This window comes from Nicotiana tabacum, chromosome 16 (genome assembly GCF_000715075.1).
Source record: "Nicotiana tabacum cultivar K326 chromosome 16, ASM71507v2, whole genome shotgun sequence".
Classification (NCBI taxonomy): Eukaryota; Viridiplantae; Streptophyta; class Magnoliopsida; order Solanales; family Solanaceae; genus Nicotiana; species Nicotiana tabacum.
The window spans coordinates 6,641,085-6,713,173 of record NC_134095.1 but is presented as its reverse complement, the minus strand read 5'-3'; positions in this window follow the sequence as shown (position 1 = coordinate 6,713,173).

Sequence of the window (72,089 nt, the reverse complement as noted above, 5' to 3'; positions counted from 1 at the left end):
AATTGAAACATTATTTATCCTCATATACTACTTATCTCATTTCCCGTCTGAATCCATTAAAGTATATTTTCCAGAAGCCTATGCCCACAGGAAGGTTAGCAAAATGGAAATTATTACTCACGGAATTTGACATCGTCTATGTAACGAGGACAGCCATGAAGGCCCAAGCGTTGGCAGATCACTTGGCTGAGAATCATGTTGATGAAGAATACGAGCCATTGAGGACGTATTTTCCTGACGAGGAAATAATTAATATAGATGAGTTGGACTTACCTGAGGAACCAGGTTGGAAGCTTTTCTTTGATGGAGCCGCAAATGCGAAGGGAGTTGGAATAGGAGCAGTGCTTATTTCTGAAACAGGATATCATTATCCTGTTACAACTCAATTGTGTTTCTATTGTACCAACAACATGGCTGAGTATGAGGCATGCATTTTGGGTTTGCGATTAGCGGCAGACATGGATGTCCAGGACGTCTTGGTCTTGGGGGACTCGGACCTCCTGGTGCATCAGATTTAGGGTGAATGGGAAACACGAGATTTGAAGCTCATACCATATCGACAATGTTTGCACGATCTGAGCAAGCAATTTCGATCAGTGGAGTTCATACACATCCCAAGAGTTCACAATGAGGTTGCCGATGGCCACTTTAGCATCAATGTTGCACCACCCAGACAAAATTCATGTTGACCCGTTACACATCCAGGTTCGTGATCAACATGCCTATTGAAACATGATAGAGGAAGAAGTGGATGGCGAGCCATGGTTTTATGACATCAAAGAGTACCTCAGGATGGGAATATACCCGGAGTAGGCCACTGGAGATCAAAAAAGAGCCATTCGGCGATTATCAAATGGTTTCTTCCTCAGTGGGGGAGTGTTGTACAAAAGAACCCCAAATTTGGGATTGTTGAGATGTATAGATGCCAGTCAAGCCATGACAGTGATGACAGAGGTACATGCTGAAGTTTGTGGGCCACATATGAGCGGATATGTATTGGCGAAGAAGATTCTTCTAGCAGGATATTATTGGCTCACTATGGAGCATGATTGTATCAGTTTCGTACGAAAATGCCATAAGTGTCAAATACACGGAGATTTGATTCAATCTCTACCAACGGAATTGCACACAATGTCAGTACCATGGCCATTTGTGGCATGGGGCATGGATGTCATTGGGCCTATTGAGCCGGCAGCTTCGAACGGTCACAGGTTCATTCTGGTGGCCATCGACTATTTTACTAAGTGGGTTGAAGCCAAAACTTTCAAGTCAGTAACCAAGAAGGCAGTAGTGGATTTTGTCCATTCCCATATCATCTGTAGATTTGGGATCCCGAAAGTGATAGTCACGGACAATGATGCTAATCTTAACAACAATTTGATGAGAGAAGTAAATGAACAGTTTAAGATTACACACCGTAATTCCACACCTTATCGTCCCAAGGCAAATGGAGCTGTTGAAGCGGCCAACAAGAACATCAAGAAGATACTGAGGAAGATGGTAGAAGGATCCAGGCAATGGCATGAAAAATTACCATTTGCATTGTTGGGTTATCGCACTACCGTCCGGACCTCAGTAGGTGCAACCCCTTATTTGTTGGTATATGGAACTGAAGCAGTAATACCGGCGGAAGTGGAAATTCCATCCCTTCGGATTGTCGCCGAGGCTGAGATTGATGATGATGAGTGGGTCAAAACCCGTTTGGAACAGTTGAGCTTGATTGATGAAAAGAGATTGGCAGCTGTGTGTCATGGCCAGTTATATCAAAGGAGAATGGCAAGAGCCTACAACAAGAGGGTGCGCCCCAGAAAATTTGAAGTGGGGCAAAAAGTGTTGAAACGAATCCTGCCACACCAAACAGAAGCAAAGGGCAAGTTCGCCCCGAATTGGCAAGGACCATTCATTGTAACCAGAGTGTTGTCCAATGACGCTTTATGTTTAACAGATATTAAAGGGAAATGCGTCGACATGGCTATCAATTCCGACGCAGTTAAAAGATATTATGTATGATCTCTTTTGATTGTAATTGTCATTTGTTTGTGGTTGGCATTTATCGGAGAATGAAATGACGGAGGCAATTCTTTCTTCTATCCAAACACCTTAACCTTTGCTTACCCTTTTGAGCCTTATTTATTCTTTCATATCCCTCTTTTGGAGTCAGTAATTAAAATAAAAGATAAAAAGATAGAAAAACAATAATAAAGACAAAAGAAAAATCACAAGAAAAACAAAGGAAGTAGGAACTACATTTGACCTGATTCCTCAAAGAAGGATACGTAGGCGCCTCACGGCTCGGTCATAGTGTAACAAAAAATAAGAATTCCCAAGCAAGAAAAACTGGGGCAGAAGTTGTGTTTATAATTTTGGGAAAGAAAGTTTGATTCCAAGAGTTGTAATGTTTTACCCGTCAAAATTATTTTGAGCTTTTTTATAGCCTTTTCTTTTAACTCCACACAAAAATCCCTATTGATATCCAAAAAAGACCTCCCGATCAGTATCCGAGAAGTGCCAAGTTCATGCACGTGGAAGTTGGGAACAACACTTTGATCCCGCAGAGCAGAGAAGAGGATCATAAACTGGAAAAGAATTGATAGCCGAAAGAATCCCCAACAAAGAGCGTCAAATCGACAAACGCTCCAATCCCCAACTGAAAAATAAAATAAAATGAGAGAGTCTTATTGGTGAAAACCTTCACAGGCACCATGAGGCAACGGGAGTTGAGAGAAATGAGAGAGTCTTATTAGTGAAAACCCCTCGAAGGGCACTATGAGGCGACAAGGCGAGATTGACGGAAAGGTCCACATTTGGCAAAAGTTGAGTATTTATTTATCCCCAGCGAGATGAGGCCATCCGAAAATTGATTGATACAAATAGACTGGGTTGATCAATCCGGAATGCACGACATGATCATTGGGATTGGTTATATCATTCAGATAAGTTCTTTTCTTTTCTTTTTCCCCAGCTTTTGTTCAGAAAGACTTTTTTTTTCCTATCTTTAAAATTATCACTCTTTCATTTCTTAGTTTAAAAGATTTTATTTCCCCAGTAGTTTATTTTTGAAAAGGATTTTCAGAGTTTACTGCCAATTGCCAAAATGGTGCAAGACAAAATGCGAAAAGGTCAAGCCAAAGATAAGGCGAAAAACGGAAAAGAAGTTTGTCGCAAGACCAAATGATGAATGAGTCTAGATCTTAAGAGGCCCAAATTTCCAAGGGAAGTTATGTATCAAATTCTAAGATGATCCTCAGCAGATTTGCGAGATACAGGAACAACTCCGACAGATTCTCGACCAAGCTCCACAATGGTCGGACGACACGGAGCGGGGAAGGAAGAGAAACGACAACCATCCCCAGCAGGAATATCAGCCCCAGCAATCAATATTCTCCCCAGCAAGTTTTATAACAATGCAAGGAAAGGAAAAGGGAAAAACCATCCTCAGCAGCAGTGGCACGACCACTCGCCCCGTTTTAAACTAACAAATTTTTCTTTGATTTAAAACAGGGAAAGGAAATATTATTGACCGCAGGAAGAGAGGGTCACAAGGAAGATTATCAAACTGGGGCAGAAAGTTTTCTCTCATTACAAAAATTTTCTTAAAAAACAGATAGTCATTTGGGAAAGAGAGAAGATAACACAAGTGTTGAAGGAAGAAAAATCCCGAGAAGGGAGAAACAAGTTTTAAGAGAAAAGCAATCTTGGAAGAAGCAAGGTAATCAGTACCATCCCCACCATTGTTAAAAGGAGAAAGATAGTTCCCCAACAGTGTTATTCCCGGCAGGTTTCAGGGAAGCGAAAGCATCAGCTTTAAAGGAAATAGTCATTGAAGAAGGAACATGACATATTGGTGAAATAAAATAACGGTGTTATCCCCAGCAATTTTCAGAGGAATAAAACACCAGTTTTGAAGGAAGCAGTTGAAGAAATCAGGAGCCCGCCTGTAGAACGGAGGTTGTTAAATTTTAAGTTGAAAAAGTCAGGAGCCCGCCTGGAGAATATAGGTAATGAAATTTTGAGAAGTTATTGAAGTCAGGAACCCGCCTGGAGAACGGAGGTTGTTATATTTTTAAAGTTGTTGAAGTCAGGAGCCCGCCTGGAGAATGGAGGTGTTATTTTTGAGGATTGAAGAAGTCAGGAGCCCGCCTGTAGAACGGAGGTTGTTAAATTTTAAGTTGAAGAAGTCAGGAGCCCGCCTGGAGAATAGAGGTAATGAAATTTTTGAGAAGTTATTGAAGTCAGGAACCCGCCTGGAGAACGGAGGTTGTTATATTTTTAAAGTTGTTGAAGTCAGGAGCCCGCCTGGAGAATGGAGGTGTTATTTTTAAGGATTGAAGAAGTCAGGAGTCCGCCTGGAGAACGGAGGTTGATATATTTTAAGTTGAAGAAGTCAGGAGCCACCTGGAGAACGGAGGTTGTTATATTTTTAAGGATGTGTTGAAGTTAGGAGCCCGCCTGGAGAATGGAGGTGTTACATTTAAGTTGTTGTTGAAGTCAGGAGCCCTCCTGGAGAATGGAGGTGTTACATTTAAGTTGTTGCTGAAGTCAGAATCCTGCCTGCAGAACGGAGGTTGTTATATTGTTAAAGTCAGGATTCCGCCTGGAGAATTGAGGTTGTGTCATCTTTCAAAAGTTAAGATTGAGGTCAGGAGCCCGCCTGCAGAACAGAGGAATACATTTCAAGATCAAGCAGAAGGTAGTAATGAGGAGAGTTACAACAAAAATCCTCAGCAAACCAGCTTTAATGCAGAATGCAGCGTCCCGGCAGACATAATGGAATAATAAAACTTATACTCAAAAAAGCAAAAGGCCAGTGTCATCCCCAGCAGTTTTCGAAAGAAAGGCACCAGGGAAAACACAAGCCGACAAGAGTGAGGCAACCAGAGCAAGGGGAAGACAGATAAGATTTTTGTAATTCCTAGCCTAGTCTAGCTTCTTATTTTCTTTTGACACGTTGTAATAAGGAGATTGGTCAGCAGTAGCAACAACAAGCAACAACAGTAACATCAAAAAGCAGACCCATGGTAGTACCAGCTACCAAAACTTCCCGAACTACATTAACCTGATTCCCTTTTAGCCAGGGATATGTAGGAAACCTTTGAAGCAAGGTTCGGTCAAATCTTTCAAAAATGCTTCACACGGAATAGTCAAACAGGCAAAAATCGCTCGTATCCGCTCACTTTATCTTTGTATGAAAACTCTTCGTATTTTCGGACAAAGAGGGGCAGCTGTGAGCACATGATTTTTGCCTCACAAGAACTACTCCAAAAAGAAATCACAAATAATTTTTCTTTGTATGCAATTTTTAGAATTTATGTGGCATTTTTGGATAATTATTTGTGTTTTGTCCGTAAATGTTTACCTTGTTATAGTTAATTGAAAAATAAAATGAGAATACATGCTGCATGCATATCTAGGATTTAAATATGCATTTAAGAATTAATTAAACCATTATTTGGCTCTAAAAGGAAAATCATAAAATATGAGTGTTATTCTATTTGTTGTCGTTGTGTGATTTTATTTTAAGATTTTAATTTATGTGTTAATTGTTGTAAGTGTTAATTAACATTAGTGTTAGTTTTATTTTGATTTTACAAATTAATTAGGAATTGTATTTAAATTAGAAAATTAAGGAAGGAAAAGGGAAAAGAGTTCAAGAATGTGAAGAAATTCGGACTGGGCCAGTTTTTTAAAAGAAAGTCCGGCCCAATATCACACCCAACCCAGGCCCAACCGACCAGTCTCAGAATCCAACCAAACGACACTGTTTTTGGGTCAAAGCTTCTGGGCCGTTGATCTCACGCATCCAACGGTCAGGATCACCAATCCATTACCCGTGTAATCTTATCCGACCCGCTTCCATACCCGTCCTCCCCACCAAACGACCCTGTATTCAATTAAAAGGGTTGATCGAGGCCGTTGATCTCACGTATCCAACGGCCCCGATTAATTCAAACATTTTAATATCACAAATTAATCCCATCAGACCCCCATCCCAAACCAAATTCCCCACCCCTCTTCGTCTTTAACGACCCCAATCCCTCCCCAAACCCTAGAGCCGCCACACCACCCCTTCGCCTAAAACCCGGCGGAAACAACGCCATCCGCCACCCAAATAACACCCCTGAACCCCCGAGCCTTCCTCAATCCAAATCTATGACACTTGTTCCTCAACTCGTTACAGAACTCTTCGAATCTAAGATCGAAGAGTTGACCCTAAAACCCTAGGTCGTCCAATCCGGACCAAATCTACACCCAATAATCCCCTGACCTTCCTCATGCTTAAACCACCATTAATCCTGTTCGAATCTCGTGAGAACTGCTCGAATCCCAAATCGAACAAAGAAAAGAACCCTAGATTCCAAGAAGTCGGAGTTCGTCGAGATTGGGGGAAAAACTTGAGGTCTCGACTGACCTTAGTCGAGTGTTTTCAATCAGAACATTCGATTAAGGTCCGTTCGGCCTCAAAAAGGTCAAAACTGGTTCAAGACAGAGAAAATTTTTTGTTAAAAATCAGAGGTATTTTTCCTTTATTTCTTTCCTTTTATTCATGTATTCTATGTGTATGTCGTTGCCTATTTTATTAATTTGGGTGATTTTTTTTGTTAGATCAGTTCTGTTTCATCATTAGACCTCTTCATTTTTGTCTAATTCTGTCATTTGTTTGTGTTTGATATAATTGTGGCAAGTTATAATGCGTATAATCGATTTGAATAAGTTCGTCGATTAGATGTTTCATTATAAATCCTTGCCTCTGTTAATGTTGATTTAGGCAGCCTGTTTACTATTTTAGACTGATCGTTAAACATTTGTTGTAAGTAATCAGTTACTTAATTCCTGTCGATTAATTTGTTTTGTTTGTTCAATAAGCAGATTAGTCAAATGTTGTTAGGTGTGTTTGATCCAGGGCCATTAGATCTCAGGGCATTGTCATTGAACTGACAATGAACCTGCCCTCATATTACCTTCATTCATGTGCATATTGATTCAAGTTTCAACTTTAGTTTCACTGTTTTGACAAGTTCTGTGTGGTGTTAATGTGATGTTTTGGTTTAAATTCAGTTTGGTTTCGTTCAGTGTATTGAAATTGTTCCTTTATTTTTCTTTAGTCAGTCTGTTCCCTGAATCCTTCATCTATATTGTAATGTTGTGTGATCCAATGTAAAGTCAGAATTATCTGATAGGATTAATGGTTTGAGTCATGATGTTTCTTGTTGAATACTAGGGCCGGATGTGGATATGACATTGGTTTGAATTCAGTTTTACAAGTGTTAATTGGATATTATTGGGTTAGAAGGTTGCATTTTAGTTAAAATTCAGTCCAGAACTTAGGAGAATTGGTTATAGCTGCAGTTTAAGGGTTTTTCAGGGGCAATTTGGGATTGAAACAGTTAGGTTTATATTTTAGTATTAATGCTTTGATAATGAGAGTATTAATTAATACACTAAGGGGGAACAAAGGGTAATGGGGGGCTGAAATTAAGGAAAAAGTTTTCCTTAGTGGCTGATTAATTAGAAAAGCAACCTTAGTGGCAGTTTTAGTGGAAGAAATCTGTTTTGAATAACAGAAAGGGGTCGAGCACTGAGTTTTAAAAATGGGGGCAGACTTGTATAAAGAGGGGGAAGCTGGACAGAAAAAAGGGAGACAGATTAGCTGGAAAAAAGGAGAAAACTGAAAAATCAGACAAAGATTTTAGGAAAAAAGAGAGATTATCTGAAAGAAAGAAAAAACAGGATTTGAAGAAAAGAAAGAACAGAAAAAGGAGAGAGGAAGAAAATTTTTCAGAATTTAAATTAAGAAAGAATTAATTTTTCAGAACTAATAATTGATTCTTTGAGAGTTAAAGACTAACAGTAAAGCCTTTCTTTACAACTGAAAATCAGAATTCTGTTACTGCTTCCGTGGTTTGCATTTGGTACTACTGATTTCTGGATTGGCTTTTCTGGTTTTTCTTTTAATTGGAGTGTTGTTTTGTTTGAACTTCTGGGTTTCTATTTGGTTTTCAAGTTTTCTGTTTGGTATCTGAATCGGGCTCTTGAGTTTCTGCCGCTATTTGTTACGTGAGTTGTTCTGTGTATTCCTGCGCTGTTACTGTTGCATTGCTGTTGTTGCACACTTCCTGCTGATCTTCCTCTTTTCTTCCTGCGTCCATATCAGGTACACTTCTACAAACCATTTTGATGTACGCTTCGAAGATGAAACGAGATGGCAGAATTTTAGCATGTTTAGTTATAGAAGTTTTGTATCTTAGATAAGACTTTAATTATGTGTTTTTCTGTTAAATGAATGTTAGACGTTTGTATAAGTAAGATTGTTTTCTTTTATAAGATCATTTTGTTGGCAATAATTGATAAGTAACATTAGATTGTGGAACCGAATTCTTTGAAAATGTATGAGCATCAATTAGTATAATATGTGTGTTATTTATAAGTCTTGCGTGAGTTCATAGTCAAATAATGTCAATTTTGTTAATACGTGTTATCAAATACCTTAGTTCGAAATCATTTTTGTAAATAATCCATGTAGGATATCAATTTGATATTGGTCGGTTAACAAAATCTAGTTTTGAACTCACAGATTTTGGATTAGAAATAATTCGCAATTTCGTAGTTGTTGAAATTTTAAGTAACAAAGACCCGCTAATTTTAGGCAAACATGGGGATCCTTAACTTGTAGAATTAGCGGGTTTAGTATATCTGAAGAATAAACATAGCAAGGCTAAGAACATTAATTCAATAGGCATGAGTCGAGTAAAAAATGAGTTAATATTGAAGTTCAATATTTTTATTTATTTATTTCAAAAAAAAAAGTATTAGTAATTAAGGTTAATTCTAGTTGCCAATATTTGTAAGTAATTAATACCCATTGTTTGTTCATTTAACAAAATGGGTTAGGATAGTTACAAGACGTTTAGTTTCTTTCAAAAAAAAAAAAAATACTACTTGTCAATTTTGTACTTTATTTACAATTTCAATTTTGATGATGTTTATTTCTCGTCAACAATGGCCGTAAATTGGTAAATAAATAACAACGGTCCGTTTAAGCATGTAAATAAATTAAGACATTTTCTCTTTCATTTTTTTGGAGACATTTTTAATAGAAAAGATGTAGGTATTTTAGGATTATCCTTTTAAAATAATGAGACGAGCCTCGTCAAATAAAAAATGCAAATTGCGGGGCCCTCAATAATGGGTCATAATAATTACTTAGAATTTGGGATGGACTGTTTAGTGAATTTCACTTCCTTCCCCAAAGATAATAACGCGCTAGACTCTTTAGGCGCGATTTAATTAATTTTACCTTCTTAAACTCGGATGCGCATTTCATGCGACCCAAATCTAAATCCCAAAACATTGAATAAAAATGTGTTCCGGATTGCGGGTGCATTTCATGTGACGTAATCCAAAGACATGTTTTAAACGATGTTCACATTCTTTTTTTTTTTAAAAAAAATCTAATAATAAAAGCGGTAAAGAGTTAAAATTGCACATGAGCGCATAATGGTATAAAATCAGATAAACAAGCCGAATATGACAGTTGAGCGACCGTGCTAGAACCACGGAACTCGAGAATGCCTAACACCTTCTCCCGGGTTAACAGAATTCCTTATCCGGATTTCTGGTTCGCAGACTGTAATACAGAGTCATTCTTTTCCTCGATTCGGGATTAAATTGGTGACTTGGGACACCCTAAATCTCCCAAGTGGCGACTCTGAAATAAATAAATAAATCCCGTTTCGATTGTCCTTTAATTGGAAAAAACTCCTTGTACCCTCGTGGGTGCCGGAAAAAGGAGGTGTGACACTATAATTGTTTATTTTATTGTTGAAATTTCGTGAAAAATTGTGAAGTTGGTGAATTGAAGTATTCAAGTCTTCACCGATTTTCAATTTTCAAGAAGTTGTTCAGCAATTCGGTAAACGCGTTCTAACTCTTAAGTTTTAATATTATAGTTTTGTTAGTTTTATTTAGTATAATTATAATTAATATGACATTTTCTTTGAAAAATATTTTTGATGGTAAGGGTAAAGCTAAAACTGGTGAAAGTAGTGGCCAACCTACTACCCTTCCCCAGGCTCCCCGACCCAGACCTGGTAGATGTCCTGCTACTCCGTTTATTCTTGATAGTGATAACCCCTGTTTTCAATTTTCTGATAGTCAATTTTTCCATAATGTTGCACCAGGTCAAAATTTAGATGATGAAACTATGAATGCTTTTTATCCTAATCAAACTATCTTTGAAAATGATGAGGAAAATGAGGATGAAGATGAAACCCAACCGGATTTAGATGATACACCTACTAGTCCTCTTAATAACCCAACTGATGCACCGGCCGACCCACCTGTAGAAACCCCTAGTTTTAATAGACAACCTCCTAAACGCCTAGAAACATCATTAGTTTGGAATTATTTTACTCAAGTAAGAGAACAAAATAAGGCTAAGTGTAAAACATGTGGGAAATTACTGGCGCATAAATATACTGGAGACCGTAGCGGCACGGGTAGTTTGACTAGGCACATAAAAACACACCCTAGAGATAAAGTTAGATATTTACGAATGAAAGCGCAGCTAGAAGGAACACATGTAGATTCTGATGTTAACCCTAGTACAGGTTCAAATCTAGTTCAACCAGGAATTAACACTGTGACCGGAGGTATTTTATATTACGATCCAAATAGAGATCGTGAAGAATTAACAAAGATGGTTACCGTCATGTGCTTACCCTATTCTTTTCCTTCTAATCCTAATTGGGTGCATTATATTAGAAGAGTTTTTAATCCTACTTATACAGGTTGGCCTCACGCAACAGTTAAGAGCGATATTTATAAATATAAACATGAATATGAACAATATTTGCGGTATTTATTTACTCATATAACTAATCGGATTTCTATTACTACTGATATTGGTAGAAGTGGTAATGATTGTGATTATCTAACTGTTACAAGTCATTGGATAGATGAGGAGTGGACAATGCAAAAACGCATTATTGCGTATAGAATAATTAATTCATGTCACACAGGTAAGTTTATAGCTAACACTATTGCAGATATTTGTAGATATTTTTGCTTTAGAGATAAAATAATGGCAATTTCTATGGATAATGCTTCTAGTAACACTAGTGTTATAGGCATACTTACAACAACACTAAATCCTGCATTTAGGAATACATTCCATGTTAGATGTATTTGTCATATTTATCATTTAATTGTCGATGATGGTATGCGAATTTTAAATTTAGAAATTGAAAAGGTTAGAATGGCTCTTAATTAGCTTAGAGAATATTTTAAAAAATGTGATGAATATGGCCTTAGAGAAAGAAAGGTTCCTAAAGCTTGTCCGACTAGATGGAATTGTATGCACGAAAGTTTAGTAGTTGCATATGAATATAGAAACCCAATTAATGCAATGTTTAATGCTCGGGTAGGTGGTGAGGATGATGATGAAATGCTTACTACTCAAGATTGGACGAATGTTAAAATTCTTATATATTTTTTAGAACATTTTCAAATTGCTACAAATGCATTTTCTGGGCAATATTATCCTACTATTTCAAACTGTTTAGTTTATACTGCAGCACTATGTGATTTATTTGTTAAATTTTCGGAGGGTGGAGAAATTTATCAACTTGTTATAAATGAAATGAAAAAAAAGTTTAAAAAATATTTTTTCCCTATCCCTCCTATTTATGGTGTTGCTGCAATGTTAAATCCTACAATGAAATTAGGAGGTCCTCATTTTTGGCACTCAAATATTTATAAGGCTTTAGATCTTTCAAATGAGGAATTTGCTACACTTGCAGATGCAAAAGCCTCAATTAAAATCAATGCTCAAACAATTTATAATGATTATCAACTTGCCTTAGACAATGCTAGGCCAAATGTTCCAACCCCTACTTCGTCTAGTTCACAATCGTCTAAAAGAGCTGCGGGCTTAAAAACACTTAAATCCTGGACGAAGTTCAGGGGTTCTCAAGGTGATAATTATGATGAAACTTCACATCTAAATGAGCTTCAAGTTTATTTGTCGCAGGGACTTGAAAAGGAGAATCCAGACGACACTTTTGATCTTTTGAAATGGTGGAAGTCAAGGGAAAAATATTTTCCGGTTCTTGCAAGGATGACTCGGGATATTTTATCTTTTCAAGCTTCAACTGTTGCATCAGAGAGCGCTTTCAGTCAAGCAAGATTTCAATAGGTGATCATAGAGCGTCAATGAGGGAGAGCTTGGAAAAATCTGTACTGTTCAGAGATTGGATCCGCTCGGAAAGAAGAAACTTTGGAATTGCGGAATCACAACCGGCGATAGATGAAGCTTATGAAGAAATGATGGCGGAACTTGCGGAGGATGCTGCTTCGCCCGGAAGTGGTGATGAACAAGCTTCTTTTCCACCACCACTAACGCAACCTCCTCCGAACCTTGAAGGATTTATGAAATTTGTTAGAGATACAATGTAGATTATGGTGTAACTTGTACTTTGGCATATCTTCTTTTAGTTTTTTCCCTTTTAATGGTGGTATTAGTACCTTGTTGTGCTCATTCCATTGGGGGAGGAAGACTAAGAAAGATATGCCATTTTTGGTAATAAAAATTATAAGACATGTCTTTGAATATCTTTTTGCAATATTTTTTTGTCTTTAACTTGCAATTATTTATAAGCTATATAAGGTAATATATATACATAACATACAATATATACTATTAGAAAATATATAAGGGAATATATATACATAACATACAATATATACTACAAGAAAATATATAAGGGAATATATATACATAACATACAATATATACTACAAGAAAATATATAAGGGAATATATATACATAACATACAATATATACTATTAGAAAATATATAAGGTAATATATATACATAACATACAATATATACTACAAGAAAATATATAAGGTAATATATATACATAACATACAATATATACTATTAGAAAATATATAAGGGAATATATATACATAACATACAATATATACTACAAGAAAATATATAAGCTATAATATATATACTATTATTTTGTTATTTTACTTTTTCGTCAAGCACTTTAATAATTAAATTTCTACATATATATTTTTTATATAGCCATGATATGGTTTACAAGAAATTGCCTTAAACAAAAAAAAATTTACAAAAAGTTCGGAAATAAAAAAGCTCGTTAGGCCCGCTAAGCCCACGAGCCCGGCCCGTTTAGCCCAAGACCATATGGGCTTAGGCCCGTCACGGGCTGGTTCCACCCGTTGAGCCCACGAAGCCCGAAACCGTGAGGCTCGGGACCGCTAGAGCCCAGGCCCATTAAGACCGGCCCGTTTGGCTCATTTAAGCCCGGGCCCGACCCAGAATACAGCATTACTGTGAACGTGGGTTGGTTGAAGCAAATAGAAGTGATTTTACACCTTTGAGCTTTCAAATTTAACCCCCAATTTGAAGGGGGGAAAAATAATGTGGAGGCAAGTAAGAACAACTAACACTTTCCCCTAGAATTAGATATTAATTTTTTTTTTTTTGTAAAAGGAAAAAGAAAAGATGAAGACCAGACAATGTCAAACGATGATCCAATATATTCTCATACGTTTGACAATCCTCTCATATACGATATGCATATGATCAATTATTAGTCTCTCTTCTTCTTTATATTTATCGAAAGGTACTAAAAGTAATTCATTAATTGGCTGAAACCGTGGGAATCATCACTTTGACTTCTTTGTAGATCCTTTTATTAGTAAAATAACATAATTAGAAAAAGTATAGACATTTAATTTGGAACTGACAGCTTTGTAAATACCCACATGTGGATCATGAGAATTAACCGAGTCAACAGGATCTTTGATTTCTTCGACGTCCAATTTTTTAAGATGAATATTACTCCCTCCTTTCAATTTGTATGACATAATTTGACGGTACACAAAATTTTTAAAAAAATGAATTTTTTTAAAACTTGTGAGTTTAAAATTATTTTCCTAACGCACTAATACTTAAATTTAGGTTGCAGATCCTTTTCAGGAATGTCAAATCTTGTTTGTGTTAGAAGTGAAAGACATGCCTCAACAAGCATGTTATGACTTAAAGCGTGAGGCATCAAATTAAAAGGCGGGGTAACTTTCATCGGTTGATGAAGGAATGATACATATCAGAAACATATAGTTAGAAAATCACTAATTAATATTAATTTGATTTAATTTTACTAAAGCTAGATCCTAAGACAAGTCAGAAACTCTTGATCACAACTACGTACTTACGTGGATTTTATATAAGCTGATTCAAAAAAATAAATCTTAATTCAAATTTAAATATATGACCTAAAACAATTTTTGAACAACACTACTTACACTAGAATTTTTCCTAATGTCAAAGGGAATCAATAATTTTTTTTTACAGTAATCAAAAGAATTTATTTCTGTGTAATATATTTTTCGATAAAAGGGTTTTAATTCAACCTTTTCTCTCCGCCTAGTTCCGCCCCTGGTCTTTATCAAAGGCTTCTTTTTTGAGAAAGTTGGACTATACTCATATTATTGCAAAATTCTTAAACGCAATATCAGTTTGACTGCTTACATAAAGTTGCATATTCTAAAATTTATGGGTCCTGGTTGGGGTCTTCATTGAATGGCACTAACATGGAAATAGTAGTAGAGATAAGAAACAATTGATGTTTGTGTGCACGAACTCAAATTTTATTTTTTTGATAGAATAATATCCATTTGCCAATATCAACACTGTAATTGATACATATTAATTTTGTTAAAGTACATTATCTGATATCTCTAGACTCGTCCAGCCATTTAATTTCAACTGGTAACACTAAAGCTGTTCTATGGACAAATTTGCTTTAAATTGGGAACCTCTCATGGAAATCTATGTTGCGCGGACTCTCCAAAATGATGTCGCATCCGTATCGGATCCTCCAAAAATACACTATTTTTGGAGGATCTGATACGCACCCGGCAACATTTTCGGAGAGTCTGAGCAGCATAGATGGAAATGATACACTATTTTTGGAGGATCCGACACGTCCCCGGCAACATGAGTCCGAGCAGCATAGATGGAGATGATGGACAAACAAATTAAATAGAGCGATACAATTTTTCACAAAAATATTTGTAAAGAGGGAGCGGCAAACTATCACATTCAGGTTGAGATCAAAGTGATTGAGATAGGGTTTGTTCGTATATTGCGATACAAAAGCAGTTATCATATTTCAAACATTGAATAATCCGCCACAAATTTTGGCCAAATTTAGTTTAATTTAATTCTCCAGAAACAATACAATTATAGCAAAATTAAATAAAAAGTGTAAGTTGGGCATGATTCTAAAACTTTCTTTTGGAAAAATTGGTAGCACGTATGTTACTTTCCTATTTTTCTCGAATAGTTCTAATCACCTTCCTGTGCTTTCAACTATGCTTCCAAAAATCTCGTATACATTTTATAATTTTAGTACATCTGTATAGCTGGAAGGAAAGTAACATGACATGCTATTATTTCTCCTTTCTGGTCATGCTATTATACCCTTCTTCTTTTTCACCTTTCTTTTGCACTTTTTTTTCCCACCTAATCAAATTCCTCCTTTTTTTAACCCAGCATACTATACCTAAAACTAGTGTCCTTGCTAAGGGCAAGTAGGTTTCAGACATAGTATTAAGTAAAATGTTTGTTCAAAAGTATATGAAGGTTGTTATAATTAAAATATCGGAAAAGGTCCAAATATTTCCTTGACTATACGAAATTAAACATATTTGCCATTCGTTAATACTTTAGCCCATATATACCCTTACCGCCACATAATCGGTCCATATATGTCCTTACCACAACATAATCGGCCCATATATGCCCTTACCATCACATAGTTGGTCCATATATGCCCTTTTCGAAAGGAATTTTTATATTCCTATACATTATATGAAACTATATTACTCTCCCTACTCAAGTTTTACTATAATTACATTTTATATACCCAATATTACCATTTATGTACATTTTAAAGGAATTAATGATAATAATTAGTGTCCTAAAATTACTCTAACATATCTTCCACTCCCCCACGTTTCTCTCTCCACATCCCACCCCTTTCCCCCACGTATCTTGCACAAGAGAGCAGCAATTCCACCATTGACAACCATTAAAAAGCTTTGAAGCTTTGAATTCGAATTTGGATTTTCAAAAAAATTGTTCGTTTGAATTGGATGTTGTTGCAAAGAATTGAGAATTCTCTCTACGTCTCTCTCTATCTCTCAATCCCTTCAGTAATGTAAAGCAAAGGAAAAGAGAGCAGCAATTTCACCATTACCAGCCATTAAAAAGCTTTGAAGCTTTGAATTCGAATTGTAAAAAATCATTATTTGTTGGGATTGGGTGTTGTCGCAAATAATTGGGGATATGATTTGGAGTTTATATCTCAATTTTGAGGGGTTTTGGTGAAGATTAGACTTGATTTTGGCTGAATTTCAGATTGCTCGTCGAAGAAGAAGAAGAAGAAGAAGAAGAAGAAGAAGAAGAAGAAGAAGAAGAAAAAGAAGAAGAAGAAGAAGACATGACATACATTATACTGCAAAAATTGTAGTAAAATTGTAGAAAAATTATATTATGTTATTTATATATTTTTCTTTTATTTATTTAACTATTGTATGAAAGTTGAATGAACAACATTGTATAAAAATTATATTTAAGTTGTATGATATTGTGGATATATATAACTGAGTAGAAATAATGTATGAAAATTGTAGATAAGTTGTATAATATATAATTAGTTGTATGAAATTTATTTTTACTATGTATAATGTAATGACCCGACCGGTCGTTTTAAGCTCTAGCGCGCCATTCAACAGTTTGAGGCCATGAGCAGCTTCATTTCAGGTATTATGACTTGCAGCGTGGTCGGAATCGAATTTCGAGGAGTTCGGAGTTGATTTGGAAAGAGAATTCTCATTTCGGAAGTTTTAAGTTGAAAGAATTAGCTAAGATTGGATTTTTGAGTAAACTATAATAACCCGTTATTCTTTTAATAAAGAGAGAGTTATTAAGTACCTACATCTAAAAGATTGAGTATTTATTTACATGCCTTGTGGGTTGAATTTATACCTATACAATTAGTTAGCCATTTAAAAGACTTTAAAAAAGAAATTACATTGGTTAAAAGTGGGCCAGGCCCTACCATTTATTACTGGCCACATGAGATGTCTAGGGTAAAGAGTAAGAGAAATAAGTATATGTTCTTAGTTTATTTAAGAGAAGAAAAGCACACAGATGAGTGCCCTTCGGAAATTTGCGACGACGGCAATGCAGGAAAATATGGAGTATTGCTAATAGATTTATATTAGTCTTGCAATCATTATTTGAAGGGTTAAAGAATTACAAAGTGTATTATTTTGTTTGTCGAGAAATTCAACAAGAAGCACCCTCGGCTATGTTGGAATTTCAGAAACCGTGAAGAAGGTGAATTCATGGAGTCAAACATTTGAATTCTTGGACAGTTGACCCTTAAGGGTCTTATTTGAGAATTTATAAATCTATATATAATTCTAAATCCCTACATGGATATTCCTCATCCTTTGTATTGGAATGCTACAACAACCCCTATGATATATCTTGGATATTTGTGGCCACATGAATAAAACATTGGGACGGACATGGAGATCGAGATCACCTGAGGCACAAATCGGAAATTTATCAGTTTTGTTTCCTTTAAGATTATAAGGTTTTGAATACTCATAGAACTGGAAGAAGTGAATTGGAGCTAACTTTTGAGATTGAGGCAGTTGGAGGTTGTCCAGTTGGTTTTTTGACGTTACAAGACTGGAAAACTTATTGTTTCGAGGTAAACAAAACTTTAAGCTTTGATACTTGCTTTTTCAAAATCCGTTTTAAAAATATGTTTTGTCTGCCTGATCCATGTATTGGGATGAGCGTGCGCTTGGCAGAATCGGTGGTCTTTGACCAGCCGCAAATATATATTATTTTGTACAACAACAACAACGACCCAGTATAATCCCACAAGTGGGGTCTGGGGAGGGTAATATGTACGCAGACCTTACCCCTACCCCGAAGGGTAGAGAGACTGTTTCCAGGAGACCCTCGGCTCAAAAAAAAGCAACAGGAGCCGATATATTAGTACCATAAAAATGCATAATACAATAACAGCAATATAAGAGATATGAAATACAGAATACGAAATACGAAATAAATGGCTTGTATAGTAAAACTAGCAGGTAAAGCCCTGCATCAATAGACGACCAATGATATTCTTAGTCTAACTCCTAACTAGCTAGTCTCACTCTATTGTGCTGTAGAAATATTCACAACTTTCCCCTAACCTACAACCTCAATGCTCGACCTCCATAATTCTCTGTCAAGGGCCATGTCCTCAGTAATCCTAAGTCGCGCCATGTCCTGTCTGATCACCTCTCCCCAATACTTCTTAGGTCGCCCTCTACCTCTCCGCGTGCCCACTACAGCCAGTCGCTCACACTTCCTCACCGGTGCATCAGTGCTCCTCCTCTGAATGTGCCCGAACCATCTGAGTCTCACACCGAACCGCCTCTTATGTAAGAGCTAGTAGATAATGAAGGAGCTTAAATTTTTAATCTTATCCATCCTTGTATGCCCGCACATCCACCTCAACATCCTCATCCCTGCTACTTTCATCTTCTGGATGTGTGAGTTCTTTATAACAATATATATTATTTTATAAAAAGCTTAAATTGTTTAATAAGTGATTTGTGGTGTAGTGTGATGTGGCGTAGCCTCATGCTATGGCGTTGGGGCGTTAGAATTTATTTCTTCGCTGCCGTAATATATATTGGGGCATTGTGTATGCCGCCGTCATAGATTTGGGGCATTGTGTATGCTACCGTGGACTCGTTGGGGTGTTTGGTTAATTTTCTGCACTGCCGTTAATGACAAGTCCTTAGTATAGATTGTGTTGTGATATATATAGTGTTGTTGTTGAATAATTATTTGTACCTTATAGAGTAATTATATGGTAAAAGAATTTATGTGCGTATTATTTCTGTGCTCTTTGTGTGTTTGTATTTTCTAACACTTGTTCCAGAGGTATTCAGAGTGGCGGGTCGAGGATCTTACTAGGTTATATTTACGTATAACTCACTCCTTACCTGCATGTCCATGCAGATACTGTTGCTGAGAATGAAGATAGTGGCTAAGGAGTTCGCTAAAGTTGATTCAGTTATTGAGGTGAGCCGCCACATTGTTTGTGGAGGCTGCGAAAAGAGTCTTAATTATTTATTCATACGATGTCTTTTGTAATTCTCTGAGATGCTCCTTGGTCTAGTGTGAGACTTGGGCTAGAATTTCATTGTAATGTTTTAAGATATTAATTGTTCGTAATGGTTATCAGATTATTTGGATACTTATTTATTTAATCAAATGCTGCAAATTAATGGCTAAGGCATGAAGGTATGGTTCGCCTAGCGGGTGGTGTTATCTGGGTGCCAGTCACGTCTAGGGGGTAGTTTGGGACGTGACATAAACGACCTCAGAATCGGGATTCGAAGGTTCCGGCAGGTTCGTATGATGATTTCGGACTTGGCCGTATGTCCGGATCGGGTTTTGGAAGACCCGGGAACGTTTTGGCGCCTATTGTGGAAGTTAGCAATTTGGAGGAATTTCATAAGTTTGGGTTGAAGTGCATTTTAGGGTTGTCAATGTCCGTTTGGAATTTCAAGTCTAGGAATAGCTCCGTATGGTGATTCTGGAGTTGGGAGCGCGATCGAAAGTGAATTCAGAGGTTCGTAGGTCATTTTGAAGTCATTTGGCTAAAGATAGAAATTTGGAGGTTTTTGAGAAGTTTGACCGAGAGTTTGACTTTTTGATATCGGGGTCGGATTCCAATTCTGTAAGTTGGAGCATGTCCGTAATATTGAATATGACTTATGTGCAAAATTTGAGGTCAATCGAACGTGATTTGACGGGTTTCGGCATCGAATGTAGAAGTTTGAAATTTCAAAGTTCATAAAGTTTGGATTGGAGTACGATTCATGATTTCGACGTTGTTTGATGTGATTTGAGGCCTCGAGCAAGTTTGTATCATGTTTTGGGACATGTTTGTATAATTGGTTGAAGTCCCGAGGGTCTCGAGTGGATTACGGAAGGATAACGGATCAATTTCGGAAATTTGAAGCTGCTGAAAATCTGCTGTTTTTTTTGTTGCAGCTGCTATTTTGGACAGCAATGGTGCAATCGAAAAGGTTATTTTGGAAGCTTATATCTCGAAATCTATAAGGAATTTCAACATTTGCAAAACATAAAATTTGTTGCCCTTGAATTCTAGTTTCCAGAAAGTTAAATCATTCATGACTTGGACATTTTATCAGAAGGTTATGATCGATTGAAGATTGCTGGTGGAGCAGTTTCGACAGAATTTTCTGATGCATGGAGCCGACTTTAGAAGCTCATATCTCGGAATATATAAAGAGTTATATGATGTAAAACCAATCAAATGAAAGATCTTCGAGTCTAGTTTCTAAATATTCAAACCGTTTGTCATTTGGATATTTCCATAAGCAGTTATGGGTGTTTTAACAGATGGTGTAAAACTAGGGAAAATGGTAATAAGATGTACAACCTGCACAGCGCAAGGTACAACTCGATGAATCCTGGGCAGATTGTTTAAAACACCATTTCTTTTATTTCTTTCATTTGACTTGGATGATTTTGGAGAGCTAAAGGAGGGATTTTCACCAAGCAACACTAGGTAAGTGATTTCTTCCTATTTTTGAGTTAAATATGTGGTCTTACATGGATTTAGACATGGAAAATTAGTAAAAAAATTGGGATTTTTGGGGAAGACTTAGAATTTGGAATTTGGGACTTTTACCTTGAATTTAAGCATGAAAATTTGAGTTAGTAAAGCTATGGGTAGAATTTATCTTCGAGAAATTTCGGAATCCGGGCACGTGGGCCCGAGGGCATTTTGGTCAACTTTTCAAGCGGAGTTGGGAACTTATATAATTTGAATTGTTACAAGTATTAGAGTAAATATTTATTGTTTTGCCCATTGTTTGAATAGTTTTGGGGCGTTGTGCATCAATTGGAGTCGTTGGAAGGGCTTGGAAGCCGGTTATGGAAATTTCAGAGCGATGTGAGTCTCCTTTCTAATCTTGTAAGAGGGAATTGTCCCCATAGGTGAAATAATTGGTTATGTGCTCCTATTTGTGGGGGATACATACGCACGAGGTGATGAGAGTCCGTGCATAGCTATTAATATGTGTAAGTCCGGGTAGTCTAGGACCCAAAAACATGCTACACTTGGAATATCTGAAATCTTGTTGGCAGTTGAATTGCTTAAATCCTATCGAATTGGTAAATAAATTTCTAAAAGGATTAAACTTCATTTTCTTATATCGTTACAAAAAGAATTGGATTTTATTTGGATAAATGTTCCCCGATAAATTCTTAATTGGTTGTTTGAGCATGTATTTCTATGTGTACCTGCATCGCATGTATGATTCGTGTGCAGGGTGATTGTTTATTTAAATTTGACTGCGTCGCATGTATGATTCGCGAGCGGGGTAATAAATGCATCTATGGTTCACGCCGTTCGACCCTCGGCAGTGCACATTTTACATTTATGTTGGATCAGGCCGTACGACCTCGACATGATTTGTGCATGCTTGTATTGTTTGCCTTGAGAGTTATTGATATTGATAGTTGCTCTCCCCGACTTGAGATAATTGTTAATTAATAGATTATGAATCCGGAGGCTTTTAATAAAAAGGAACTTTTACCTGTTTCGTGACTTATTTGAATTTACTGTTGTTCTTAATAAATCCGTGATTCATCGCATTAATAATATTACTATTGGAGTACTAGCAAGTGTCGAAATCGATCTCTCGTCACTACTTTTTCGATATTAGACGGGATACTCATTGGGTACACGTTATTTTCGTACTCATACTACACTTACTGTGCATTTTTGTTCCACAGGTTCATATGTGGCTAGTGGCTTAGTGGCATATCGCATGGTTGATATGGAGACTTAGGTGAGATGCAATTATCGAGACGACCCGTAGCCAGCAGAGTCTCCTTCAACGTATTGCATTGTATTTTTATTTCTATCCACTTGTATTCCGGACAGTTACTGTATTTTACGTCATTCCCTAGTAAATGCTCATGCACTTGGGTTCTGGGATGATTATGGGGTATCTTGTCTTAACTGCTTAACATTCATATTAGATTTGAAACGATTATCTTTTACTGGTAATATTGAAGGAAAATCATAGTTTTCAAAATTATTAAAACGAGAATTTAATTAAGTATTTTGGTTGGCTTGCGTGACATCGGTGCCCGGCGCCATCACGACCCTTAGTGGATTTTGGGTCGTGAGAACATGGTATCAGAGAACGAGGTTGCGTTAGGTCTCACGAGTCATGAGCGAGTCTAGTAGAGTCTTGCAGATCGGTATAGAGACATATGTACTTATCTTCGAGAGGCTACAGGGCTGTTAGGAGCACTTCCCTTCTTGATTCCTCATTGTGCGATTTGATTCCTTGGGGCTTATACCTTTGTTTCCTTCCTACTCAATCTTACGCGATGCGAACCGCTTGTTAAAAATCGAGAATTGAAGAATTGTAATAGTACTACCAATGTGGAGCGGGATGTTTCTCTCGGTTGATTTGGCTATTGTCGTTGCCTTGCGGAAGACTATCTTGTCATTTCAGCTCAGTAATAGTATTCCCGAGAGCTTTGAGTCTATGCGCAGATTTCTACGATTGCTTGTGATCGGTTTGTCGCACAGTATGGGCGTGTTGTTAAAGTTTTTGCCTATATGTTAGGGCAGTGAAAGATTTGGAAAGGAGTTCTCTCAATGCATGATTCTGAGGTTCGGTATTTCATTTGCGGTGGGAAAAAGCAATTGGCCTATGAATGTCTTGATTTGGATCGATGGAGTAACGAGACTTGGTGTTTTCAAGTGTGGTAGATCTTTCATCTGGGATGTGGTATCATCATCCTTGATTGAATATGTTAAGTTCGCCGGTGTTATGGTCTTCTGCAATTCACATTTGGGGTAAGATATTGTGAAATAATATTGGAAAAGCGACTGTTAAATATTGCGAGGTGTAGTGGTTCAGGGTTTAATATGTATTTCTAATGTTGACGGCTCGAGAACGATGATCTTCAGAAAAGTTTAAAGTTAGTAGCGATTGGTGGGTTCAAGTGTTACGAAGATAGATTTTATTTAAGGCAATAATCGAGCAATAAAGGATGAGAAAGGACGTGTGGGAAGTGTCATGCGATGGTTAAACTTCTAGAAGACCAGGTGCAAGAAGTGGAGGTCGAGTAGTTACTTAAAGAAGTGAGTCTGTCCAAAGTGGGAGAGTGGCAGAGCAGTATGTGGATTCAGTGGCTGGGTTTACGGACTTGATTTAAAATATCGGCTATTATACGACGGGAGATTTGATATGACGGAAAAGAGTTGCTTGATATGAAGGAGGTTACAACATAACTTTGAATTGGAGGATATTGTCACACATTTAGTTAATGTCCTCGGGAGTAAATGGACTTGTACAGCTAGTAAATGAGCACGGCTCAGGTGGGTCATATCCTGTGAGTAGATCAGCGGTCGCGTGGTTGCCGAAGCCTCTGCGAAGAATCATACTGGCTATCTGGTGAAGGGGTCGGACATGTGAACATGGTTAACGATTCAAAGTATTCATAAATGGTGTTATAGAAAGATTTCAAGAACTCGGTGGGATGGTTGTGCTAGATCTATGTCAATATGAGATAAAGAATACTGATGAATTCCAGAGATTGTGTATCAGTGGCTTCAAGCTAAGTGGGAGAGTCCCACCGCCTATGATTGGGTTGCATGATTAACTACTTGTGAAATTTCTGGTTATTAGCATATTGATGGGTTATTTCAGCTACGGGAAAGGAACATAAGCGGTAATTTGAGCAAAGGAATTGTTAAGTGTGTGCTATGGTTAGCCTTATTGGATCATGTTCAGACTTGGGGAAGGATTCAGGAATTATGCCTTGTATAGATGCGGGTTTCAAGGGAAGTGATTCTGTCGGGTGCTTTGCCGAGATGGTATTCATGTGCTAGAAGATTCATGGTATTGATTATATTCGGGGCCAAGTCAGAGCGGGTGGCTCTTAACAATGGTCCTAGTGGATTCAAAGCGTAAAGCGTGGTGCCTAATGATTTTGAGCCTATAGGTATGGTTAAGAATCAAGCTTGTGTAGCAGCTTATGAGAAGAGGCCCAAAATGTTCTATGATGTTTTACTTGCAGCGTAGCATTTGGGAGGTACGAAATGGTTCGTGGGATTTGAGACATCATGGTCTCGTGATTCAAGGTCACTCGGGATGAGTGTGGATGGAGTGTGTTATGTGTTGAATGGAGTTATTGTTATTTCTAAGGCAATCAAGGATAAATTGGGAGAAGATAGATTGGCTAGCCATAGTTGAATTGGCATATTGGTGGTAGTGATCAATTCTTTCAGTGTTGTCACACCCCTTTTTTTTAATAAACTTCACTGAACCCTCTTAAAATAATAAAAAGATTTAGGATTTAGTAAGACTTGAAAAGGATTTTCAATTAGAACGTGACAAATTGTGTTCAAAAGGAAATAATTCAGAGTCGCCACCTGACATTTGATTTCGGTATGCCAGGTCACCATTTTTAAAAAAAAATAATTTTTCCTTTAAAACACTTTGAACTCTAAAGTTAAGTCTACACCAGAGATTCGGGTGAGGTTCATTTGACTCGGAGAGAAGGTGTTAGGCACTCCTCAAGTCCCGTAAAAATCACGGTTGCGTACTCGATCTAGTTGGCTTTTAAGATATTCAATTAAGGTTATAACACACAAAAAAAAACAATCAAAAGAAGCTCGAGGTTGTCCCCACCTAAACGAAAGAAAATTAAAAGAAGAAAAATTAAAGTTCTAAATTATCCTATGCTACTTCTTCTACGATGTTCGCCACGACCTACAATTATATTCACTTCGGGGCATTTTCCAGAAATAAAATATATACAAATCCTTCGGAGCATTCCTCGGATAAATTTAACTACGGGAACGATCTCTCGCCTCGAAACTAACAAAAATCCTCAAGCTTGCCTACCCAAGTGTGGTCGGCCTAGCATGCTCTTAGCGATTAAACAATAAGGTAAAGCCAGAACGAAATTTTCATGTTCGAGTTTATTTAGCTCCGTTAAACCCAAACCCACTGCTCACAGAAAGATCCGTGCAAATTGAAATCCATATATTTAGTGAAACCACATAGGATAGTTAAACAAGTAGTACTAAGTGATTCAAAGTAAGAAAAATATAATACAGAACTAAAGTGAACAAAAGGTGGACTAAAACATAACAAGAGCCTTTATGTCTCTCTAAACCCTTTCCCCTCTTTATGTTCTCACCTTGCACGCTCAATTCTCCTTTTAAATTCCCCAATAACAAATGATTAAATCATCCTAAATGAGTTATTACATCTACTTAACTCAAAATGAAGATGACAAAGCATGGTGACATGAGAATGATAATTCCAGTACATTAACAAAAATATGATCTCTAGGCAAATATGTGATCAAAGCCCGAACAACTCGTCAAGTAAAACAGTAATGAATCTTAAACGACCAAACCAAGATTAAAACTCATGTAAAATTTGGCTTAGTACCCTATAGCTCTAGAATGAAAACAAGATCCAAAAGAAACCCATCAGTATAATCGGGATACAAACGGAAATGGAATTTCAAATTTAGCCACTCCAACCTCACTTCAATCCAACACATAAAAATAATTTGAGACTGCCGATTGGTTTAATCCACAATAATATGTCACCTAAATCTTCAATCAAAATCAGCTAAGAAAGGAGAAGAATTACTTGAACATTAAAGTCACGATGCAGACAAATAAAAATACCATACAACTCAAATATTGGATTCAAACAACGCATTGAAACACCTCAAACACCATACAAAATAGACGAAAAATCCAAACCAGTGAAGCTCGACAGTTTTTGATAGCTCTTATTATATTTTAATCACACCAAAAATAAAAATAAAAGGGAAGAAAGAGGTAGAGATGAACCTGATGAGGGATCAACTTGTTAATAATAGTGGAATAAGCGACAAAATACAACTTTAACGGCAAACTTCAAATAAAGAAATCACAACAGTAAGCGAACGGAACTGCGAGCCAGCTTCGAATTGACGACTAGAATTGAAACCTCGAACCTCAACTGGATCCCACTTCGAATTCAAATCAACTCCACGAAAGAAGATAAAACAATCAGAAACTAAAACATTTTTTCGGACTGGAGAAGCATGAAAGTCGAAAAAGAAAAATTGTTTCTGCTTTTATATGAACGAGCAAAATCCAAAGGGAAAGATGGAAATCAAAACCAAAACCCTTGTTCTTTTTTATTTTTTATTTTTTCAGATCTCTCTCTATGAATGAACTCAAAATGAAAACCAGAAGAAGAAAAGTCAAAAACCAACCCTAGCCCTCTCTCCCGATCTCTGTCTCTCTTCTTTTCATTCTGTCCAAAAATCCAAATATATATCACCCTCTCTCGAAGCTTCTCCTTCTTCAACAAGAAATCCCCCCAGAAACCCGAATTTGCCCTTCAATAAATTCCGAAAATCCCCTCTCACAAACAAAAATCAGAAAAATGGAGACCTTGGACAAAAATCTTCATCCAACGGTTCCCATTTCTCCAAGATTTATTCAAGAGTCTCGGATTTGCCTCAAATCAAATGAAAAAGAAAGGAAAATGCGTGAATCTCATGCATATGATGAGGCTTGTACGGAGTGTGTGACGTGGAAGAAGGAGAGGAGAGGAGAGGGGGACCATGGGGGGACCAACGAGCGAACTCGGCCGATTCCGGCGAGTCTAGGTCGGCAGAGTGGTCTTGGAGAGGAGATGGGTGCGGTTGCCTTAGTCTTTAGGGTTAGGGATTGTAAAAAATATGATCCTAATAGGGTTTTATGTGTTAGGGGAAATTAATATGATCCTTTGGATTAACAAGGGATGAAGGGCTAGGATTTGACAATGGTGTGATGGGTTCATGGGTCAAGAGGGAATGGGCTGCCCGATTTGGGCCATGTTCTTGCCTGAAATTGGACCAAAAATTTGGGTTTTCTTCAATTCCTAAGGTCCATTGACTAACAAACCCAATTTCTTGAATTATATATAAAAATAAAACTAATTCCCATTAATTAAATAAAATATATCATACTGTGAAACCATTTTTTTAAATATCATTTTTATACATATTATTATACTCAAAATAAAAGTGAAAAATCATGGTAAAAACAAAAGATATGGCTATAAAATATTAATAACCTAAACTAAATAGAAATAAGGTAAAACATGAAACTATATATATATTGTATTTACTATTATTATTATTATTATTTTAGTTTTTTTTTGTGCCTTAAAAATGGTAGTGAAGTAAAATCTTACAGAAATAAACCCAAATAAATATCCTAAAAAATGAGTAAATATTCCTTTAAAAATACTACTTTTAAAAGTTGCGCGGGTCAAAAAATTACGAGCTTACAGCTGCCCCTCTTTGCTTGGAAACATGAAGAGTTTTCGGAGCAAAGAACAATAAGCAACGTAATTAATTTATGACCCGACGCTTATTCAAAAGAAAATAAAGATGGCTATAAAGATTGTGACCTAACCCTGGTATTTGAGCTGCCTACATATCCTTGGCTATAAAGGAATCAGGCCACGTGTAGTTCAGAAGTGAGAAGAGCGATGGAGTATACCGAGGTGGAGAGCCGAGTGTAGTGTCGCTGAGGTTCCAGTCCGCGGTTCCTGCCATTACATCAAAAATAGAAGGAAAAATTACAGCAAAATTAAAAGAAAAATACAAGATCCTATCTACTTCTTGTCGGGAATATTCCTTGAATCTCTATTTGATCTTCAATATGCAACTGAAAAATGGACCATGTTCTTCAGGCGGGCTCCTGATACTTCTTGAATTTGTGAGTTGAAGTAACTTTGAAATTAATTCTCTCGTTCTCCAGGTGGGCGCATGATTACCAAAACTTGAATTGTATTCCCTCGTTATCCGGGTGGGCGCCTGATTGCTAAAACATGAAATGTATTCCCTCGTTATCCAGGTGGGCGCCTGATTGCTAAAACTTGAAATGTATTCCCTCGTTATCCAGGTGGGCGCCTGATTACCAAAACTCGAAACTGTATTCCCTCGTTATCCAGGTAGGCACCTGATATTGCAACAAAACAGACAAAACAAAAGAAATTTTTCTGCCCCAGTTTGGGATCTGGGCATATTTGTGAGTGTTAATCGGATCATGTTACCTATAGAGATCTAAGAATTCAGAAGCTAAATCCCATTATCCAGGAGAGTCCTGAAAATTTTAAATTAAATCCCATCATAAGAGTAATAACTTTAAAGTTAAATTATATTTTCTAAAGGGAGAACTTACGCTGTAAATCTCATTATCCAGGAGGGTCCTGAAAATTTAAAAACTAAATCCCATTATCCAGGAGGATCCTGAGAATTTAAAAACTAAATCCCATTATCCAGGAGGGTCCTGAAAATTTAAAAACTAAATCCCATTGTCCAGGAGGGTCCTGAGAATTTTAAAAAAACCAAATCTCATTGTCTAGGAGGGTCATGAAAATTTAAAACTATCTCATTATCCAGGAGGGTCTTGAAAACTTAAAAACTAAATTTCATTATCCAGGAGGGTCCTGAGAATTTAAAAACTAAATCTCATTATCCAGGAGGGCCCTGAAAATTTAAAAACTAAATTCCATTATCCAGGAGGGTCCTGAGGATTTTAAAAAAAACTAAATCCCATTGTCTAGGAGGGTCCTGAAAACTTAAAAACTAAATCTCATTATCCAGGAGGATCCTGAGAATTTAAAAACTAAATCCCATTACCCAGGAGGGTCCTGAAAATTTAAAAACTAAATCCCATTATCCAGGAGGGTCCTGAGAATTTTAAAAAAAAAAAACTAAATCCCATTGTCTAGGAGGGTCCTGAAAATTTAAAAACTAAATCTCATTATCCAAGAGGGTCCTGAAAACTTAAAAACTAAATCCCATTATCTAGGAGGGTCCTGAAAATTTTAAAATTAAATCTCATTATCCAGGAGGGTCCTGAAAAATTTAAATTAAATCCCATTATCCAGGAGGGTCCTGAGAATTTAAAAACTAAATCCCATTGTCTAGGAGGGTCCTGAAAATTTAAAAACTAAATCTCATTATCCAGGAGGGTCTTGAAAACTTAAAAACTAAATCCCATTATCCAGGAGGGTCCTGAGAATTTAAAAACTAAATCTCATTATCCAGGAGGGTCCTGAAAATTTAAAAACTAAATCCCATTATCCAGGAGGGTCCTGAGAATTTAAAAAAAAAACTAAATCCCATTATCCAGGAGGGTCCTGAAAATTTAAAAACTAAATCCCATTATCTAGGAGGGTCTTGAAAATTTTAAATTAAATCCCATTATCCAGGAGGGTCCTGAGAATTTAAAAACTAAATTCCATTGTCCAGGAGGGTCCTAAAAAGCCGAGAATCAACTTACCTGAGCCATGCTCTCGTCTTGGAAGATTCTGAACAGAATTTCTTGCCCCCTGAACCATGCTTTTCCATGGGAGGTCCCTGTGGATTTAAAAATTTTCTTGCCCCTGTTTCAGACAAATAAAACCTTGTTAGTTTGAAAACGTGGTGGTTAGTTTGTGGCATCCTTTGCTGAACGTCTGCTTCTGCCACTGCCATGCTTCATTCTGATTAGCTGCTTCGGGCTAGCAAGAAGTTGTTTGACCTTTTGATTGGAACTGGACCACAAAACCTCTGCATGACCTGAATCTCTCGCACTCACTTGCTGCATTGTGTTTTCATTTTGAAAGTTGTTGAATCCTTGTATTTTCTCAAAATTCAAGATTCACTTGATTGTCTAAACCTCAGTTATCACCATACTGCTTATTCTAAATCAAGTCAATTGTGATGTGCCTGGCCGGACTCCGCTTTGTGCAATTTAGAAGTTGGTAGTAGGCTTTGAAATCCTTTCCTGCTTGTTCAACAAGGGCTGACTCAAAAGAGGCCCCTAAAGATAGACTCAAAGAGCAAAGTGAAATGATTTTTGACCAAAGGAACAAAGGAAAATTTTGAGCGCAGATGACTATATGAAGAAAAATGAGAAAAGAAGACTTATCTGAGGGAAACAGCCAGCTCCAATGATCATGACATGCATTTCGGATTGATCAGCCTAATCCATCCAACCAATCATATTTTCAGTTCATGTCCTGTCTTCATACTTCAAAACTGGGCTTTCACTGATCCAATTTCTCTATAAGTCATGAGCCTTATTCGATTTGTAGCATCCCGAAGGGTTTTCAACTACAAGCCTCTCTCATTTTTTCATCTCTCAACTCACCATCGCCTTACGATGCCCGCGAGGGTTTTCACCAATAAGACTTTCTCATTTTAAATTTTCTCTCAACTCACCATCGCCTTACGGTGCCCGTGAGGGTTTTCACCAATAAGACTCTCTCATTTTAAATTTTCTCTCTTGCACCCGTGAACAAAGTGTTACCCATGATGTAAATCATACCTCTATCCCGCTTGACCTGGCATCCTCAAAGATTGATCGGAATGTCTTTCTTTGGACCGTAATGTAGGCTTTTGGACAGGGTTAGAAAGAAAGGGTGGCATGAAGGCTCAAACTAACTTAAGATGAAAAGGGGTCAAAATTACAACTTTTGGAATCAGATCTTTTCAAAACCAAAACTTCTGCCCCAGTTTCTTTGGGTCCGGAGAGTTTTAATTTTTATTTTGATGGGACCGAACCGTGAGGCTGGACGTATCCTTAAAAGGAATCAGGTCGAACGTAGTTCAAAAGCAAGTTGTTTGTTTTTGTTGCTTTTCTTTTTCTTTCTTTTCTTTTTCTTTTTTTTCTTTTCTCTTCTTTCTTTCTTTTCCTTTTTTTTCTTTTCTCTCTTTTTTTCTTTTTTTCTTTCTTTTTCTTTTTTTTTTCTCTCCTTTTCTCTTTTTCTTTCTTTTCCATTCTTCTTATTTTTTCATTCATTCATTCAATTTTTTCGTTCTCTAATCATGTTACTGATTCCAAGAGAGGTGTATGAAAGAAAATAAATAAAGCTCAAAAGGGGTAACAAAGGATGAAAGTGTTTGGGTAGCGGAACAAAATGCCCTCGTCATTTCAACTTTGAACATGCCAAGTACAAAATACAACTGAAAGTAAGCAAAGAAATCATACATAATACCTCTTAATTGCATCAGAATTGATAGCCATATCTACACATTTGCCTTCTATGTCTGTCAAATACAAAGCATCATTGGGCAACACTCTTGTCACAACGAATGGCCCCTGCCAGTTTGGGGCGAACTTGCCTTTGGCTTCCACCTAATGAGGAAGGATGCGTTTCAATACCATCTGGACCACTTCAAATTTTCGAGGACGCACCTTTTTGTTGTATGCTTTTTCCATTCTCTTCTGATACAATTGACCATGACATACTGCAGCCAATCTTTTCTCATCAATCAAACTCAACTGCTATATCCGGGTTTTGACCCACTCATCATCACCAATTTCAGATTCTGCAACGATCCGAAGGGATGGAATCTCAACTTCTGCAGGTATAACAGCCTCAGTTCCATATACTAGCAGATAAGGAGTTGCACCTACTAAAGTGCGAACAGTAGTGCGATAACCCAGTAAGGCAAAAGGCAACTTTTCATGCCACTGCCTAGAACCTTGAACCATCTTACGAAGTATCTTCTTTATGTTCTTGTTATCAGCCTCAACAGCTCCATTTGCCTTGGGGCGATACGGGGTGGAGTTCCGATGCATGATCTTGAACTGTTGGTATACCTCTTTTATCAAATGACTGTTGATATTAGCAGCATTGTCTGTGATGATCACCTTAGGAATCCCGAACCGATAAATGATATTTGAATGAACAAAATCCATTACTGCCTTCTTGGTCACGGACTTGAAAGTTACAGCTTTGACCCACTTGGTAAAGTAATCAATGGCCACCAGAATAAACCTATGCCCGTTTGACGCTGCCAGCTCAACTGGTCCAATAACATCCATACCCCAAGCAACAAAGGGCCAAGGTGCAAACATTGTGTGTAACACAGATGGGGGAGAATGAATCAAATCACCATGTACCTGGCATTGATGACATTTGCGAACAAAACTGATACAATCACATTCCATGGTGAGCCAATAATAACCTGCTCGAAGTATCTTCTTTGCCAAAACATACCCGTTCATATGCGGCCCGCAAACTCTAGAATGCACTTCGGCCATGATAGTTGAAGCTTCTTTAGATCTATGCACCTCAGCAGTCCTAAATCCGGAGTCCTCTTGTACAAGATTCCTCCACTCAAGAAAAATCCACTAGCCAGACATTGAATGGTTCTCTTTTGGTCACCTGTAGCATGTATTAGATATACCCCCGACCTGATGTATTCATTGATATCATGGAACCAAGGTTCGCCATCGATTTCTTCTTCCACCACATTACAATAAGCATGCTGATCAAGAACTTGGATATGCACGAGGTCAACATAAGCCTTGTCTGGATGATGTAACATTGACGCAAGAGTAGCCAAGGCATCAACAATCTCATTATGAATCCTGGGAATATGTCTAAATTTGACCAACCTGAATCGTTGGCAAAGATCATGCAGGCACTGTCGGTACGTTATGAGCTTCAAATCTCGAGTCTCCCATTCTCCTTGAATCTAGTGAACCAACAAAACTGAATCTCCCAGAACAAGTATTTCCTGGACTCCCATGTCTATAGCTAACCTCAAACCGAAAATGCATGCTTCGTACTCAGCCATGTTTTTGGTGTAATGAAATTGAAGCTGGGTTGTTACATGGTAGTGTTGCCCTGTTTCAGAGATAAGTACAACCCCTATTCCGACCCCTTTCATGTTAGCAGCTCCATCAAAGAAGAGTTTCCAACCTGGCTTTTCATCATGGTCAATCTCGTCAACACACATGACCTCTTTATCAGGAAAATAAGTCTTCAGTGGCTCATATTCATCATCCACCGGATTCTCGGCCAAGTGGTCGGCCAAGGCTTGGGCTTTCATCGTGGTCCGAGTCACATAGATGATGTCAAACTCTGTAAGTAAAATCTGCCACTTCGCCAGTCTTCCCATGGGCATAGGCTTCTGAAAGATATACTTTAGAGGATCCATGCGGGAAATAAGGTAAGTAGTGTAGGACGACAGATAATGCTTCAACTTTTGTGCAACCCAAGTCAGGGCGCAACATGTCCTCTCAAGCAGAGTGTACTTAACCTTATAGGGAGTGAACTTCTTACTGAGATAATAGATTGCTTGCTCCTTATTTCCCGTGATGTCATGTTGACCCAATACACAACCAAAAGAATTATCCAAGACTGTCAAATAGAGAATTAAAGGTCTTCCAGGCTCTGGTGGGACCAGCACAGGTGGATTCGACAGGTACCCCTTAATCATATCAAATGCTTCTTGACATTCGTCAGTCCACTTGACCGCAACATTCCTCTTTAGCAGCTTAAAGATGGGCTCAAAAATTGTCGTGAGCTGAGCAATGAACCTGCTAATGTAATTTAACCTTCCCAGCAAACTCATCACTCTGTTTTGTTCTTTGGCGGTTGTCACACCTCCTTTTTCACTTACCTACACTCGTAAGGGCGTAAATGAGTTTTTCCATTTAAAGGACAATCGGAACGAGATTTAGTTTTTAATTATTCAGAGTCGCCACTTGGGAGATTAATGGTGTCCCAAGTCACCGGTTGAATCTCGAACCGAGGAAAAATATGACTCTGTTAACAGTCCGCGAACCAGGAATCCGGGTAAGGAATTCTGTTAACCCTGTAGAAGGTGTTAGGCATTCCCGGGTTCCGTGGTTTTAGCACGGTCACTTAACTGTAGTATTTGATTTTATTTGATTTTAATACATGCTAACTTATGTGCCTTTTATTCGTAAACCGCTTTTATTGTTATTTATTTTTAAAGAATTGCGACGTTGTGAAAATGCATTTCGATCCACGTCGCAATCAATGCGTCCGTGGTTGTCAATACGCTTAGACTTCGTCGAGATTTGGATTTGGGTAGCATCAATGCGCACCCGAGTTTAAGAAAGTAATTTAATTAAATCGTGCCTAAAGATGCTAACGTAGTATTATTTTGGAGAAAAGCCATGAAGGTCGCGAAACGGCCATCCCAAATTCTAATTATTTCGATAATTATTTATTGAGGGCCCCACATTTATTTATTTTGTGCGGTGAGGCTCGTATCAATTTGTAAACCACTTTTTTATCATTATTTATTTTATAAGAATTACGATGTCATGAAAACGCATTTTGAACCTTGTCACATTCAATGCGCCCGTGACTGTCAACACATTTCGACTTCATCGAGATTTGGATTTGGGTCGCATCAATGCGCACCCGAGTTCAAGAAGGTACTTAAATTAAAACCGAGCTTAAAGATTCTAACGTAATATCATTTTGGGGAAGACCATGGAGTTCGCTAAACGGCCGTTTCAAATTCTAATCATTTTAACAACCACATTGAGGGCCCATAATTAGTGATTTTATTTGGGCAAGGCTAGTAGTAATCCCGAAGTAACCGTGATTTCCTACTTATTATGTGTCTCTAAAAGACTAATTAATCTAGAAGTGAATTACATTGAAATAAACTAAGAACCAAATTCAAAGAAAGTTTGGGCCTGCCTCGCGGCTTCGATGCGGTCCAAACGGCCCAACGAATATGGGTACGATCCCACTGCAACAATTGATATAACATCAACGACTCACTATAATGGCGATGCATACCCTCATTTTAACTAAAACCGTGAACTCCAAAATTCCTAAACGATTTATCCTACCAATTACCTATCAAGACCTGCTGCTTTTAGTGAACTAAATCAATTGTGAATGAGTTTTGTTTCATGATTTTACCTGGTTTCGATACCAATCTACCAACAATAAATTAGGTTTGCCTATCAATCAATTTCAGAACCTTTAATCAAAAGCAGACATTCAGTTATACTAGCATGATCAATGACAAAAATATTAGTAACTAGGCTAGATGTCACCAGACCTGCTCCTGAATTCACATGTCATTTATATAGATCCAATTGCTACTGATGACTATTGAGTTCACACGAACCTTCAAATTAGACCAAACCTATGCTCATTGCTATTTCAAATGCCCATTTCAACAGTTCAACGTTGCGCAACATTCAACATGTAATCAACCTTACTGGGCAATCTTAATTACATACAACTGCCAGTTATATAACAGAAAACTACACGATTAATATCAATTAAAATACAGACTGCCTTCAATTGAACAATAAACCCTTTGAACATTTCATTTCAACTTCAACGAGCATACATCAGTGAGGTTCAAAGAAAGGTACCTGGAAATTGGAATGTAAATAGAGAAAAGGAAAGGAGTTAGCTACTTTGAACAGCAACAGCAACAAACTCCAACAATATACACCACAGAACATGCCAAGAACTGTTTTTGAAAACCAAAAACACAAGCAAACTCCACAGATCAATTCCACACACTTGAAACACACTCCTAACCCTCACAGCTGAATCTAAATACCCCTGCAATCCTGCTGGACCCCAAACCCAACTGAAATCCAAAACTAGTAATGAAACTGTAAAATTATTTTGGATTTCTTCATTTTTGTTGTTTTGTTTTCTGAATAAACTTGGGATTAAAATGCCAGCTGAAATTGAAAACCGGTAGAAGAGCTTTTGGTGGGGGTTTTTGAGCTTAGAGCTGAAGGCAGAAGAAGAAAAACCCCTCTTCCAAGGCATTTCATGCCCTTTTATAGGCAACCAAAAGAGAATAGATCAGATTCTTGTTTTCTAATTAGTCCTTTCCCTATTTTCAGTTTAGTCCCTCTATTCTTGACTTGCTAATCATACACGCTCACTTGATCTTTGCACGAAAACCCTTCGTGTTTCCGAACAAAGAGGGGCAGCTGTGAGCACGTGATTTTTGCTTCACACGACAATCGCTCCAAAAAGAAATAAAAAATATATAATTGGCCCCGCTGTACAATTTCGGATTTCTGTGCGGCACCTTGTGGATTTATTTGTGATTTTGGCCCATTCTTATTTATTTACTTTATTAAAATAAAATTCAAAAAATATATATGTGTCCTGCGTAATTCAAACCGTAATTCGGTCATTAAATAGAAAATCGTGAATAGGCATTTTTCGTCCATGATTTTGTTTGGTTTGACTTTACCGGTTTTGAAATACTTTAGTATGTGCGCAAATAATTATATTTGAGTGTGTATTTAATTTTAATTTGATTTTTTTTAGTTTTGTTTTAAAATAAATAAGAAAAGAAATAAAAATAAAAAATAAAAAAAAAAAAAAGAGAGAAAGAAAAGGCCCTTCCGGACTTGGGCCAATTTGTTAAAATTGGCCCAACGAACTCAGCCCAAGCGGACAGCCCAAGCCACCAGTCCAAACAGCCCACCCCCAGGCCATGAAACGACGTAGTTTAACACCAAAGCTACGTCGTTTCGATGCCAACCCATCACAACCGTTTAAACCAAGCCGATCCAACGGTCCAAGATCAATCCCCATAACCCACCAATAAACCCGACCCGTCTCACCCGGACCGACCCTAACCCTTCACCCTTGGAACGACGTCGTTCCCTGTTAGCCGAAGGATCCTGGCCCTTCATCTCGTCTCATCCAACGGCCAGGATCCATTTGCCCACTAACTATATAAGTACATAACACTACCCTACCCCCCTATCCAATACCCCAGCTGCTTCGTCTCCCCAAACGAACAGCCCTAAAACCCTAGCCGCCTCTGCATACTTCCGCCATGAAAGCCGGCGGCATGGATGCCGGTGACCTTCCCTTGAACACCATAGGACCCCCAGGCCATCCTGAACCCAAATCTACCAACCCCATGTTTCGAATCACCCCCAGGTCCTCGAATCTTCATTCGAAGATTCGAGTCAAAACTCGATCTGACCCAACCAACCCCAGTTTTGTACCAGATACTCCCCAGACCCCCCTCGTGACCGAACCATACTTGGTTTGGTCCGAATCTAACCAGGGAAACATGAATCCCGGATCTGAGTTTTGGAACTTTGTAGTTCCTCGTCACTAGTTCATACCCGTTCGAGCCAAAGAAATTAAGGTCCAAGGGACCTTAATCGAAGTGTTTCTCATCTGAGAAACACTTCGATTAAAGTCCGTTCAGCCTTAAGAAAGTCTGTCCAAGTCCGGTTCAAGGTTTCCGATTTTTCAAGATTTGAGGTGAGTCTGCCTTCTTCCCTTATTTGTTTGGTCCATGTGAGGGATTAGATGTCTGTTCATGTTTTGTGTCAATTTGTGTTTTGAATTTTTATCAACTTTTGTTCGTCCACTCTGTTTGAACATCTGTGTTTGTCTGAATCCTTCTCCTCCTATTCTGATACGGCATGCGTATTGGTTGTATTCCAATTTGTACTAACTAACTGATTCCTCGGATGCACCATTCTATTTTAATCAGTATAAGTCGAGTCATGTGTCCCATACTTCTGAATGTTTGATTTTCGGCTACGATTGTGTACGATAATGCTAATATAGTCGAGTCGACATGTGTCGTCAATTAATTTCAACTGTCTGAGCATAGTAAATCGATTTGCTTCTGTTGAACATTTGTTGAAATCAATTCAGAACCAGTTTCGTTTACCTATAGCTGTTGATTTAGATCAGTAATGTAAAAGGGATGTTTGGTTAAAATGCTGAATTGGATGGCATGTGCACTCCTGCACAACATTTGCATTGGTGCACCTCATGTGCATTGGTGCTCCTCATGTGCTTTGTGCACAACCTGTGGCCTGCATAAAGGTCCTTGTTTGATTTTAAAATGTTTTGACAGCATATGCTATCCTACTGCCCATACTTGGCTTTAGTTTAAAGAAGTGTTTAAACCGTTTAAAAGTAAAATCTGCCAGGGAATGTTGATGGGGTTTAATATTTAATTAGCTAAAGTTTGGAATTGAAAATAGAAGGCACATGGGAAGGGTACTGGATTTCTGAAAACAGGCTGTTTAAAAAAGAGTAGGATAGGGACTTATAAAAGGGGAGATAAAAACATTGGGAAAAGAGGATCTGAGATTAGGACACAGGGATTAGAGAAGAAACACACACACACTGTGAAGATAGAAAGAAAAGAGAGAGTTGACAGAAATAGAAAGGGAGCAAGAAAGAGGAAAAACAGATTAGGAAATCAGAAATTTGGTCTTGTTTGTCTGAACTTCATCTATTGTCAATACATTAAGCAGTGTTGCTTCTTCTAAAATCCCATCGAGATTATTGTTAGTGTTTTGTGGCATTTGGTATATTCCGGAATTGGATTGTCTGAAGCATTGTTGCTATCACACTGTGTGCTATTTCGTTTGGCTGTCATTTTCCTTCAACTCTAGTTCCACCTCGCATCAGAATCCTTTTCTTTTATGATGTTCTGTTTGTTGTTGCTATTCTGCTCACTGTTGTTGCTGCCCTGTCCTGCTGCTACTACTAGTCCTGCTTCTTTCTGCTGCTGATTTCCACATCTTCTTCTTCTTCTCCTTTGCATTTTCAGCATTTCCAGGTACACATTTCAAGTCCCATATTGATGTAATTAAAATGGTTGGAAAGCATGAAATGAAAAGAGGTTGAAGAAGTTCAAGTATTTGTCGTAGTATTCATAATACATTAACAGGCCTGTGAAAGTTGATTTAGCTTATGATTCAACAGTTCGAAAGTATGTATTGATATTTGACTGAGTTTACCCTGTTGTATTTTAATTCTGTAGTTGTTTGTCAGTAGGGGCATGTATATTTCGACTCTGTACAATACTGTTCTTGTTTCATTTAGTTTTTGTTTAGTTAAGACTAGTCCACATAAGTTTAGTTAAGTTAAACTCGAGAAGTGCTCGGATTAAGTGTTGTATTTCGTTTAGCTCGTACATGATTCCTTGCCAAACTAAAGTACTTTACTTTGCTAGTTATCCTTTAATCTAGTCCAAATAAGTTCAGTTTAGTTCAACTCAAGAAATGTTCGGATTAGGTATTGCATTTCATCAATCTCGTATGTAGTCTTTTGTTCGACTGAAACGTCCTCGCAAGGCATGGCGTTTTTACTTTATAAGTAGTTAATCAGAAACTGACAAAATCCGGATTAGGCAAAAGCCTATAATTGAATTAGCATGTACTTTTTCTTCTAGTTTTAAAGACAAATGCATTAGAAATGTAGCCATTTTAGGATATCCTTTTCTAAAATAGAGATGAGCCTCGCCAAATAAAGATGCAAAATTGCGGGGCCCTCAATAAATAACCATGATAATTATTCAGAATTCAAGATAGGCCATTTAATAAATTTCGTGGCCTTATACAAAGATAATAACGCGTTAGACTCTGTTGGCGCGGTTTAATTAAATCGCATTCTTAAATTCGGGTGCACATTGATGTGACCCAAATCCGAATCTCAACAAAGTCAAAATGTGTTAACAACTACGGGCGCATTGATTGTGACGTGGTTCGAGACGCGTTTTCACGATGTTGCAATTCTATAAAATAAATGATAATAATAAAAGCGGTTTAAACTTAATAAAAGCACGTAAGTCATAACATGTATTTAAATCAGATATTTAGCCATTATAACAATTTAAGCGACCGTGCTAGAACCACGGGATTCGAGGGTGCCTAACACCTTCCCTCGGGTCAACAGAATTCCTTACTTAGAATTTCTGGTTCGCAGACTTCATTTGGAAAAGTCGAAAATTTCCTCGATTTGGGATTCAAGATAAACCGGTGACTTGGGACACCAAAAACCAAACCTTTCCCAAGTGGCGACTCTGAATTAAATAAATAATCCCATTTCGAATATTGTCACTTAAATTGGAAAAACTCCACCCGCGCATCTAACCCTTCGGGGCAGGGCGCGCAAAAAGGAGGTGTGACAGCTCTGGCGACTCTGCTGGGGAAGACGGACCCAGAACCACTGGTTCAGGGTTCAAGAATTCGAGCTTAGAATAATTATTATATTTGGCTTTATTATCTGATCTTTATTACATGTTTTTGCATAATGTGCCAAATGCTGTCTTTTACCGCTTTGATATTATCTGAACTGTATATAAACTGTGCCGAAACCCTTCTCTTCTTACCTCCGGGGAGAAGCTCGCTGGTCGAGACTCCCTATTCTGTTAATGTCAATACCTAAAATAAGAAAGAGGACGGACAAGTTACAAAGCCGGACGATCTCGCGGGTCCCCGGTACGTAGCCCCCTCCTCGACTCGAGTTGTCCGCTCGGGTACACAGTCTAGAACAAATACCAAGGTTTAAACCTAGTATAACGAAACTTCATGCCGGATCCCTAATAGGAACGCTTATTTGCATCACATTGCATTTGACTTAGGGGACTCAACACAGGGGTTGGGTCCGTCTAGGACAGGCAACCTGAAATGGAAAGACCATCATGCTGCATTCCTATCTGTGTTATGCATTTATTTGCTTCGATTCCGCATGTCGACCGGTTCATAAAAAAAAAAGGGAAAGTAACAGCGTAGGGGAGATAATTACTTAATTTTGGAAAAATAAAACCAATGTCCAAGTAGTGTCAAAACCTTGCCGAAATTTTCTTAAAAAAAAAAAGAAAAAAAAAACTGTCTTGTTTATTGAGAGTCATTAAAAAAAAAATTTATAAAAATCTTCTTTTATCACTTTCAAAATCAAAAAAAAGGGGTATTTATTTTTAAAGTAAAAAAAAAAAAAAAAAAAAAAAAAAAAAAATTCATAATTCAAAAAAAATGTGTTGTTTCTTTCGTAGTGCCCCTTTTATGAATTCAGACTAAAGGTCCAAATTTTTCCTAAAAAGAAATACAATATAATCTTTATCTCTTTTCAAAAATGTAAAAAATACGCATTCTTGATTTCTAGGTTTATTCGATTTTTTCCCTATTTTACGATATCCCCGAACTACGCCGGTTTGATTCTCACCGGATGTGAGATACGTAGGCAACCCTCGTCGGGTTCAACCCCCATTTTGCTAAAATAGCCAAAATCAAAAAAATATATGTTTCAAATTTTTAAAGAGTCATAAATAAGTCAGGTGATGCTGTTTTGACATGAATAGCCGAATGGTCCCGAAAGGGACGCCGGAAGGCTGACTTTGCATAAATAGCCACTTTTGGGTTTTCCTTAGCATGTTTAGACCCACACAGCCTTAAAATCTTCTTCCCCGGAGTGCTTAAAGGCCGTGTTCAAAGCTTGGTCCCCTCTGTAAAATATTTTGAGTCAGTCATTTTTGTTAAAATCACCTTAATAAATGTGCAGGATGAGCACGATGCAAAATGAACATTTTTCAATAATGACCAAAATCCCTATCAAGTTACGGCTATGGTGGAATGATCTAGGTGTTGAAGGGCAAAATGAGGTTAAGAAAAATCTGAAAGGTCTTGTGGGTCTGTTGGAAATCCAGCCTCGGGGAGATATCATAAGAGCTTTGGTTACCTATTGGGACCCGGCGCACAATGTTTTCCATTTCTCTGATTTTGAGCTCACCCCAACTTTGGAAGAAATGGCCGGATACATCGGGAATACTGAACTTCCGTTGAAGCAAAAATACTTGGTCGCCCCGAGAGTCGTCACGGTACATCGGTTCCTGGATTCATTGAAAATACCTAGAACAGTCCACAACCCGGATCTAGCAGCCGGATTCTGTACTCCATGCTTCATATATGATAGATACGGTCACGAGGGGGGATTCAATAATCCAATCAACAAACTGTGCAGCAAAGGAGTTCGTCAGAAGTGGGACGAGCACAGACGGGTGGCGTTCATGATAACGTTTCTGGGACTTCTGGTATTTCCCAGGAAAGATGGAAACATTGATTTGAAGATATCGGGGGTCGTCAGCACTTTACTCACGCAAAGTGACAGTACTCTCGCGCCTATGGTGGTATCCGACATCTTTCGAGCTCTCACAACTTGTAAAGCTGGGGGAAATTTCTTCGAAGGTTGTAACTTGCTCCTGCAGATATGGATGACCGAGCACCTTTGCCATCATTCCGAGATTTTGAGCCGTGGTTCCCCGGGTAAGACCCGCATAGAAGAATCTTACGCAAGAGCCAAAGAGATCAGTTTGCCCGAAGGAGTCCTGGCTTGGACCTCGTTCTTTCAAGCTCTTACTGCCAGCCAAATACAATGGAAGTTGGGATGGTTGCCCGTTGATGAGGTCTTATATATGTCAGCGACTAAAACTCATTTCTTGTTGATGGGGCTTAAGAGCATTCAACCTTACGCACCCGGCCGAGTTTTAAGACAGTTCGGAAAATGCCAGACAGTACCTCATGAGGAAGATCTAAGCACTCAAGCAATCGAGATAAGTCCTAACGGACAGTTCCCAGAAGCAAAGATTCGCCAAATCTGGAATGAGGGTCAATATTTGAAATCAGATACTTGCGTGCGGGATCAAGCCAAAGGAGAAACGGCGCCAGGTTACCTTGCATGGTACAGAAGGGAACTCGAGCACGAAAGGCCAGCTAAGAGACCCCACATCCGGAATTTTACCGAATCATCACAAAAGCAGTGGGATTGGTTAGCAAAAGAAAGAGGCTATTGCACCGAAATCAGCAGGTTAAAGCAACAAGTGGAAAAATTGAAATATGAACACAACGTGCAAGTTGCTACCGATCTGGGAGAACGGAACAGGTTGATTCAAGAAAATGAAATGCTCAGAGCCCAGATCAAACAGATAAGGTTGGATGCAGATGGACAACCAAGGCGTCGATCGGACGAGCAGTTGATAAAAGGGCTAAAAGGTGAAATCAGGGAATGGCGAGATGGTTTGGAGAAATCTGAAAACATCATAGCAGAGCTCAAAGCACAGTGGGGTACAAGAACAGACAAGCATCGCAGGTACTTGAATCGATTGGAAAGCGACCATGAGAAGACTGTTGCTAAGATAAAGAGAGAGATGGCTGCACTTGAGATCAAAACAGCTAATCAGGCCAAGGATTTCCAAATTGAGAGCAGATACTGGTATGACTCAATAGCCCAGATGAAGTTGGAAGTACGACGACTGAAGCATCAGCATGTACAAGATGCTCAAGTTTTCAAGATATGCAGCGATCAGACAAGACGCCTGCTCGTAGAGAAGAAGCAAACCAGAGATAGGATCAAGGCCATTGCCCATGCCATCACCAGACGATGCCTACGATGTGAGAACATGTCCAGCGCTACCGTCCTCTCGGCAGTAATGGGTTATGTCAAGCAGACTATGCACGAGCTAGAGCAACTTGAGTGGGATCTCACGCCTAGGACCGCGGCGAGGCCGAACGACGCCCCGCGGAAACCAATTTTTAAAACCATAATGCATTCATAGGTCAAATCTGTATCTATAGCATCTTCTGCCTGTTTTTTTCATCAGGGTGATTTTTAGTCTATTTTTGAGTCTAGGTTTATTTCCAAAGTTTGCTTTTTTCTTTTGCAAATGTAGTTTGTAATAGACTGCTTCAATAATAAAGAGTTTGCTTCTTTCACGCTCATTCGTGTTTTCGAACTACGTAATGATCTGATTCACGTGAGTATCGTGATATGTAGGCAATCCTCATCGGATCCGATCGCATTTTATTTTGCTACAAAAAAAATATATAAAAGAAAAATAAATGAAAATAAATAAAAAAAAAAAAAAAAATATATAAAAGAAAAATAAATGAAAACAAAAAAAAGAAAAAAGAAAAAAAGGGGGGAATAAGAGGAAAATACCGGAATGACGCATGCTCTCGTAGCAGACATATAGTAATCCACTTAACTGTATAGGTGCATCATGCCCAACGTGAGATTAACTATCTGTTATTTGCTACAAATTAACCGTGCGCTTGTCATTGAGCACATTTCCAGGGTTTTTGAAAAGACGGTTGGTTTGGTGAAAGTCTGGCCTCGCACTCATACTTCACGAGGTCAAAGAGAGGTGTTCAACTACCTATTGTTAGGACCAGAAACAGTACTCACACCTACTTCACCAGGTCAAAAGGAAGTGTGGAAATGTCTTCGGAAATTCCATTGCAAACAGTCCCCGTCTCTGAGGAGAGCTCAATCTCAGCCGTCCTCACGCCTGAATCCGCAACTGCAGAAGAAAATAGAATCCTACGGCTCCGCATGTTGGAAATGCTGGATGATTGGAACAACGGGAAAGAGCCGCCAAGTGTCGTCCCCGGATTCCCTGAATTATTCTCCAGGTCAGGTGGGACTTCTAATGTCCCCATAAATTACCCTGCTACCCCATTCGGGTATCCAGCCAACTCCGTTTTCTCCGCCGGATCACCTTCTGAGCCTCATCCCCGAATGTCGGCCACCGATGCAAGCATGAATATCTTTACTGCATCGCCTTGCCCAGCTACGGCACAGCCTGCCACATACAAGCCAAGCTTTGACTCATCCTCTTTTACATTCCAAGCACCATCGTTCTCAATGGAACCAACCAGGTTCGCTACCAACAATAATCCTCTACCGCCTCAGTGCGAACTCGCACCGGGACAGGAACAGAACCCCAGGATTGCAGAACAAAATGAGATTGCTAAGAGAATGAGAAGCCTTGAACAAAGTTTGAAGAATATGCAAGGTTTGAGCGGGCAAAAGAGCGTCTCTTACACCGACCTGTGCATGTTCCCTCACGTGCACCTGCCGACGGGTTTCAAGACCCCCAAGTTCGAGAAATATGATGGGCACGGTGACCCCATTGCACATCTTAAGAAATACTGCAACCAATTGCGGGGAGCCGGCGGAAAAGAAGAACTGCTCATGGCATATTTTGGGGAAAGCTTAGTAGGGATAGCTTCGGAATGGTATATGGATCAGGAAATGTCCCGATGGCATATATGGGATGATCTCGCCAGAGATTTTGTAAAGCAATTCCAGTATAACATCGACATTGCGCCAGACCGAAACTCTCTGTCGAATTTGAAGAAGAAGCCGTCGGAAAGTTTTAGAGAGTATGCTATTAAGTGGCGTGAACAGGCGTCGAGAGTGAAGCCTCCCATGGATGAAGTGGAAATGGTCACTACCTTTCTCCAGGCTCAAGAGTCTGACTATTTCCAAAACATGATGTCGGCCATGGGTAAGCCATTCGCGGAAGCAATCAAGATAGGAGAAATGGTAGAGAATGGGCTGAAAACGGGTCGGATTCTGAGTCAAGCAGCCCTAAGGGCAACCTCTCAGGCCATCCAAAGTGGGTCTGGAGGAACGACAAGGGGGAAGAAGAAGGAAGAAACGGCTATGGCAGCCTCTGAAGCAAGGGAGTATCGTCATCACAGGCCCCATTTTCCGGAAAGGGCCTCACAACACTACTACCCCCACTCAAATGCGGCATATGCTCATCAACCTTATATGGTCATGAATGCCCAACCTTATAACCATTCACCACAACAAGCCAGCCGAGGCCCAGCTCCACCTCCCAGAAATCAGCCTCCTTACCGCAACCACTATAACCCACAACCCCCTCAAAATAACTACCGCTCCCAAGAGCCACCTCGACGGCGGACTTTCACGCCCATCGGTGAGCCATACTCGACTTTGTTCCCAAAGTTGGTTCAGTTGGGTTTCCTACAACCCATCCCTCAAACAAGGCAAAACCCGACATCTCCTTCTTACAAAGCCGGAGTCAGATGCGCCTATCATTCAGGGGCCGAGGGGCATGATACAAACGACTGCTGGTCATTGAAAAGAGTGGTCGAAAATTTGATAGAGCAGGGGAAGATAGTGCTAAGGGACGAAGAGATCCCAAATGTAACCAACAATCCATTGCCCACTCACAATAATGGGCCGCTGATCGGCATGATTTGTGAAGACAAAGAGTTCGACCCTGCCTTGAAAGCCATAATTGCCATTGTCGACACAGCGAGGAGGCCTGAAACAGACCAGAAATCAGAAAGGGGGAGGAGGCCAAGGCTGCAGAAAGCAAGCCTGAAAAGAAGGTGGAGAAGAAAGTGGTACCGGCAAAGGGTGGAGTTCTTTACATACCGCGAGGTCAAGCCAAGAAGACGCAGAACTTCGGGATCAAAAAGACAAAACCTATGTATGTGCCAAAAGGGGCCTATGTGGTCCGGGGGACGATTCAACCACCTCGGCTGAATGAGCCAGTGGTTATCGGACGCGTGCCACAAAAGCCAATGACCAACCCGTCCACAGTACCGTGGAATTATCAAAAGACTTTGGTAACATACAAAGGTAAGGAGGTCATGGAAGAACTTCCAGAAAATACTTTCGTTGGAGGGTACTCAAATACCCAAGAACTGAACAACGCCACACAAAGGCGCTTCCCTCCAAAGGAGCCTGTGAGTGTTGAAGAAGCGGAAGTGTTCTTCAAGCAGATGAAGATGCCGGATTATGAAGTGATAGACCAGCTGCGCAAGCACCCTGAGCAGGTGTCCATGCTGTCACTATTAATGAGGTCAACCGAGCATCAAAAGATCCTGCTGAAAACCCTGAATGAAGCATACGTACCGGTCGAAACCTCGGTGGAGCAACTAGAGCGGATGACCGAAAGATTCTTCGCCGTCAACCAAATCTCCTTCAGCAAGAACGATCTACCCCCGGAAGGAGCAGCACACAACAAGGCATTGCATTTAACAGTCAAATGTGAGGACTACTATGTCAAGCGGGTGATGCTGGATGGGGGATCAGGTGTTGACATCTGCCCGCTCTCCACGCTGCAAAGAATGGAAATTGAGACCGGAAGAATTCGACCCAACAACGTCTGCGTGAGAGCTTTCGATGGTATCAAGAGAGACACCATGGGAGAAATAGACCTGTTGCTGGTCATAGGACCAGTCGAATCTCGAGTCACTTTCCAAGTGATCGACATGGACACATCTTACAATTTCCTCCTTGGCAGGCCTTGGATCCATGCGGCAGGAGCCGTGCCTTCTACTCTTCACCAGATGGTGAAGTTCGAGTATGAAGACCAAGAGATCGTGGTCCATGGAGAAGATGAACATGCCATTTATCGGGACCCATCTATCCCGTATCTTGAACCAAGAGAAGGGAGTGAGCATACGGTCTATCAAGCTTTCGAGGTGGTATTGGCAGAGCAGCACGAAGAGGGAGTACCTTGCCCCCAGCCTTTCTTGTCTAACGCTTCGGTTATGGTGGCCAAAGAGATGATCCGACACGGATTTAGGCCAGGGAAGGGGCTTGGACGAACCCTTCAGGGAATGACGGAACCCATTACTTTACCAGTCATCAAGAAACCTTTTGGACTAGGTTTCAAACCTACTCCAGCAGACGAAAAATGGGCAAAGAAAAGGAGAAATGAGGGCTGGAAGTTGCCTCAACCACTGCCGGATTTACATGCGACTTTTGTCAGGCCAGGGTACACTGAAGAAGAAGAAGATGAGGTCTTCACAGTTGAGGAAATCGAGGGAATATGTGGGGCAATGAGGGAAATGCTCTACGAGGTCCACATGGTTCAACCAGGCGAAGGCACGAGCACTGCTGAGATGATATACATGGGGCCAAACGCCAAGCTCCAAAACTGGGAGATCACGCCATTCCCAACTAGACGGAAGTCCGGGTAGACTTGTCCTGCCACCTTTCCTGTATCACAAGTTATCCCCGGGACATAACTTGAACGTTTTCTTCTTTTCATTTGTTATTCCGAATTCCTAGTTGTAAACGTTGTTGTCTTCCAATTTTCCAAAGAAAATGAAAAAAAAAATCTTCATTGCTTTCCTTTCTTTCTTTCGTTCTGATTTTATTACTTTTCCTCTTATCTTCCTTTTCAGTCCTAATAATGCGGCTTTAAATATGACATGCTTGCGGACTTCACGCCCGGATCACAATGAGCTATTTAACTGCGAATTAATGGATCCAGAACCAGAATATGATGCGGAAGAGGCTTTTAGGGAGATAAACCGAGAGTTGGAATATTTCGAGAATAAACCTAAGCCAAATCTGAATGACACTGAACCGGTAAATTTAGGAACCCCGGAAGAAATCCGGGAGACCAAGATAAGCATTCACACGGACAAGAAAACGCGAGAGGCGATAATTCAACTTCTTCTTGAATTTAAAGACGTGTTTGCTTGGTCATATGATGACATGCCGGGACTAGGTGTCGATCTAGTGGTTCACAAATTGCCGATTCATCCTGATTGTCCTCCGGTTCAACAAAAGCAACGAAAGTTCAAAACCGAGGTCAGTGACAAAATTAAAGAGGAGATCACCAAGCAACTGAAAACAGGAGTGATCCGGGTAGTCCAATACACAACATGGTTGGCGAATGTGGTTCCAGTACCGAAAAAGGACGGGAAAACTCGGGTATGCGTAGATTACCGAGATTTGAACAGAGCAAGTCCTAAAGATAATTTCCCGCTGCCCAACATCCACATCCTCGTTGACAATTGCGCCAAGCACGAGATACAGTCTTTCGTAGATTGTTACGCTGGATATCATCAGGTATTGATGGATGAAGAGGATGCCGAGAAAACTGCCTTCACCACGCCTTGGGGCACCTACTGTTATCGGGTCATGCCATTTGGTTTAAAGAATGCTGGGGCTACTTACATGAGGGCCATGACCGCCATTTTCCATGACATGATGCATCAGGAAATAGAGGTGTACGTGGACGATGTTATAGTCAAGTCCAGGACGCAGGATAACCACATCCAAGACTTGAGGAAATTCTTCGAGAGGCTAAGGAAGTATGACTTGAAGCTAAATCCAGCCAAATGCGCTTTCGGAGTTCCGTCAGGTAAACTTTTGGGTTTCATCGTAAGCAGGAGAGGTATCGAGCTAGATCCGACTAAGATAAAATCTATCAAAGATCTACCTCCCCCAAGAACGAAGAAAGACGTGATGAGTCTTTTGGGCAGGCTGAACTACATCAGTCGGTTTATTGCCCAGCTGACAAGCACGTGTGAGCCCATATTCAAGTTGTTAAGAAAGGATGCGGCGATTAAGTGGACAACGGAGTGTCAAGAAGCCTTTGATAAAGTCAAAGAGTACCTTTCGAATCCCCCAGTCTTGGTCCCTCCCGAACCAGGAAGGCCACTTTTCTTGTATCTGACAGTCTTGGAGAACTCCTTTGGCTGCGTCCTGGGGCAACACGATGTGACCGGGAAAAGGGAACAGGCGATCTACTACCTGAGCAAGAAATTCACCAGCTACGAGGCCAAATACACTCTGTTGGAGAAGACATGCTGCGCTCTCACATGGGTTGCTCAAAAGCTGAGGCATTATCTCCAAGCACACACTACATTCCTCATAAGCAGGTTGGATCCCTTGAAATATATATTTCAGAAACCAATGCCTACTGGGAGACTGGCTAAATGGCAAATCTTGCTTACGGAGTTCGACATAGTTTATATCACTCGCACGGCAATGAAAGCCCAGGCGTTAGCAGATCATTTGGCCGAAAACCCGGTCGATGAGGAATACCAGCCATTGGATACCTATTTTCCAGATGAAGAGGTAAACACCGTAGAAGCGATCTCGGAGGAAGCTCATGTTTGGAAGATGTTCTTTGACGGAGCCGTGAATGCCAAGGGTATAGGGATCGGGGCAATTTTGATCTCACCTGCCGGTCAGCATTATCCCGCCACAGCTAGACTTCGTTTCTTCTGCACAAATAATACAGCTGAATATGAAGCCTGCATTATGGGCATACATATGGCAATCGATCAGGATGTCAAAGACTTACTGATTATGGGAGACTCTGACCTGATCATCCGGCAAGTTCAAGGCGAATGGGAAACTCGGGATGTCAAACTTATCCCATACCGACAACATGTGGAGGACCTCAGCAAGCGCTTTAACTCAATAGAATTCAGGTATATTCCGAGGTTTCACAATGAACTGGCAGATGCACTTGCTACTCTGGCTTCTATGCTACCCTACCCGGGCAACGCCCACGTCGATCCTTTGGAAATCCAAATCAAGGAAAGACACGGTTACTGCAGTGTAATCGAGGCGGGATCAAATACGCAGCCTTGGTACCATGACATCAAGAAATTCTTGAAGACGCAAGAATACCCCGAGCATGCAACTGGAGATCAAAAGAGGACCATTAGGCGACATGCAAGTGGTTTCTTTTTGAGCAGTGAATTGTTATATAAGAGGACTCCGGACCTCAATCTCTTAAGATGTGTCGATATCGAGGAAGCAAGAAAGATCATGCACGAAGTACACGCAGGTGTATGTGGACCTCACATGAACGGGTATGTCTTAGCGAAGAAGATCCTTAGAGCAGGTTATTACTGGATGACCATGGAAAAGGATTGCTTTAGCTTTGTCCGGAAGTGTCATCAGTGTCAGGTGCACGGTAATTTGATTCATGCACCTCCCACAGAACTGCATCCCATGTCCGCACCTTGGCCATTTGTCGCTTGGGGCATGGACGTCATTGGACCAATTGAACCAAAGGCTTCGAATGGACACAGGTTTATACTGGTTGCCATCGATTACTTCACAAAGTGGGTAGAGGCTGTCACTCTCAAGTCGGTCACCAAGAAAGCTGTAGTGGATTTTGTACACTCAAATCTTATCTGTCGCTTCGGCATTCCTGCGACTATCATTACAGATAATGCAGCAAACTTGAACAGTCACTTGATGGGAGACGTGTGCGAGCAATTCAAGATAACACACAGGAATTCCACTCCTTATCGGCCAAAAGCCAATGGTGCTGTAGAAGCTGCAAATAAAAACATCAAGAAGATTTTGAGGAAAACAATACAAAGTTCCCGACAGTGGCATGAGCAGTTACCTTTTGCGTTATTGGGGTATCGCACTACGGTGCGCACATCGGTGGGAGCGACTCCTTATCTTTTGGTTTATGGAACCGAGGCCGTAATACCGGCAGAGGTAGAGATTCCTTCACTTCGAATCATTGTCGAAGCAGAAATCGAGGACAGCGAGTGGGTTAAGACTCGGTTAGAGCAATTGACGTTGATTGATGAAAAGCGGATGGCTGCAGTTTGTCACGGACAGTTATACCAACGAAGGATGGCCCGTGCTTACAACAAGAAAGTCCGACCTCGGAATTTCGAAGTAGGACAATTGGTACTGAGGCGTATTCTGCCGCATCATGAAGAAGCAAAAGGAAAGTTTGCCCCAAATTGGAAAGGCCCATACATCGTAAGGAAAATATTGCCAAGAGGAGCATTGTATTTAGGTGATATCGAAGGAAATGACCCTGACACAGCGGTGAATGCAGATGCAGTCAAGAGGTACTACGTCTAGATCCTACTCCAAGTGGTCCTGACACATTGAAAAGGGCAAAGGTGTTTATTCCCCACTACTCCCCAAACACTGCCCAATTCTCGCTACCACCTTTTGAGCCATTATATATAAAAAAAAAAAAAAAAAAAAAAAAAAAAAAAAAAAAAAAAAAAACAAAACATTGATTGAGGCCTGAACTACGTTTGACTTGATTCCGAAAGGATACGTAGGCAGCCTCTCCCTGAGGTTCAGTCACACCAACAACAAAATCCCATTCACCCTGAAATGGAAAACCGGGGCATGTCAGACACTTGAGAAGTTTAGTATCAGCTACCTCTCTTCACCAGGTACAAGCCTTCAAATCAATTACCAAAGATGGTGGGAAACCAATAAGCATCACAAAAGGAAACCAGCACACCCTGAGTTGAGAGAAATAAAATGAGAGAGTCTCGGCGGTGAAAACCTTCGGGCACCACGAGGCGACGGGAGAAGAGAAACCAAAATGAGAGAGCTTGTTTAGTAAAAACTCGCAAAGAGTGCTATCAAGCGACGACAGGAAGAGAAATGAGAGAGGTCAGCCAGCGAAAACCCGCAAAGGGCGCTGTTGGCCGAAAAGGAATGACGCCACCCCAAGAAGGTCTCGGCAAAGTTCCACCAGTTTTGGAACCACAGATCTGTTCTGGTCTAGGAAAACGCAAGTTCATGGAAGGTCAGACGTCCAGTCCAAAAGGCATGTCATGTCATTTAAAGCCAGCATTATCTTCCTCAGATAAGTCTTTCTCTCCCCGAAAAGGGTATTTCTTTTCTGATTTGTTTTCCCCTTTTGTTTCTTTTCGAATCCCTTTCGCATTTTAACCCCGAGTTCAGGACACACCGGAAAGGGTAGGTGGCATGGTTTGTTTACACGGAATCCCGTCTCATGAAGGAAAGCACCTCATCTCGTTGATATGATTACCCAAGCATGATGAATCATGACGTTTGATGGTGTTCCGGAGAAAAGGAAAAGAGAGAAATCTTGAAATCTTCCCCAGCAAGTCCACCTTCGGACAAATCCCCACAGAGTCTCCCCCTGTACAAATCCCAACAGAGTCTTGTACAATCTCCCACAGAATCTCCCCAAATTATAAAATTATAAGAAAAAAAGAAAGAAAAAAATGGAATCTCCCCAGCACATCCCAGCGGGTCCTTTGGTAGACATCCCCAACAAGCTTACCCCAACAAATTCTAGAAATCCCACTTTGAAATAAATCCCCCAGCATGCCCATTGTACAAAATCCACACAAAGAATCCACTTTGTAAATATTCCCCACAAAGCTTCCCTTTTGTACAAATCCCCACAAAATACCTCCAATAAAACCCCCGTTGAGAACTTCCAAGCAAAACGGGACACAAAAAAAAAGAGAGCCTTACGAGGCAAATCATCACAGAATCTGGAAATACAAGCCTGAGCGGTCCAAAGGGTTTCGGCATATGAATCAAATCAATGGCGGGACTTCACAACAGAAATGAAGACGCAACAAAGCAACTGGGAACGATCGAGGTCACCGAACCGACCGTCATTTCCGAACTAACAATTGTTCTTTATCTGAAAAGTTGAAACAGGTATAATCCAAGACAACCGTGCAAGAAGCAGGTGTCGCCCAAAGAGGAAGGTACAAGAAACATTTTGACAATAAGGAATTCACTCGAAAGGTAAGCTTCCACGAAACTCCCTTTTATCTAAAACAAGAAAACTCAAAAATAGATCGTGTAGTATTCTCGAGCTTTATCCCCAGCCAGTCAGCATTAGGGTTTTAAACCCTAAACTGAACTTTTCCCTTTCAGCCAGCATTAGAGTTTTAAACTCTAAACTGAGCTTTTCCATGCAATCAGCATTAGGGTTTTAAACCCTAAACTGAATTTTCCTTTAGTCAGCATTAGGGTTTTAAACTCTAAACTGAACTTTTCCTTCTAGCCAGCATTAGAGTTTTAAACTCTAAACTGAGCTCTTCCATGCGATCAGCATTAGGGTTTTAAACCCTAAACTGAATTTTCCTTTAGTCAGCATTAGGGTTTTAAACCCTAAACTGAACTTTTTCCTTTTAGCCAGCATTAGAGTTTTAAACTCTAAACTGAGCTTTTCCATGCAATCAGCATTAGGGTTTTAAACCCTAAACTGAATTTTCCTTTAGTCAGCATTAGGGTTTTAAACCCTAAACTGAATTTTCCTTTAGTCAGCATTAGGGTTTTAAACCCTAAACTGAATTTTCCTTTAGTCAGCATTAGGGTTTTAAACCCTAAACTGAACTTTTTCCTTTTAGCCAGCATTAGAGTTTTAAACTCTAAACTGAGCTTTTCCATGCAATCAGCATTAGGGTTTTAAACCCTAAACTGAATTTTCCTTTAGTCAGCATTAGGGTTTTAAACCCTAAACTGAACTTTTTCCTTTTAGCCAGCATTAGAGTTTTAAACTCTAAACTGAGCTTTTCCATGCAATCAGCATTAGGGTTTTAAACCCTAAACTGAATTTTCCTTTAGTCAGCATTAGGGTTTTAAACTCTAAACTGAATTCTCTTTAGTCAGCATTAGGGTTTTAAACCCTAAACTGAACTTTTCCTTTTAGCCAGCATTAGAGTTTTAAACTCTAAACTGAGCTTTTCCATGCAATCAGCATTAGGGTTTTAAACCCTAAACTGAATTTTCCTTTAGTCAGCATTAGGGTTTTAAACCCTAAACTGAACTTTTCCTTTTAGCCAGCATTAGAGTTTTAAACTCTAAACTGAGCTTTTCCATGCAATCAGCATTAGGGTTTTAAACCCTAAACTGAATTTTCCTTTAGTCAGCATTAGGGTTTTAAACTCTAAACTGAATTCTCTTTAGTCAGCATTAGGGTTTTAAACCCTAAACTGAACTTTTTCCTTTTAGCCAGCATTAGAGTTTTAAACTCTAAACTGAGCTTTTTCCAATGCAATCAGCATTAGGGTTTTAAACCCTAAACTGAATTTTCCTTTTAGTCAGCATTAGGGTTTTAAACCCTAAACTGAACTTTTTCCTTTTTAGCCAGCATTAGAGTTTTAAACTCTAAACTGAGCTTTTCCATGCAATCAGCATTAGGGTTTTAAACCCTAAACTGAATTTTCCTTTAGTCAGCATTAGAGTTTTAAACCCTAAACTGAACTTTTTCCTTTTAGCCAGCATTAGAGTTTTAAACTCTAAACTGAGCTTTTCCATGCAATCAGCATTAGGGTTTTAAACCCTAAACTGAGTTTTCCTTTAGTCAGCATTAGGGTTTTAAACCCTAAACTGAACTTTTTCCTTTTAGCCAGCATTAGAGTTTTAAACTCTAAACTGAGCTTTTCCATGCAATCAGCATTAGGGTTTTAAACCCTAAACTGAATTCTCTTTTAGTCAGCATCAGGGTTTTAAACCCTAAACTGAACTTTTTTCCTTTTAGGCAGCATTAGGGTTTTAAACCCTAAACTGAATTCTTCCTTTGTTTGGCGTAAGGGTTTTAAAACCCTACACTGAACCTTTCCCCAGCTAGTCGATATTAGGGCTCCAACCCTGAACTGAGCACACATATCCTCTTTCATCAATTTTATGAACTTCCTGGTGAATAAGTAACGAAATTTTCCTAGTGGAACTGGGGCAGAAAATTTCGTTTGTTTGTTTCTTTTCTCGCACAGGTCTGACCTCGAGCCACATGGATCGAAATGACCCACGAGATAAATCCCAGTTCGGAATCAAAGAAGAAAAAGACAAAAAGAGATATCCCGAGATATCAGAGTAAAGGGAAAGCAGATCGACTCCAACATTCGACTAAGGTCCTGACCTCTGCCGGTCACATTTTATTCGGTATCCTGGGGATTAAAAAACAAGTCGCCGCAACTCGCAAGCATCAAGATTCAGATCAGAGTCTACAAGCAGAATCAGCTAAGACCCAAGATCAAGTCGTAAAAGAATCATAGATAGGAATCTTGTAACTAGCAGTTGACATACATAAAAGTAGTTAGTTCAGTTTCCAATTTTCGCTTGGTTGTAATAAGGCGGTCAGTGACGTAGCAGTGACAACAGCAGCAGCAGTAGCGGCAAGCATTGCAGTCCCACGGTAGCCCCAGCTACCAAAACTTCTCGAACTACATTGACCTGATTCCTGTTTAGCCCAGGATATGTAGGAAATCTTTGAAGCAAGATTCGGTCAGATCTTTCAAAAAATGCTTCATACGGAGTGGTCTATAGGCAAAAATCGCTCATACACGCTCACTTGATCTTTGCACGAAAACCCTTCGTGTTTCCGAACAAAGAGGGGCAGCTGTGAGCACGTGATTTTTGCTTCACACGACAATCGCTCCAAAAAGAAATAAAAAATATATAATTGGCCCCGCTGTACAATTTCGGATTTCTGTGCGGCACCTTGTGGATTTATTTGTGATTTTGGCCCATTCTTATTTATTTACTTTATTAAAATAAAATTCAAAAAATATATATGTGTCCTGCGTAATTCAAACCGTAATTCGGTCATTAAATAGAAAATCGTGAATAGGCATTTTTCGTCCATGATTTTGTTTGGTTTGACTTTACCGGTTTTGAAATACTTTAGTATGTGCGCAAATAATTATATTTGAGTGTGTATTTAATTTTAATTTGATTTTTTTTAGTTTTGTTTTAAAATAAATAAGAAAAGAAATAAAAATAAAAAATAAAAATAAAAATAAAAAAAAAAGAGAGAAAGAAAAGGCCCTTCCGGACTTGGGCCAATTTGTTAAAATTGGCCCAACGAACTCAGCCCAAGCGGACAGCCCAAGCCACCAGTCCAAACAGCCCACCCCCAGGCCATGAAACGACGTAGTTTAACACCAAAGCTACGTCGTTTCGATGCCAACCCATCACAACCGTTTAAACCAAGCCGATCCAACGGTCCAAGATCAATCCCCATAACCCACCAATAAACCCGACCCGTCTCACCCGGACCGACCCTAACCCTTCACCCTTGGAACGACGTCGTTCCCTGTTAGCCGAAGGATCCTGGCCCTTCATCTCGTCTCATCCAACGGCCAGGATCCATTTGCCCACTAACTATATAAGTACATAACACTACCCTACCCCCCTATCCAATACCCCAGCTGCTTCGTCTCCCCAAACGAACAGCCCTAAAACCCTAGCCGCCTCTGCATACTTCCGCCATGAAAGCCGGCGGCATGGATGCCGGTGACCTTCCCTTGAACACCATAGGACCCCCAGGCCATCCTGAACCCAAATCTACCAACCCCATGTTTCGAATCACCCCCAGGTCCTCGAATCTTCATTCGAAGATTCGAGTCAAAACTCGATCTGACCCAACCAACCCCAGTTTTGTACCAGATACTCCCCAGACCCCCCTCGTGACCGAACCATACTTGGTTTGGTCCGAATCTAACCAGGGAAACATGAATCCCGGATCTGAGTTTTGGAACTTTGTAGTTCCTCGTCACTAGTTCATACCCGTTCGAGCCAAAGAAATTAAGGTCCAAGGGACCTTAATCGAAGTGTTTCTCATCTGAGAAACACTTCGATTAAAGTCCGTTCAGCCTTAAGAAAGTCTGTCCAAGTCCGGTTCAAGGTTTCCGATTTTTCAAGATTTGAGGTGAGTCTGCCTTCTTCCCTTATTTGTTTGGTCCATGTGAGGGATTAGATGTCTGTTCATGTTTTGTGTCAATTTGTGTTTTGAATTTTTATCAACTTTTGTTCGTCCACTCTGTTTGAACATCTGTGTTTGTCTGAATCCTTCTCCTCCTATTCTGATACGGCATGCGTATTGGTTGTATTCCAATTTGTACTAACTAACTGATTCCTCGGATGCACCATTCTATTTTAATCAGTATAAGTCGAGTCATGTGTCCCATACTTCTGAATGTTTGATTTTCGGCTACGATTGTGTACGATAATGCTAATATAGTCGAGTCGACATGTGTCGTCAATTAATTTCAACTGTCTGAGCATAGTAAATCGATTTGCTTCTGTTGAACATTTGTTGAAATCAATTCAGAACCAGTTTCGTTTACCTATAGCTGTTGATTTAGATCAGTAATGTAAAAGGGATGTTTGGTTAAAATGCTGAATTGGATGGCATGTGCACTCCTGCACAACATTTGCATTGGTGCACCTCATGTGCATTGGTGCTCCTCATGTGCTTTGTGCACAACCTGTGGCCTGCATAAAGGTCCTTGTTTGATTTTAAAATGTTTTGACAGCATATGCTATCCTACTGCCCATACTTGGCTTTAGTTTAAAGAAGTGTTTAAACCGTTTAAAAGTAAAATCTGCCAGGGAATGTTGATGGGGTTTAATATTTAATTAGCTAAAGTTTGGAATTGAAAATAGAAGGCACATGGGAAGGGTACTGGATTTCTGAAAACAGGCTGTTTAAAAAAGAGTAGGATAGGGACTTATAAAAGGGGAGATAAAAACATTGGGAAAAGAGGATCTGAGATTAGGACACAGGGATTAGAGAAGAAACACACACACACTGTGAAGATAGAAAGAAAAGAGAGAGTTGACAGAAATAGAAAGGGAGCAAGAAAGAGGAAAAACAGATTAGGAAATCAGAAATTTGGTCTTGTTTGTCTGAACTTCATCTATTGTCAATACATTAAGCAGTGTTGCTTCTTCTAAAATCCCATCGAGATTATTGTTAGTGTTTTGTGGCATTTGGTATATTCCGGAATTGGATTGTCTGAAGCATTGTTGCTATCACACTGTGTGCTATTTCGTTTGGCTGTCATTTTCCTTCAACTCTAGTTCCACCTCGCATCAGAATCCTTTTCTTTTATGATGTTCTGTTTGTTGTTGCTATTCTGCTCACTGTTGTTGCTGCCCTGTCCTGCTGCTACTACTAGTCCTGCTTCTTTCTGCTGCTGATTTCCACATCTTCTTCTTCTTCTCCTTTGCATTTTCAGCATTTCCAGGTACACATTTCAAGTCCCATATTGATGTAATTAAAATGGTTGGAAAGCATGAAATGAAAAGAGGTTGAAGAAGTTCAAGTATTTGTCGTAGTATTCATAATACATTAACAGGCCTGTGAAAGTTGATTTAGCTTATGATTCAACAGTTCGAAAGTATGTATTGATATTTGACTGAGTTTACCCTGTTGTATTTTAATTCTGTAGTTGTTTGTCAGTAGGGGCATGTATATTTCGACTCTGTACAATACTGTTCTTGTTTCATTTAGTTTTTGTTTAGTTAAGACTAGTCCACATAAGTTTAGTTAAGTTAAACTCGAGAAGTGCTCGGATTAAGTGTTGTATTTCGTTTAGCTCGTACATGATTCCTTGCCAAACTAAAGTACTTTACTTTGCTAGTTATCCTTTAATCTAGTCCAAATAAGTTCAGTTTAGTTCAACTCAAGAAATGTTCGGATTAGGTATTGCATTTCATCAATCTCGTATGTAGTCTTTTGTTCGACTGAAACGTCCTCGCAAGGCATGGCGTTTTTACTTTATAAGTAGTTAATCAGAAACTGACAAAATCCGGATTAGGCAAAAGCCTATAATTGAATTAGCATGTACTTTTTCTTCTAGTTTTAAAGACAAATGCATTAGAAATGTAGCCATTTTAGGATATCCTTTTCTAAAATAGAGATGAGCCTCGCCAAATAAAGATGCAAAATTGCGGGGCCCTCAATAAATAACCATGATAATTATTCAGAATTCAAGATAGGCCATTTAATAAATTTCGTGGCCTTATACAAAGATAATAACGCGTTAGACTCTGTTGGCGCGGTTTAATTAAATCGCATTCTTAAATTCGGGTGCACATTGATGTGACCCAAATCCGAATCTCAACAAAGTCAAAATGTGTTAACAACTACGGGCGCATTGATTGTGACGTGGTTCGAGACGCGTTTTCACGATGTTGCAATTCTATAAAATAAATGATAATAATAAAAGCGGTTTAAACTTAATAAAAGCACGTAAGTCATAACATGTATTTAAATCAGATATTTAGCCATTATAACAATTTAAGCGACCGTGCTAGAACCACGGGATTCGAGGGTGCCTAACACCTTCCCTCGGGTCAACAGAATTCCTTACTTAGAATTTCTGGTTCGCAGACTTCATTTGGAAAAGTCGAAAATTTCCTCGATTTGGGATTCAAGATAAACCGGTGACTTGGGACACCAAAAACCAAACCTTTCCCAAGTGGCGACTCTGAATTAAATAAATAATCCCATTTCGAATATTGTCACTTAAATTGGAAAAACTCCACCCGCGCATCTAACCCTTCGGGGCAGGGCGCGCAAAAAGGAGGTGTGACATTCTTCTACCCATACAATACCTATACTGCCCTTTCATATGCTTTAATATTACTATTCCTATCAGAACTACCCTTTTCCATACCCAAACTACCCCTGAAGGCTTCTCTAATTTACTGATCCTAACCTCATCCTTAACAGCTATTACCAATCCCCTAATTTAATCCAAAACTAACTGAAATTGATTAATTAGCACTCAGAAATCAACTAATTAAACTAACCAACCCCATTGTTCAATTATACCAACTCAGTCAAGCTAAGGGAACCCAGAAACCAGGATCGATCAAAGCAAAGCTTAAGCCAACATGATCAACTTTAAATGAATTTAAACTAATTCTTAACCCATAAACTCACAATCATTCAAACAAATATCAAACTCAGAACCAACAGTAATTGACAGAACTTAAACTAATACAAATAAATCATAAAATTAATAGAAAAATTAATGAAACAAAAACTGTAACTAAAACTTCAAACATGCGAGTGAAAAGAAACAAGAAAAACTCACAAAAGCACGAGGAATTCCGGCCAGTCATTAACGTCTGAATCCTTTCAGATTTTTGACGCGTAACATCCCTAACCATGTGTTCTTACAAGAGAACACATGGTTAAGGATACTACGGTTCGAAATCACAAAGATTTGGTTTAGGGTTTCGGCCAGAAATTCTTAGATCTAAGATTCGAGCCGTTTCACAGTGATTTGAAGGAAAACAAACATGGATTAGTGTTGAGGTAGGGCCGGGGATTGTGTGGTATGATTTTGGGCTGGTTTGGATGAACCTTCGATTTGACCGGAAACTTCAATCGAAGATTCGACGAGCTCCGGCCTTATTCGAGGGGAACCAGTGGGTGCAATGGAAAGAGGAGAGTGAGGAGGACAAGTGGTGTAATTTTGGGCTTGAACGGTGCAGGTTGCGTTCACCGCCAGCGAGGGATTTAAGGGCAGCGCAGATTAGGGTTTGAGAGGAGAGGTGGGGTGAGGAAGACGAGGGTCTGGGGTGGGCTTTCAGACTATTTTAAATCAGGAACCTCGTTAGTTCCGGACCGTTGGATTGATGAGATCCAGCGGTCCTGATTCAGAGACCATGAAACGACATCGTTTCGTTTAGAAGAGGGGGCGAACCGGGTTGTTGGTACTTGGGCTGGGTTTCTGTGAGATTGGGCGGGGGAAGATGATATAGGTTTGGGCTGGGGTTGGGATTGATTCTAGCCCAAATTTGGGTCTTCTATTAAGACCCAATTTCTATTCTTATTTTTTTTTGTTTTCTTTTCTTACTTTTACAATTTTTATAATTTTTCTAATTTTTATGGAGATGTAAAACTAACATGAAATCCTAGTTATTTCAAAACAAAGACTAATTAATTCCTAAAATTGTTCAAAAGCTATTTCATGACAAATTCACAATAAAAATCATTAAGATGCGAAAGTGAACTAATTTTATGATTTTCATGTTTTGTTTTTAAAACAATTAACCCTTAATTGATACTAAAACCTAAACGCAAAAATGCATATTTTTGTACTTTATAGAATTAACATGCGCAAATAGAATGCAACAATTATCAGAAAATGACACCAAAATGCACAAAAATTGTAAAAAATAAAGGAAAATTATTTTGTTTGGGATTTTGGGAATAATCATATTTAAGGCAAAAATCACGTGCTCACAGCTGCCCCTCTTTGCTCGGAAACACGAAAAGTTTTCGGGCAAAGATAAGTGAGCAAATACGAGCAATTTTTGCCCGTTTGAAAATTCCGTGTGAAACATTTTTGAAAAGTTTGACCGCGTCTTGCTTCAGAGGTTGCCTACATATCCTGGGCTAAACAGGAAACAGGTCAGTGTAGTTCGGGAATGTCTGGTAGCTGGGACTACCAGGAACTGTGATTGTACTGCGCTTGCTGTTGTTACTGTTGTTGTTACTGCTTGCTGACCTCCCTTATTACACTACGTCAAAGATAAAAGAAACTAAACTAACTATGCTCTATGAACTACAAAAATCCTATCTAAATTTTCAAACTTTCTCTTGTACTTCCTTGTTGTCTTGTGTTTCCTTGTTGCCTCATTGTCTTATTCTTTCTCGATAAAATTCCATGTTGCTATTCCTTTAGGCGGACTCCCAACTTTTGAAACTTGAACTGTATGTATTCCTCTGTTATCCAGGCGGGCTCCTGACTTCACAACACAAATACAACAACGAAAACTTTCTGCCCCAGTTTGAAAACTGAGCACATGTTACTAGCTGAGATTTTAAAAACTAAAACTTGAATTATAATACCTCTATTCTCCAGGCGGATTCCTGACCTCCGAAACTTGAATTGCATGCCTCTATTCTTCAGGCGGGCTCCTGACTTCAAAATAGACAAAGAGATTGATTGAAAACTATAATTGAATTATATCACCTCTGTTCTCCAGGCGGGCTCCTGATTTCGACTACTTAAAATATTTAACACCTCCATTTTCCAGGGGGGTCCTGACTGTTGAACTTAAAATTGAAGCTACTCCTCTATTATCCAGGCGGGCTCCTGATTGCTAAAATTAAATTGTATGTCGCTATTCTCCAGGCGGACTCCTGATTGCTAAATTAAATTGTATGTCTCTATTCTCCAGGCGGACTCCTGATTGCTAAAATTAAATTGTATGTCTCTGTTCTTCAGGCGGGCTCCTGATTGCTAAAATTAAATTGTATGTCTTTGTTCTCCAGGCGGACTCCTGATTGCTAAAATTAAATTGTATGTCTCTGTTCTCCAGGCGGACTCCTGATTTCTAAAATTAAATTGTATGCCTATGTTCTTCAGGCGGGTTCCTGACTTCAAAAAGACAAAGAAATCAATTGAGAACTAAAAATTTGAATTGTATCACCTCTGTTCTTCAAGCGGGCTCCTGATTGCTGAAACTTGAATTGTATGTCTCTATTCTCCAGGCGGACTCCTGACTTCCGAAACTTGAAATTGAATGTATCACCTCTGTTATTCAGGCGGGCTCCTGACTACTGAACTTGAACTGAATGTATTCCTCTGTTATCCAGGCGGGCTCCTGACTTCATAAAAATAAACGAACCAAAAACTTTCTGCCCCAGTTTGGAAGCTGGGTACATGTTGTCACACCTCCTTTTTACATACCCGCGAGGGTACAAGGGAGTTTTTTCCAATTAAAGGACAATCGAAACGGGATTCGTTTATTTATTTCAGAGTCGCCACTTGGGAGATTTAGGGTGTCCCAAGTCACCAATTTTAATCCCGAATCGAGGAAAAGAATGACTCCATATTACAGTCTGCGCACCAGAAATCCGGATAAGGAATTCTGTTAACCCGGGAGAAGGTGTTAGGCATTCCCGAGTTCCGTGGTTCTAGCATGGTCGCTCAACTGTTATATTCGGCTTGATTATCTGATTTTATACAAATATGAACTTATGTGCAAAATTTTATGTTTTTACCGCTTTCTTACTTATTGTTATTATTTTACGAGAATTGCAACGTCGTGGAAACATATCTCGAACCACGTTACATCAATGCACCCGTAGTTGTTTGGCATATCTCGACTCGGTTGAGATTTGGATTTGGGTCACATAAATGTGCACCCGAGTTAAGGAAAATAAATTATTAAAGGCGCGCCTAAAGCAACTAGTGTCTTGTTATTTTGGGGAAGGCCGTAAAATTCGCTAAGCGGCCTGTCCTCGAATTCTATGTATTTTAATATATACATTTAGAGGGCCCCGCAGCTTGTGCATTTTTTGTTTGTCGAGGCTCGTCTCATTCATTATTAAAAAGAATTTGCAATGTCATGGAAATACATCTCAGACCACGTCACAATCAATGTACCCGTGATTAGAGACACATTTCGATTTCGTTGAGATTTGGATTTGGGTCACATAAATGTGCACCCGAGTTTAAGGAGATAACATTATTAAATACGCGCCTAAAGCAACTAGCGCAGGGTTATTTTGAGAAAAGGCCGTGAAGTTCGCTAAGCGGCCGATCCCGAGTTCTAAGTAATTAACACATACATTTGTGAGGGCCCCGCAATCTATATATTTTACTAGGCGAGGCTCATCTCATTTATTTTAAATGGACAAATCCTAAAGCGACTACATTTTTTCTATTAAAATTAGTCTCTAAAATAAATAAAGAAAATCCTAATTAATTACGAGCTTTTTTTTATTTAAGAAAGCATGGCATACTAATTGCTATATTAATACAAATATTGATGAACAAGAATTTTAAAAAAAAATCGAAATTATAAATAAAATAAAAATTTGACAACTAATATTCAAGAGAATCAAATATAGTTAGATTGAATCTCGCATTGTTATATATAAAAAAAACTATTGGAATTAATTATTCACAACCATTTGAAACTGGATTTAACCATAATTACTAAAGCTTAATAGAAAGTTTATTAGACTTAAACGTTCTTCTAATTTTGTTTGAACTCAAATCATGCCTTAATACCTAATTCACGAAATTTAGTTCAAATTCATGCCTTAGCTAAATTTAAGTACTTGTTCACAATTAACCTACTGTTGATAATCTTAGAACCTTCATAGCTAGTGAATTAACCCGTTTTGCCAAGCCGATTCATTAAAGACTAACTTATGTTATTTTCTCTTATTCCAATTATTATTCAATAATACATAAAATAGCCTAAATACAATCAATAAAAGGAACAGAGAAAAAGCGAAATTAAAACTTCAAAATTCGATTCTTCATATGTATTCATGCTTCCACATTTTTAGCTTGCAATAACTAGTATTATATTCGTGTACCTGGTATTGGAAAACAAGAGAAGATGAAGCTGAGAAGCAGCAACAGTAGTAACAATGTAGCACAACAACGACAGTCCAGCAACACAGGAATAGACCAGTAACAGTAGGAATAGTAGAAAACCCAGGAGACTATAAACGACTCCAAGTATAGAGAAGAAGTAAAAGGCAGGAAGGTTCTGACTATTTCAGATCTTAAGCGAGGCAATGAAACAGTAACTATTCTTTTTCAACTTCAAAACTCTCCAAAATGAATTCTGCCCCTGTATATTCAGTGTATCCAGAATGTATATCGGGTGTATACTTCTCACTCCGCCCCCTCTTTTTTTCTTCTCTCTATCTAGTTTTTCCTCTTTTTTTTCCACCCCTTCTTCCTAAATTTTCTCTTCTATTTATAGCAAAATTTTCGAAATTTTCAGATTTGTTTTTTTTATTATTTTATTATTTTTTTAATTAAAAGAAATCCCACTTACAAATTGCTTTTATTTTTTTAGAAAAAGAAATCCCACCTTTATTTACTTTTATTTTTAAAATTCCAACTTTAATTACTTTATCTTATTTAAAATCCCACTTTTTATTTTTTTAAAAGAGAATCTCACTTTATTTAACTTTTCTTTAAAAAACAAACCACTATCTTTTCTTTTTCTTTTAAAAATGCTACTTTCAATTACTTTAAATTTTTTTAAATTTTCAGATACCTTTATATTTATTTTTTAATTCCAACCTTATTTTACTTTTAAATTTTTTAAAACTTTTTACTTTTTTTAAATTTTCTACATTCTTTTACTTTTTTTTTTATTCCAACCTTATTTATTTCTAAATTTTTGTGTTGGACAAAAATGAAGAAGAGGTGTTGGGTTAATGGAGCGGACCGGATCGACCCGGTTTGAAATAGACCGGGTCATGGGGAAAGTTGGGCAATTATTTGGGCCTGTGGTTTGAAATTGAAGAAGTGGCCCAATCCGATTTTTCTTTGTATTTTTGTTCTCTTTTCTTATTTTATTTTTCTAAAACTAAATTATAAAAGTACTTAAATTATTATTAAGAACTAAATTAAGTTATAAAAGCGCAAATTAACTTCCAATAACAATTAACGCACAATTAAGTAATAATTAAGCATAAAATTGTTCATTTGGACATTAAATGCTAAAAATGCAAAAGATGCCTATTTTTGTATTTTTTTTATTAATTTAACAAATAAACATGCATAGACAAACATACAAATAGTTACACAAAATATCACAAAAATTACACACCAAGAAAAATTATTTTATTTTTGAATTTTTTGGGGGTAATTCTCATATAGGGCAAAAATCACGTGCTTACAGCTGCCCCTTCGTGCAAAGATAAAGCGAGCGATTTTTGCCCATCCGAGTACTCCGTGTGAAGCATTTTTATTTTTTATTTTTTTTTATTTTGAAAAAGATTTGACCGAACCTTTGCTTCAAAGGTTTCCTTCATATCCTGGGCTAAACAGGAATCAGGTCAATGTAGTTCGGGAAGTTTTGGTAGTTGGGACTACCGTGGGACTGCAATGTTACTGTTGTTGCATGCTATTACCACTGCTTACCGATCTCTTTGTTACACCGTGCTTAAAAGAAAACAAGAAGCTAGGCTAGACTACAACCTGTTCTTGTTGCCTTCCTTTCTTGTCGGCTTGTGTTTCCTCCGGTGCTTTTCTTCCGTGAATTTGGGGATGACACTGGCCCTTTGCTTTTCTGAATACCAGTTTTCATCATTTTGTTCGGTCCGCTGGGGACATGACTTCCTTCATTAAGCTTTTTGGCGGTTCCTCTGGGGATACGGCTCTCTTCATCAGATCTGTTATGCTGGGCATAATTTAATGTTCACAGGCCGCTTCTTTCAAGACGCGTCTTTTCTTCCTTTTGACTCATGCGCTTGAACTTGTGTTGGGACCTCTTGTTGCAACTTTCTGCTTTCCGGTGCTGGGGATTTTTATTGTTTCCTGCTGGGGATCCTGTTGTAACCTTCTACCTTCCTGTGGGTTACTGATTTCAAGATTTGTAATATAAGACTCAAAAGTATTCCTCTTGTTATACAGGTGGGTGCCTGAATGCAAAAATATTAAATGTATGCCCGCATTATATTGGTGGGCGACCTAGAACAGAAATGAAAAGACAAAAATGTATTCCCGCATTATACTGGTGGGTGACCTAGAATAGAAATGAAGAGACAGAAAATGTATTCCCGCATTATACTGGTGGGCGACCTAGAACTGAAAGTATTCCCGCATTTTACTGGTGGGCGACCTAGAGTTGAAAAGTATTCCCGCATTTTACTGGTGGGTGACCTAGAACTGAAAGTATTTCCGCATTTTACTGGTGGGCGACCTAGAGCTGAAAAGTATTCCCGCATTTTACTGGTGGGCGACCTAGAACTGAAAAGTATTCCCGCATTTTACTGGTGGGCGACCTAGAACTGAAAAGTATTCCCGCATTTTACTGGTGGGCGACCTAGAACTGAAAAATATTCCCGCATTTTACTGGTGGGCGACCTAGAACTGAAAGTATTCCCGCATTTTACTGGTGGGCGACCTAGAACTGAAAGTATTCCCGCATTTTACTGGTGGGCGACCTAGAACTGAAAGTATTCCCGCATTTTACTGGTGGGCGACCTAGAGCTGAAAAGTATTCCCGCATTTTACTGGTGGGCGACCTAGAACTGAAAGTATTCCCGCATTTTACTGGTGGGCGACCTAGAACTGAAAAGTATTCCCGCATTTTACTGGTGGGCGACCTAGAACTGAAAGTATTCCCGCATTTTACTGGTGGGCGACCTAGAGCTGAAAAGTATTCCCGCATTTTACTGGTGGGCGACCTAGAGCTGAAAAGTATTCCCGCATTTTACTGGTGGGCGACCTAGAGCTGAAAAGTATTCCCGCATTTTACTGGTGGGCGACCTAGAACTGAAAGTATTCCCGCATTTTACTGGTGGGCGACCTAGAACTGAAAAGTATTCCCGCATTTTATTGGTGGGCGACCTAGAGCTGAAAAGTATTCCCGCATTTTACTGGTGGGCGACCTAGAGCTGAAAAGTATTCCCGCATTTTACTGTTGGGAGACCTAGAGCTGAAAGTATTCTCGCATTTTACTGGTGGGTGACCTAGAACTGAAAAGTATTAAAATTGTTTCCTCGTTCTTCCGAGAAATTTTTTGACAATCGGCAGAAAATTTTCTGCCCCGGTTTTGGTGATTTCCCTGGCATCGCGTCCTGCTGCCATCATCAATCCTTCGCTTTCCTGCAGCAGACAAAAGGATTTAGTTAGTTTTAATCATGGTGGGAGGAGGTGCCTTTCCGGTGGATGATTTTTCCTCTCTTTCCCTTTTCTTGCTCTGTGCCCCCATAACTGGTTGGTGGACAAAGTTGCTTGCTGGGGGTTTCCGGCCTGCTGGGGATTGGTTTTCAATTTATCCCCTTTTCTGCTTTCTCTTTACAGTACATGCCGTGGGAGTCTGCTTTTACTCCCGGAAACACTCCCTTTAGGAGTTTACTTCCTCCAAAACTGCAGGGCACAACATTGCATTGCCTGGGGCTAGCCTTTAGGACTGTTGGGGTTACCTTGCATTGGATGAATCCCTCTTCGGTCTCTGGTAGTAAGCTTTAAAAGATCCTTTTCAAGACAAATTTTTAGAAAGAGAAATAAAAAGATAGAAAAGGAGAAAATCTTTCTGAACCAATACTTGGCGGGAAAAGAAATTCAGAAGAACTTATCTGGATGACATGACTGGTCCCCGTGATCATGACGTGCACCATAGATTCCCGACCTAGTCTATTTGTATTAATCAACTTGCCCGATGGTCTTACTTGCTGGGGATAAATGAGTGTCCATTTCTTTGCGAATGTGGACCATTTTGTTGATCTGTCTTGTCGCCTCATAGTGCCCTTCGAGGGGTTTTCACTAATGAGACTCTCTCTTTTCTCTCAACTCCCGGCGGCTTATGGTGCCTGTGAAGGTTTTCACCGATAAGACTCTCTCATTTTATATCTCTCATCTTATGTCGCCTTTCGGTGCCTATGAAGGTTTTCACCGATAAGACTCTCTCATTTTATTTCTTCATCGAGGAATCGGGGTGTTGTCGATGTGACTCTCTCTTCTGGAGATCCCTTTGGACTATCAATTCATTTCCAATTTCATGATCCTCTTCTTTGCTGGGGATCGGCGTATTATTCTCGGCTTTATTTGCATGACTTGGCACCTCTTGGATATTGATCGGGAGGTCTTTTGGACGTCGATGTTGGTTTTGGTGTGGGGCTAAAGCAAGGCTATCAAAATGAAATAATTTGATGGGTGATCTGCTACAACTTTTGGAATCTAACCTTTGTTGGAATTTTTAAAACATAACCTCTGCCCCAGTTTTCTTGCTTGGGGGATTTTATTTTTACTCTAGGTTGAGCTACGTGCGTTATGCACACTGTGCCTATTATGCATACTTATGGACATTATGCACACTATGACCGAGCCGTGAGGCGCCTACGTATCCTCTTCGAGGAATCAGGTCAAACGTAGTTCCCACAGTTTTGTATTTCTTATGATTTTTATCTTCTTTTTCTTTTCTTTCTCTTTCTTTTTTTTTTCATTTTCCTTTAATGATTTTTTCTCTCTTTTTTTTTCTTATTCTTTCATATTTTTTCCATTAGTGATTCCAAAAGAGGGGTATGAAAGAATAACTTAAGGCTCAAAAGGGGGAAACAAGGGTTAAAAGTGTTTGGATAGAAGAAAGAACTGTCTCTGTCATTTCATTATCCAATATGCACCAAGTACAAACAAACGAACCGATAATTGCCATAATTAAAGAAATTACGCATAATATCTCTTGACTGCATCAGAATTGATAGCCATGTCTACATATCTCCCCTCGATATCTGTCAAACACACAGCACCGTTGGACAACACTCTGGTCACAATATAAGGCCCTTGCCAATTTGGGGCGAACTTGCCTTTTGCCTCGACCTGATGCGGGAGGATCTTCTTTAACACCTGCTGCCCTACTTCAAACTTCATGGGGCATACCTTCTTATTGTATGTTCTCGCCATTCTCTTCTGATACAGCTGACCATGGCACACTGCTGCCAATCTTTTCTCATCTATCAAGCTCAACTGTTCCAATCGAGCTCTGACCCATTCATCATCATCAATCTCGGCTTCAGCGACAATCCGGAAGGACGAAATTTCGACCTCCGCCGGTATTACGGCCTCAGTTCCGTACACCAACAAATAAGGAGTTGCACCTATGGAGGTCCGGACGGTAGTGCGATAACCCAACAGAGCAAAGGGTAATCTCTCGTGCCATTGTCTAGATCCTTCCACCATCTTTCACAGTATCTTCTTGATGTTTTTATTGGCTGCTTCGACCGCTCCATTCGCCTTAGGACGATATGGGGTGGAATTGCGGTGTGTAATCTTGAATTGTTGGCATACCTCTCTCATCAGGCTGCTGTTAAGATTCGCACCGTTATCCGTGATGATTACTTTTGGGATCCCAAATCTGCAGATGATATGGGAGTGCACAAAATCCACCACCGCCTTTTTAGTTACCGACTTGAAGGTTTTAGCCTCAACCCATTTGGTGAAGTAGTCAATGGTTACTAGAATGAACCTATGACCGTTGGACGCTGCTGGCTCGATAGGTCCAATGACATCCATGCCCCATGCCACAAATGGCCAGGGTGCTGACATCGTATGTAACTCTGTTGGCGGAGAATGAATCAGATCTCCATGTATCTGACACTGATGGCATTTCCTTACGAAAGTGATACAGTTGTGTTCCATGGTGAGCCAATGATACCCTGCCCTGAGGATCTTCCTTGCCAATACATATCCGCTCATATGTGGCCCGCAAACTCCAGCATGTACCTCTGCCATAACCGTCGTGGCTTGACCGGCATCTATATATCTCAAAAATCCCAAATCCAGGGTTCTTTTGTACAAAACTCCTCCGCTGAGGAAGAAACCATTCGACAAACGCCGAAGGGCTCTTTTTTGGTCTCCAGTGGCCTGTTCCGGATATATCCCCATTCTGAGGTATTCCTTGATATCATGAAACCAGGGCTCGCCATCTGCCTCCTTTTCTACGGCGTTGCAATAAGCGTGCTGATCACGGACCTGGATGTGCAAAGGATCAACATACATTTTGTCAGGGTGGTGCAACATTGATGCTAAGGTGGCCAATGCATCCGCTACCTCGTTATGAATTCTCGGGATATGTTTGAATTTCACCGATCGAAATCGCTTGCTCAAATCGTGCAAGCATTGTCGATAGGGTATGAGTTTCAGATCCCGTGTTTCCCATTCACCCTGAATCTGATGTACCAAGAGGTCCGAGTCTCCCAAGACCAAAACGTCTTGGACATCCATGTCCGCAGCCAATCGCAGACCCAAAATGCAAGCTTCATACTCAGCCATATTGTTGGTGCAATAGAAGCGTAGTTGAGCCGTAACAGGGTAATGGCGTCCTGTTTCAGAAATGAGTACTGCTCCTATTCCAACCCCTTTCGCGTTTGCAGCTCCATCGAAGAAAAGCTTCCAATCTGGTTCCTCGGGTAACTCCAGCTCATTTGTATGCATTACCTCTTCATCGGGAAAATATGTTCTTAAAGGCTCGTATTTTTCATCAACTGGATTCTCTGCCAAATGGTCGGCCAGCACCTGGGCTTTCATGGCTGTCCTGGTCACATAGACAATATCAAACTCTATGAGCAGAATCTGCCATTTGGCCAACCTTCCTGTGGGCATAGGTTTCTGAAAGATATACTTCAATGGGTCCAAACGGGATATGAGATAAGTAGTATATGACGGCAGGTAGTGTTTCAACTTCTGAGCTACCCAAGTTAGGGCTCCACATGTTTTCTCGAGTTGAGTGTACTTGACTTCATATACTGTGAATTTCTTGCTAAGATAGTAGATGGCCTGCTCCTTCCTTCCTGTGTCATCATGTTGCCCTAGTACACAACCAAATGAATTTTCCAGGACCGTCAGATAAAGAATCAAGGGCTTCCCTGGCTTAGGCGGGACCAATACGGGTGGATTAGACAGATACCCTTTGATTTGGTCGAAAGCCTCTTGACACTCTGTCGTCCAACTTACCGCAGCATCCTTTCTCAGCAGCCGAAATATGGGCTCACAAGTTGCTGTGAGTTGAGCGATGAACCTGCTGATGTAATTGAGTCTACCCAGCAAACTCATTACCTCTGTTTTGTTCTTTGGCGGTGGCAAATCTCGGATGGATTCGATTTTGGATGGGTCTAACTCAATCCCCCGTCGACTGACGATGAATCCTAATAGCTTTCCTGACGGAACCCCGAATGCGCATTTGGCCGGGTTAAGCTTGATATCATACCTTCGGAGTCTTTGGAAGAATCTCCTTAGGTCTGCTATATGGTCTTCCTGACGCCAAGACTTTATGATCACATCATCTACGTACACCTCAATTTCTTTGTGTATCATGTCGTGAAACACAGCAGTCATTGCTCGCATGTACGTTGCCCTGGCATTCTTCAGTCCGAACGGCATTACCCGATAGCAGTAAGTTCCCCATGGCGTGATAAATGCTATCTTTTCCACATCTTCCTCGTCCATTAGGATCTGATGATATCCCGCATAGCAATCCACAAAGGATCCGATCTCGCGCCCAGCGCAATTATCGATCAGGATATGAATGTTGGGCAATGGAAAATTGTCCTTGGGACTTGCTTTGTTGAGGTTGCGGTAGTCGACGCACACCCTAATTTTTCCATCCTTCTTTGGAACTGGTACCACATTGGCCAACCACTCGGGATATCGAGTGACCCGAATGACCTTCGCCTGCAACTGCTTAATCACCTCTTCT